Below are 72,089 nucleotides of genomic sequence, written 5' to 3' on the forward strand. Positions count from 1 at the left end.
GGACAACTCAAATCGACAAGAACAACCCATGCACAAGATGAGACTTTTGGGACCAAAAAGATAACATAAAACACCCAAAAATGAGATCTAGAAAACAAGTCATCAAGGTATGAGCTTTATACCTTGAAATGATGGAGAATGGTGCAAAACTTCTAGATCCAAGATGCTTCACTTCTCCAAGTTGAGCTTGACGTCGTTCCTTTTTCTTCAAATCACACAAACACACTCTTTAATGCTTGAAATGGCCTCACAAGATGATTCTCGGGTTTCAATCACAAAGAGAGGGTAGAGGTTTTTTTAGGTAAAGAGAAATGAGTCCATAAAGATGCTTAAATACCACCTAAACCCTAAAAATTAGGGTTTCCATCATTAGTTAGTACACCCCGCGTACATAAGTGTACACCCAACGTACTAGGGCATGCCCTAGTACGCTCAGTGTACACACATGTACGCATGGCGTACTTCTCCTCCCAAAATTATGAGAATGCCACTAGGGCTTCAAGGCACATTCTCTTGGTATCGGGTTTTCCTCATCTCCTTGTCGGTTGCATACTGCGGTACCAATAATTCCTTCTCTCAGAAATTGGTGGTGATCTCCGCCACGGTCTCAGTCGTCTGCCTCATGTTAGGAAACTCCCTGGCTAACTGCTTCACGTCAACAACCAGTGCAAACTCTTCTCGAAACGGGGTCACAAAATCTGGCTAGGTCATGTCCTTAATGATCGGGGGTCCCAAAGCATAGTCGACCTCCTCCCACCAATCTTGGGCTCGCTCCCTCAAACATCTTGCAGCGAACCTAACCTTCGACCCCTTGGGGCAGAAGCTCGTTATCCGAGCGCACTCAATGTCGGCTATCCAACGCCTGGCTGTGATGGGATCCCACATCCCTTGAAATCCTTGAAGGAGAGTGCGCGGGTTCTAGACTGGCTAGTGGCGAGACTGGCCCTAAAAATCCGAAGTCTATCCTCCATCAGCTGAATGATACCTTCCTTGATCGACCCAAACATCACAGGTGTCACACCAAGGATGCCTCTAGTAATTTCAGACGCAATGAAATCTCGTAAGCCCTCATCAATTTGTTTGGAGCCCGTGCCCGAACCAGATCCAGATCGTGAACCTCAAGCTCCATGATGTGTCATTACCATACTGAAACATAACCACATAAACAATTAGCATACACACGTGAGGGTTCACACTCTCGAGCTCCCTAGATTCACCTTGATTTTCCTGGTCTTGGGTACAAATCCTATGTTTTTAGTAGTACGGGCCCAATACTACCTTCCACACATATTTATACCCTCCTCAAGGTCTACCCTGACTCCTCCAAGTCACTCTTCCCAACTGATACATTTCTCAAACTATAAGGCGTCCTACGCACCAAAGCATCCCATAGGGACTCCCTAAGACTCCCTTCCTTACCCCTCTCTGCTATGAACTACAGAAGGAACTTCTACAATTACTACCTAAGTACTACATGAACATAGTTAAATACTAGTAGTACTAGATAATTCTTTGAATGATAGGTCCCACAATACAACGATTGGACTTAAACAAGAGCTACACAATAGAGTTAAACATATCCTTCTAAAATTATCTAGTCACAATAATATGTAACCCAACACATTCATCCACTAGTTAGTTAGTACCAACAGAATTTATTAAAGCACAATGCTTGCAGCATTCGAGCATCAGGAAATTCAACTCAAAACATACCCTATACAGGCCATCCTAACAAGTAACGGATCTGATACTAGCATGCAAATCTAAAAGCTCATACAGATAGGCACATAAAGACATATCTGCTAGCATTTTATCATGCAATTATGAGTAGATCCTTAGCCACTAATCTAGCCTGCAATTCTCATATCATAGCATAAAACATATGACTTGTATGGGTATTTTGGGAAGCCTTACTTGAGCTCGGTTGATTGCACGCATCACACCCCTTTCCTTTTATTAAAAATATGTGGATTAAAATGTTTCTTATTATTAAAAACCTGCCAAACCCTCGATTTGAGTCCAGGCACACCCGAGAGTATGCCCGAATCCCTCAAACCAAGGATCTGATACCAACTTGTAACATCCCAAAAATACAGATAAAATTTTGTTTTTAAATTCATTCAATTCATAAGTAAACTGATATCAAAATAGTCAAAAGAGTATCATAATAAAATGTTATCAGAGTACAAATTCCCAAAATATCTACATGTGGAACCATAGGGTGATGCGGTATGATCATGACGGGCCCTTCCCTTTCGAACTGGAAGTACCTGAAACATAAATTGAAAATTGTAAGCACAAAGCTTAGTGGGTTTCCCCAACATACCACATACTAAAAAAACATGTTGCCAAGCATATCTGGGTGCTGGCCTACCCCTTTGGTCTATTTCAACAGAATACTATCAAGCATATCTTGGTGCTCACCTAGCCCTTCGGTCTATTTCATACGGATACTATCAAGCATATCTGGGGTGCTTACAATACCCTTCGGTCTATTTTAACCGAATATCGGGTCTATTTCACCCTTACTACTACCACATAATATTATAACAGGAATCATAGAGTCATCAAGCAAATACAAGCATAACTGACAATTATCACAAAGAAAATCATCACACTACATCATAAACTAGTGGGATGTAACTTAAAAGTAGTTTTAATCCCATAAAACCGTTTTGTGTGAGTATTATTGTACCATAAAATGGTGTAACTTAGTTTCAGTAAAGCTATAAAGTAGTATAACATAGCTTTAATTCAATAAAACTATAAAAAGAATGTTTTCCGTATTGTTTATGTTTTTCCAAGTCTTGTAATTATACTTTTGAAAATCCTGTAAAAGTGAGTATGCCTGACTTCACTAGTTGAAGTTGTAAATTGTATTATAATACTATAAATTATATTATTCTAAAACCAGTACTTTGTATTCATACTTTTTGGTTTAATTAAATTGTACACTAATCGTATTTGTTCATATCTTTTTGGTGAGTTATTATAACTATACTATGACTAGCTGGCCTGTTATGACACTTTGTAGGCATCAGAACTATTGACGATATTCGTCACTCATAGGCATGCCTGCCCGACTGTAGCTAAGATTCTGAGTGCGGGATTGTCAATCCCGTATAGATCTATACATATTTGTCTCGCTCTCTATTCGGAGATTCTGGTTATAATATCAGGACTTTAACTGCATTGCCTAAATGAATAAGCAACTAAACATTGTCTCACAAAAAATATATTGACGATTATGTATATATAACAAATGATAAAAAATGATTTTATAAAAATGATAAACTGATAGTATTATCTTTTACTAGTATTCTTGAATGTAAAGTATTTGTACACGAGTAATTTGTTAAACTGTGTATAACTGATTCGTGAAAATAGTTCGAGAGTTCCATAAATTATACCTATTATAATTTATATGTGTTTTCTGTTTGATATGTAATATTCATGACAGTATCCTTTTTGTTCAACATGTTACAAAGAGAATATGAATCTAATTGACTTAACTTTTATATTCGTGTGTGTGTGTGTGTGTATATATATATATATATATATATATATATATATATATATATATATATATATAATTAAAATTGAAACGACATTCGGACAAATAATTCTACCCTGAGCCCACATCCAAACAAGGAAAATGGAAATAAAGCGAATTATCAGTCCTAAGCCCTTTAAATCTTATATATATATATATATATATATATATATATATATATATATATATATATGAACATGATTTTGGCAAAATATAAACTAAAAAGAATTTATAAAACATTTAAAGTTATTTTAAAAATTATTTACAAATCATTTATTTGTAAACACAATATTATTGTGTTAGACTTGTATTCCCCCCCCCCCCCTAAAACAGTAAAATATAGTAAAAACGCAGGGGTATGAACTCACTTGATAGGTGGTAATTTGGGCAGCGTTTCGTTTCTAGAAAGGAGTTTACTTGATGAAAACTCGGTTTTACGCGGGCAGAGTTTCAGCTAAAAATTGAGGACTCCGGGGCTTGCTTCAGGTGGTAAGGAGGTTCTCAGGACTTCGGAGGGTTTAGAGAGGCTTAAATGAGTTTTTAAGAGGAGAGAGGTTTTGAAATTTGTAAACCAAACTTGAAAGCCTCGCATCCTATTTATAGTAGGCTAAGGTCCAGTATTACGCTGGGCGTAATATTCATGTACACTGGGCGTACAACTGAAAACCTCAGTACGCTTGGCGTACTTCTCGTACGTGGGGCGTACTAGATTGAGTCTTATCCGATCTTCGGACTTGGTGAGGCAACGAGATACGTGTCGAGGCTAGTCCGATTACACTGGGCGTAATCTTTTCGTACGCGGGGCGTAGTGGCTACCTGGCTTCGGGCGTTTCAATTGAGCCAGACACGTGTTGCATGCGAAGAAAGAGGCAACGTGGTCAATCCGAGGCCTAGATTCTGAGTACGTTGGGCGTACTCTTGTACGCGGGACGTACTTCTATTTTCCAAACTTCAAAAATTCGTATCTTTCGCATACAAGCTCCGTTTTTGACGTTCTTTATATGCACACGTAGGTGAGACCATGTTTTACAACTTTCGTTTAGACTCCGTCGGCTAATTTTGAGTTTATTTTTAAAGTTATATTTTTAACAGGCCGGGACAGGAAAACTCCGTTAAAAATTCAAAACTTCTTCATCCGACGTTCGTTTTCATCTGTCTTTTTATCATTGTACTACTATTGACAAGATCTCCGATTCTCGTTTAGGTTATTTTGGCCAAAAGTTGTTTGATCTAAATTTCGAGTTTTGGGCTGCGTACTGCTATACAAAATCTTAGAAAATTCATAACTTAATCACACGAAGTCAGATTTGGATGTTCTTTTTATGTACGCTCTCGGTTTGACGTATTCTATGACTTTCATTTAGATTTTTAAAGGTAAAAATTATTTTATGGAAGATTCACTTTTTATGGTAAACAACGTTTTGTCGGTTTTGTCGCGGATCTTCGATTGGTCATAACTTCTTTGTTATAACTCGGATTTCAGTATTCTTTATATTTCCAGAATTCTTGTCATGACCACTATGACTTTCCTCATAGATATCATGTTTATTTAACAACTTATTTTTGAGGATCAAATAAGTAAATGCACATAGTGTTCAAATAATTTCTCTTATTACTTTAAAAAAACTAGTTACAAGTTAATCTAAACTATTACATTGATTTGAAATAACGGGTTGTTACATTATCCCCCCGTTAGAGAGAATTTCATCCCGAAATTAAGACAATAGAAATATATTGTAAGACTATGGAAAGAGATGCGGGTATTTTTGTTTCATTTGATCCTCCCGTTCCCAAGTGAATTCAGGTCCTCGCTTTGTATTCCAACGAACCTTCACTATCGGGATATGGCTTTGTTTGGTTCTCATTACTTCCTTGTCTATAATTTATACTGGTTCTTCCACGAAGTTGAGGTTCTCGTTAATCTCGATTTCTTCGAGTGGGATAACAAGAGTCTCGTCGGATAAGCATTTCTTTAGGTTAGACACGTGAAAGATTGGATGTATGTTACTGAGTTCTTGAGGTAACTTGAGTTTGTAAGCTACTGGGCCGATTCTAGCAAGAATATCGAACTGTCCAGTGTACCTTGGATTCAGTTTGCCACGCTTTCCAAAGCGTAACATGCCCTTCCAGGGTGAAACCTTCAACATGACGCGGTCTCCAACCTGGAATTCCAAGGGTTTTCTCCTTTTGTTTGCATAGCTTTTCTGTCTGTCTCTGGAGGCTTTAAGTCTTTATCGAATTTGTACTATCTTCTCAGTAGTTTCTCGAATGATTTCCGGACCAGTGAGAGTGCTGTCAGAAATTTGACCTCTAGCTAGTTGTGTGTCACCCACTTCAGCCCAACACAAAGGTGATCTGCACTTGCGACCGTAAAGAGCTTCGAATGGAGCAACCTTAATGCTAGTATGGTAACTGTTATTGTACGAAAACTCGACTAGTGGTAAATGTGTATCCCATGCTTTACCAAAGTCGATAACACATGCTCTCATCATATCTTCTAACGTTTGAATCGTTCTCTCACTCTATCCGTCGGTCTGTGGATGGTAGGCTGTACTCATGTCCAGCCTAGCTCCCAGAGATTTCTGTAGTGACTGCTAGAAACGTGAAGTGAATCTACTATCTCGGTTAGAGATAATAGATATTGGTACACCTTGCAGTCTAACTATCTCCCTGATGTATGTTCTAGTTAGCTTCTCCATCTTGTCTGTTTCCTTTATTGGTAAAAAGTGAGCTGATTTGGTTAATCTATCGACGATTACCCAAATAGTATCATAACCACCCGTTGTTTTGGGTAACATAGTTATGAACTCCATTGTAATCCGCTCCCACTTCCATTTGGGGATTTCTGGTTGTTGTAGTAGTCCTGAAGGCTTTTTATACTCTACCTTGACTTTGACACAAGTAAGGCATTTGCCTACAAAGGTAGCAATCTCAGCCTTCATGTTTGACCACCAATAAAGTTTCTTATGGTCCAGATACATCTTGTCTGAACCTGAGTGAATGGAGTATCGCGTCTTATGTGATTCGTTCATGACAACCTCTCTGTAACCACCGAACTTTGGTGTCCAGATCCGGTTCATGAAGTATCGGGCTCCATCACCTTTGATGTTGAAGTTTTTGTCCATTCCTCTTAAAGATTCACCTGCCACATTTTCGGGTTTCAAGGCCTCAAGTTGAGCTTCTTTGATCTATGTGGACAGATGTGAATGGATAGTCATGGTCAACGACTTTACTCGACGTCCTGAGTATTCTTTTCTGCTAAGGGCATCAGCTACTACATTGGCTTTACAGGATGATAATGAATTTCACATTTGTAATCGTTTAGTAGTTCCACCCCACGTTGTTGTTGTTGGGTTTTGAGCATTCTAACACTCCTACGGTGTACATGCAACCCTATAAGCCTTGGATCTATGTTTTCTCTATTATACATGCAAATATTAACTATTCAAAGGTTTCATCCTAACTAGCGTATTATGAAGCACCTATGCTACAAAGTTCTAGTTAGATGACATACCTTTTGATGTAGCTTGATGTCTTCAAGCTTTAAGAGCTTATCCCCAATAGTGTGGAAGCCTCAAATGGAATCACAAATCACCAAAACACCTTGGAAGAACTTGAGAGAATATGTATGCACACTAAAATCGGCCCACTCTTATTTTCACACACTTGTTCCAATTTTGTGAGCCAAGGACCCCTTTATATATTATGGAGGATGAGGGTTATATCCATGTAAACCCTAATACCCATGACCTTTCATTTACATAAGATCCATGGGTTAAAAGCTCCATGGACCATCCATGAAAGCTTAGCCCAACCTAAATGAACTTGGCCCATTCCATATATATAAGAGTCCATATTTAATTAGTTCTTTTTGATCACTTAATTAATTCTAAATTAATTCTTGATCAATACTAATTAAATAATATGATTCCATATTAATATATTAGAACTTATAATATATTAATATAAATCATAAATATACTATTCTCAAAAGACTATCCATATAAATTGTGCCGGTGAAGTGCAACCCAAATGGACCATGTCGGGTCGGGTCAAGTACATACCAAATATAGTTATGGACTTAGACATTAATCCAACAGTCTCCCACTTGGATAAGTCTAAAACTATTATTCAGTATGACTTCAAAACCTAACAGGCAATCGTAGCTCTTAAAGCCGTTGTCGAACTCTGACCTTGTCAATGACTTGTCCATTAGATAAGGGATCATATATTCCTCCATTCTAGATATCATATGGACTGAGACATGGATTATAATCATTCTCTCTGTCCATTTGTTGTTTCCCGATTTTCAATTTATGATGACTGACTGATTGAACAAATCAAATCAGTCCTGGCTTGGCCAAGCACTCACATGTGTCATCGCTAAATCATCGAGGGGCCCACAGATATCGCTTTTATCCCGAAGGTAAAAGGAATGGATAAACTTGGACTCATATGTCTTGTTCTACTACTTGTTGAATCATACACAAAGGCACATTTTATAACATCGAGTTACCAATGCGTTTTCGTGCAATCAATGTATAACCAACTCATAGTAACAACTAATATCTCTAGGTTTTAAGAATATAAGATATTATCGTCTCATGATCACTCGTGATAAAATCCATGAAGTGATTCAAATGAGCGTGGGTTGAATCCAATACTCAGAACTTATGATCACTCATGAGTGTTGTAGCACCACTTTGTCCACCAAATTGGACCTCTACAAACCAACCCATGAAAGTCTTGATTCATATCTACTTCCAACATATGACCGACTGTGGATGGTTTGAATAACTTAGTCATTCAGGAAGAATGACCTAGTTTATTCTGGAAGGCAAAACATGCAAAATGAAACACAAGAATAAATGAATCAAACATGGTATCAAACCCTATGAATATAAATAAACACTTTTATTTATCACCATACTGATTACTCATTATTCATTGTTTCGGTTTTATCAACTTTATACTTGAATTAAAAACACTAGTTGTCCCATGCTCCAAGCATGTACACTATGTTTTTCTTAAACAATAGCTTTGCCATACACCAAGTATGCACTCTATGTTTGTCTATGATCCTTACTTTGTGAAATAAACCAATTGAACATAATTTCAATGATTCTAATTTCTCACTCCCAAATCCTTATCGAAAAATGTGAGAATTTCAAATTCCTATCATTTATCGAAATTTGTTTAGATTTTAAACTTATATGCACTGACCCTCCTGTAATGAATATGTACAAAGTCACAAAGACTTGTCAACAGTCATTATAAGGTATTCCAATGGAGATCAACTCCATGGAAACTAAGTCTCATATTCAAAGTACATTGCTTTGGACATGCTTCTTGCATTAAGTTTTCTAATCTTAGACAGCTAACTTCCACCTATGGAGACAACTCCATATTCTCATTTTGACTATCACTTCTGAATAAGAGATGCCTCTTTTCAGAATATGTTAATATGGTCCTTCCAAAATTAGCACTATACTTCCAACTGTCCCTGAGCAACCAATCTTTGGTAAACCTCAGATTGTCCTCGACAATTGCTTAATCATTTTAGTCATATCCAATTCTAGCCCTTTTCCCTTCTTAATGCCTCTGGGCATTTGGAAAAATTTAGAAATGACAAATATTATAGCACATGCAATCGATCCTGTACCCAAAGCAAATGGTACACGATTCATGATGTCTCACATAAAGACATGATTCTAGACCAGTCTTTTGCTACAATATTTTTATTTGCCATGTTTTCAAAATTTGACTATGAAGAGGGATGCCGTAATCATAATCGAATTTTGAGAACGCAATATATAGAATTTCCTTAAGTTCAACCAATCCAACATGAAATTCATATATATATTCTTGACTAAAGATGATTAAGGTCTCAATCTAAGCCTTTAGAACTGAAATGAAGTATATCCTCTCCCTTAATTATAGCAAAACAACTTTTTCAATCCATGCAGCCTCACGAATTGAAACTTTTGTTTTCTATAATTAACATTGCTAACTTGCAACACTAATAATAATTATCATGCTCCCACTAACATGATGATTATTAGCATAACACTTATGCTCCCACTAGCTTTGACATATACTCAGAAATCAGCTGGACTTCTAGAAATCAATACTTTATTGACTTTCTTACCAAAGTTCAGATTTCTGATACGAGATGCTTTGATAAAACTTTATCAAAATCATACACCTTTCCTTAGATAGCATGCATGTGTGTCTAAACAATTTCAGAACTATGAAAAGGGATGCCGTAATCATAGTCTCAATTGTTTAGACCTTTTGCCATCTACTTCAAATCTACTTGGTGGAAGTGTTTCCTCACCATCATTTTCATGAATCGGAGAGAAACCTTATGACCCTTAGATTTTATGGTGTATGTGTTCTTATCCATGTGAATCGTCAAAACCATAGTCACAAGACAAGGATAATGACAAATCCAAACTCATATGGACTGAACTTATGCAATCCTAACTTCTTGCCACCTGGCAGTACAGGGCCTGCCATTGCTTCCAAGTTGTTATGCAACCAATTGAGAACTTTCAGAACTCCTATGCAAAGCCAACTTTAACTGGAATGGGCACAGAATATGTCAACACGATAGGTTATAAACCTCAAGTCGTGTGCTAGTGAAGAACCTCAGGTTTTATTCTTGATTAGTTCTTGAAATTCTTTTTAGGATCTTTAAGACTCCCACTGTCCTCTTGACATATAAGACTATCTTGCCAAATATTCAAGAGATAGTGCTGATTCTTTATCAAGACAAACACTTCACACAATTGGCCTTAGTTGGCCTTTGTTTTATCCAAAACATCACAACATACCAATTTCAAATGTACAAGAGTAGGACACTTTTACTCTTACATTTGACAAGTGTTTTAAACCTTTCTTTAAGATATGTCACTCAAGTTACAATCTTGGAGTATGACTCTAAGAATTGTTTTGGAACGAAGTATGACTCATCTTCCTGATCTAACCATTTCAACAATTCATGACTCCTCTTCTTAGTCATAAGAATGCACTAAGATGACCTTTAGAGGACTAATTGTGATATGATTTCTAAATCATTAAGATGATCACAAACATGATACTAAAGTACTCTCCCATCTTTTCAGATTTGAGAAACTTTTATCTTTCTGCCTAATTTGATTCTTCCCATTCGTTCTGCCATACATTGAGACTTTTCCAATGTTTCAGAATTATACTTAAACTTGTAAGTATAACCATATTTACTAAACTTTAGTAAATCAAATAGTCTTAACGAGCTTTGTGGTGGACATGACCAGTGCACAAGAATGTGTACTCGATCCCTTTAGTCCTTCACTTGACTCACACATCCATGTGAACAAGTAATTAGTCTTGATTTTCCAATGATTGAAAGTTCTCATTCATCATACTATTCAACTTGCATGTTTCCAAGTTTCGGTCCAATTGAAACTTGGGCGATGAGGAACTTTCCTGATTTGGTAAATTTAGACACTACCACAAATGAAAGAATCAAATCCATTTTCCAATATTGTCGTCAGTGGAATCATATAAGCAGCAATTTTCCACAAATGCCATTGTAAGGATACTTCAAATAAATAAAATTAAACAATTTTCTTTTATTTTAAAACTTTGCGGAAAAACTTATCCTTACAATCCACATGGAAAATTATTGTTATCTATTCCTTAGCAATATATCATAACTTCTTAAGCAACTGCTCAAAATTCTGATGCGATCGAAATCCACCTTCGCGATCAGAATCATCATATACTTCCTTTAAGATTTCTCTCTATTCTTTGATTCTTAAAACATCAACATGTGACCCAGTCACATCATGTAATGAGGATCTCAGAATAGAACTTAACAAAGTTAGATAATGGGCTCTACCTGATGTCGAGTCAAACTTATTGACTTTAACATCCTTAGGTAAATTTGGCAGCTTTGCAATCAACGCCCCTTCCTTTGGCAAAATAAACATATGGACCCTTTGGTAATGGGACTATCTCAGACTTAGCCTTTCTCTTTACCATTTGGTCAATCGGGTTGACTATGACCAATCCCTTTCCATTGGGAAGAGAATGCTTTTTCTGGATTTCCAGTGTCACCATTGTCACTGTCCATAAAGTTTTTGGGAAGTTGATCTTCTAATCAAATTTGCTTTACTATCGTTCCAAATCATTGCTGATTCAGCAGCACCAAGCAAATAGATATGATCATTAAGGTTCATGTCATAGTCTGTTTCATAGTAGTCCCAAAGGAACTCACTATGTGACTTAGAAAGTGATTGAACATCCAACTTTCTCAAGAGTTTGACACCCAACTCTCCCGGCTTGTCAATATGTGACTTCATCTCTAAGATGTGATCACACATAGACCTTGCTTGCCATTAGGGCTTGAGTGACCTTGAACTCGTGGGTTAGGGAGAATAATTGAAGGAGGTGGAGGAAGTAAAGTTCCAAGAGATTTGGGAAGATCATAGATGTCTGAACCAGACATCTTTTGGGAGATATTCAAGATAGTTGATCTAAAGTCCTTAATATAACACCCAATATGAAATATTAAGGCTAGGATCCAACAACCTATTTATAACTGGAAGAAGGATGCCGTAATCCGAGTTATAAAATAGTTGAAGGTAGGTAAATGACGATTTACCAATTTCCACCATGAAAAACGAAATAATTTAATTAGGTTTTTACTTGAATTTGAAACTCCTTGATCTTTTGAGATTCATTGAACTTTTCAATGGCATGTTTCAATCTCGAGTGTGCCCTTCAGGTTTTGTGACTGGGATGCCAAGGATCACAAAACAAGGTGTGAAGTAACCATGCAAATATACTTGGTACCCTTAATATTTACCCCTCAATCGATGTGCCGGTTAACCACACGAGCTCCACCGATACTATGATAAATATTAAGTTACCCTTTGCCTACTTTGTTAAATCCAGGTTAGTGTGCCGGTTAACCACACACGCTCCACTAACGGTTTAAACAAAGTGCAAAGTGTAATTTCATGGATTAGCACCTTATTCACATTTTCCTAAGTAACTAAGATTGGGAATTAATAAAAGGTTTAGTTACTTAGTATTTATCATTAATACTTTTAATGAAGGGAGAATTATAGTCCTTGTCCTATCTGTTCGGCTAACGACCCTCCACCGGTCAAGGAAGCGGTGAATGAGAGTGGACACCCATTAAACTGCCATTTTATAGGCAGTAACCTTATACCCCCCTTATAGACCGGCTTCGTGAATGAGGCCTACTAACGGTAAGACGACTTGCTCTTATACATATAATATATTAAACTTTTAATATTATAATAGTATAAGGGTGTATTTTAGATATTTAAAATACTTGGTGGTTTAATCTATTAATTAAACTAGACTTTTAATTTAATTAAACTCAAACCATATATTTATGGATTAATAATACTCTTTTAATTAAACACTTTAATTAACTATTAATAAAGTCTATAAGAGTTAATTTGAACTATTCAACAAAACATCATAATTCCAATTATTAAACTCAAAATTAAAACCATTTAATTAATTGTTTAAGTTATGAACCCAAGAGTTTTAGAATTCAATTCTTTTTTTCATAAAAAACTTTTCTCAAATTCCAAAACTTGAGGGCAAGTTTTGTAATTCTTGAAAACCTTTGGATTCCATAACTTATGGAATTAATGGTGTTTTATGATGAAACTTTCCATGTTCCATAACTTAAGAACAAGTTATGGAATTCTTTAAAACATTAACACCAAATTTTGTAACTCCATAAAAACTTTGAATGAAATTTTTTTTTTTAAAAAAAAAAACTTTCATATCCATAACTTATGGAAGTTTCAAAAACCCTTAAGATCACAACTTAAAAAAAAACTTTTGAGCTCCAAAATTTTATGACAAAATATGTAACTCCTTAAAACATTTAGATCAAACTTTTAAAACTAATAAAATAATCATATCATTTTATCTTTTACTAAATTTGAACTAATTCAACTCATATAACAAATGATTCAAATTTTACAAATAATTCGTTTTTCACAAAACAAGTAATTATCTTAAAATTTGACAAACGTCATGTTTTTTTTTCCTTTTTTTTCCAACTTGAAAATAAAACATTTGCATCAATATAACAGAAAACAACCCATGGCTCTGATACCACTGTTGGGTTTTGAGCATTCTAACACTCCTACGGTGTACATGCAACCCTATAAACCTTGGATCTATGTTTTCTCTATTATACATGCAAATATTAACTATTCCAAGGTTTCATCCTAACTAGCATATTATGAAGCACCTATACTACAAAGTTCTAGTTAGATGACATATCTTTTTATGTAGCTTGATGTCTTCAAGCTTTAAGAGCTTAGCCCCAATAGTGTGGAAGCCTCAAATGGAATCACAAATCACCAAAACACCTTGGAAGAACTTGAGAGAATATGTATGCACACTAAAATCGGCCCACTCTTATTTTCACACACTTGTTCCAATTTTGTGAGCCAAGGACCCCTTTATATATTATGGAGGATTAGGGTTACATCCATGTAAACCCTAATACCCATGACCTTTCATTTACATAGGATCCATGGGTTAAAAGCTCGATGGACCATCCATGAAAGCTTAGCCCAACTTAAATGAACTTGGCCCATTCCATATATATAAGAGTCCATATTTAATTAGTTCTTTTTGATCACTTAATTAATTCTAAATTAATTCTTGATCAATACTAATTAAATAATATGATTCCATATTAATATATTAGGACTTATAATATATTAATATAAATCATAAATATACTATTCTTAAAAGACTATCCATATAAATTGTGCCTGTGAAGTGCAACCCAAATGGACCATGCCGGGTCGGGTCAAGTACATACCAAATATAGTTATGGACTTAGACATTAATCCAACAGTTGTCTCATGTTCAGATCTTTCTGATCGAAGATATGCTGAAGACTTTTATGGTCGGTGAATATTGTGCATTTTGTGCCATATAGATAGTGTGTCCAGATTTTTAGAGCAAATATCACTCCTCCCAGTTCAAGGTCATGAGTTGTATTGTTGACCTCATGTGTTTTAAGCTATCTCGAGGCATAGGATATGACATTTCCTCGCTGCATAAGAACACAGCCAAGCCCTTGGTTAGATGCATCACAGTATACTACGAAGTCATATGTCCCTTCTGGTAGAGACAAGATAGGTGCGCTGCACAGGGCTCGCTTCAGCGTTAGGAACGCTGTTTCTTGTTTCTCTCCCCAACTAAAAGTTACACCCTTTTGTGTCAGGGTGGTGAGTGGCTTAGCAATTCGGGGCAAGTTCTGAATGAATCTACGATAGTACCCAGTAAGGCCTAAAAATTGGTGGATTTCTGTACGCGTTTTGGGTGCTGACCAGTTCTCGATTGCCTTTATTTTGGAAGGGACCACGTGTATTCCATCTTCATTGACCACGTGACCTAGAAATCCTACCTTCCTAATCCAAAATTCGCACTTTGAGAACTTCGCATATAGCTTCTCTTCCCTCAATGTTTGCAAGACTTGTCGGAGATGTTGGCTATGCTCCTCCTTACTTTGTGAGTAGATAAGGATATCATCTATGAAGACTATTACTAATTTGTCCAAGTGAGGATGGCACACTCTGTTCATCAAATCCATGAACACTGCTGGTGCATTCATTAATCCGAAAGGCATCACTACAAACTCGTAGTGACCATAACAAGTTCAGAAGGCTATTTTGGGAATATCTTCCTCTAAAACTCGTAACTGGTGATACCCGAATCTTAAGTCAATCTTTGAGAAGTAGCTTTATCCTTGAAGTTGGTCGAACAAGTCATCAATACGAGGTAAAGGGCATCGGTTCTTGATGGTAAGTTTATTTAGTTCGCGGTAGTCTATGCACATGTGGAAAGATCCATCCTTCTTCTTCACGAACAAGACCGGTGCTCACCAAGGTGAGAAGCTTGGTCTAATGAATCCTTTGCTAAGAAGTTCGTTCAGTTGGCTAGATAGTTCCTGCATTTTTGATGGTGCAAGACGATAAGGTGATTTGGCTACTGGGGTAGCTCCAGGAATTAAGTCGATTCTGAATTTGACTTGTCTTTCAGGAGGGACTCCTGGAAGATCATCGGGAAAATATCAGGGAAATTACAAACTTCGGGAATGCTCTCGAAGTCTTTCACTTCCTGATTCCTATCTACCACATGAGCTAGAAAAGCACAAGACTCCTTACGAAGATACTTTTGCGCCTTTATACAGGAAATAAATTGTAGGTTCGCGCCAGATTTGTCGCCGTAAATGATAAGAGTTTCGTTACTGGGCAGGTTAAGGCGAATGGCTTTCTCGTAACATAGGATGTCGGCACGATTAGGACTTAACCAATCCATACCAATAATGACGTCGAAACTTTTTATGGAGACCGGCATCAGGTTGATTGGGAAGGAAAAGTTATTTAGAGTAAGGTACATCCTATGTATATATTGTTAGTGTTTTCGGTTTTCCCGTTGGCCATTTCTACATTGAAAGTATCTTTTAGTGGTTGGGAATTTTGTTTAAGTAGGTGTTCGAATTTGTGACTCACGAAGCTCCTCTCTGCACCACTATCAAATAGAATGCATGCATATGAATTGTTGAGAAGAAACGTACCCGTGACCACAGTAGGATCTGCCACGGCTTCTTCGTGACCAATAACTAGTATTCTTCCCACACCACTGGCATTCTTCAGTTTTGGACAATCCTTTTTGAAATGACCAATTTCACCGAATTCATAACATGCCCGGCCTACTCCAACACCAGGAATTTGCATCATCGGTTGCGGAGGTGACCTACAGAATTGGGCAGTGTGCCCTTTTCTGTTGCAGTTTCTACATTGCATCTCACGACAATTTCGATTATGATGGAAATTACACTTGTTAAACTTCGGTAATTTACCAGCATACTGCTTTGCTGGTGCAGGAGCAGCAGGATTAGCAGCAGGAACAGTAGTAGCATGAACTGCTGCTATCTGTTGTTTCCTGGAAGGCTCTTGGGAAGATTTACCCTTCCTTTTTGTTCCATGGCTTCTTGTTGTTGTTGTTGTTGTTGTTGTTGTTGTTATTGTTGTTGTTGTTGTTGCCTTTGGGTTGTTCTGAAGCAACAGTCATGAATCCCTGACGAACTCCATGATCTATTAGAGAATGTGCCAATTGTTTGGCACTATCGAAAGTAACAGGCTTAGAATCTAACAAACTTCCTTGGATCTGAGGGGATAATCCCCATATATTACTTTTGATTTTCTTGCTCTACAAAGGAACCATTCCACGACATAGGATCGCCAGATCGCTGAACCTATTAGTATAAGATACTATGTCTGTACCAGTCATGGTAAGACCCCAAAGCTCTTGCTCGAGCTTTTGTACTTCACCCCTTGGGCAGTACTCCTGCATCATCATCGCTTTCAGATTCTCCCAGCTCATCGAGTTAGCCGCTATCAGAGTAAGTGATTTTACATGGTCGTTCCACCATGTAAGAGCTCGACCGGAAAAAGTGCAGGCAGCAAATTTTACCTTGCCACCTTCAGGGCACGAGCAGATTTCAAAGACTGCTTCAATTTTCTCTATCCATTGAGTTAGAGCCAAGACTCCACCAGTCCCATTAATGGTCCTAGGTTTGGCATTTGTGAAGTCCTTATATGTACACTCCCGTGGGTGTCAATGGTTTTCATTATGATTTAAAGGATGAGCACCACTCCCAGATCCGCTGGCACCATGTGTATTCATGTGTGTCATGGCGGCTGCCATGGATGCAGTGCTGCTTGAAACATAGCAGTATCAAATTGTGGAGGTGGCGGTGGAGGTGGAGGTGATGTCAGAGTTGCATTGCCATTTACACGCCTTGGGTTTCTTCTTGGAGGCATCTTTCTGTCAAAGAATTAACAATGAATAGGTGATAAGTTTTTGATAATAATTGTAAGTCGGATGTTAATAACTATAAATTTTAGTTTATTGTATGCATTATAACCGACTTTAAATGTGTTTTGCATTCAATTCATAATAATAGTTTATACATAAAAAGATAAACTTATGAATTTCGATGTGATAACCAATGAAGTAAAATGCTATTCAATTAATTTGATGTATATTGATACATAATGTTACTGGAAAGTTTGACCTTGTTACTGGTCTAAAGTACATCAAAGTTTAAAGAAAACTTGACAGCATTTCATTTCCCTGATTAATATAGAAGTCTAATAACAAGGTTGGGTTATACATAGATAAGATTAATATTAACATATATATTCGAAGTCCTAGCTTATATCAAAATTGGAAGTAGTGTAAATGCTACTTTCGGTAAGCACTATGCCGAACACTGGACTCTGATCCCTGGTGTTCTGTTTCCATAAAACACCTTTCTAGGGCAATCTGATGCTCCCTTAGTGATCTTATTTCATCTTGGGCAGCATTCACTTGTCCTTGTAGTACTTCGGTATGAGTGCGGATTTCATCATGAACTTCATCTAGACGACTAATATCAGCAGTGTTAATCTGGGCAGTTGCATTTACTTCAAGGATTCGGTTTATTGAAATTCGTGCCTGATCAGTTTGGCGAGCAATTCGATGTACTATGATAGGGAGAGCCCTGTCGGCTAAACCTCCTCTAGAGAGGTCATAAAAGCCTCTTTCCATCCCATAAGGAGGGCGTTGGCCTTGTTGTCGACTCCAGTGGTGCAAGTATGCAGCCCTTGAAAATCTTGTCCTATTACGGGGTGTTGGTCGGCTGGTGGGGGGTTGTATACTTCAGGTTCTGTGGCAGTGCCATCAAAATCTTCTTCCTCCATTGGTTCCTCTTCTTCTTCTACTATTTCTTCTGGATCCTCCTCTGGATCTTCTACTATCCATCCATTATTCCCTTGATTATGGAAATAGGGATCTCCATGCGGAGGATATCCTGCCATAATATCTGTACGGGAATTTAAAAGTAAGATGCACAGAAGGAATGTAGTTTTATATTATTATAAAATATTCTTATAATATTTTAAATTTGTATGCTAAAGGTTTTCTATATGATTTATTGGTAAGTTTTAGACTTGTCGCGACACTACCATCACTCCCAAACACATGTTGGTCATATCTCAAATAAATATAGTTGATCAGGCTATATTGATCCCAGATATGATTACATAACTGTCCAGGTTTAACTGCAGTGTCCAACATCTAAATACTTTTATGTTGTTATGACTGTGATGTTGTTCTTGTATATATATGAGTGTTAGTATACTTTTTATAAAATACTTATATTTTAAAAGTATACTTGCAGTCAGAGCACTCCGGCCCCATTGTATTTATAGTTTGTATATCTTTTATGAATTGAGATATTGTGTTCACTATAAACAATGCTCTGATTCCAATCTGTCACACCCCCAAACCGGAGCGGCGGAAATGTCCGGAGGTGGACGACTTCATTTTAAGTATCACAAAACATGCATTATAGTAATCATAGTACAACAACCATTGCATTTAATAAAAGTTTAAGTTTTACATGTGTGTTCAATCATTGTATATTGACACCAAAATACATATATATAAACAAAAGACGCAACTCTAAACTGCTCCGTCTTCAAAAGCTTTGGAAGGTACCTGTTTATTGGTTCCCTGAGAATACAAGCATTTTGAAAAGAGAGTATCAACATTTAAGTTGAGTGAGTGCATAAGTATTTATGTTTAAAAATTTTCTAACTGATCCTTACAAGAGAGGGTGTGTTCATTGTTCCAGAAAATCCTATATTTTCTGATGTAACTTAAAAGTAGTTTTAATCCCATAAAACCGTTATGTGTGAGTATTATTGTACCATAAAATGGTGTAACTTAGTTTTAGCAAAGCTATAAAGTAGTATAACATAGCTTTAATTCAATAAAACTATAAAAATAATGTTTTCTGTATTGTTTATGTTTTTCCAAGTTTTGTAATTATACTTTTTGAAAATCCTGTAAAAGTGAGTATGCCTGACTTCACTAGTTGAAGTTGTAAATTGTATTATAATACTGTAAATTATATTATTGTAAAACCAATACTTTGTATTCGTACTCTTTGGTTTAATTAAATTATACACTAATCGTATTTGTTCATATCTTTTTGGTGACTTATTATAACCATACTATGACTACCTGACCTGCTATGACGCTTTGTAGGCATTAGAACTGTTGACGACATTTGTAACTCATAGGCATGCCTGCCCGGCTGTAGCTAACAGTCTGAGTGCGAGATTGTCAATCCCGTATAGATCTATACACATTTGTCTCGCTCTCTATATGGAGATTATACTTATAATATCAGGACTTTAACTGTATTGCCTAAATGAATAAGCAACTAAACATTGTCTCACAAAAAGCATATTGACGATTACGTATATATAACAAATGATAAAAAGTCATTTTATAAAAATGATAAACTGATAGTATTATCTTTTACTAGTATTCTTGAATGTAAAATATTTGTACAAGAGTAATTTGTTAAACTTTGTATAACTGATTCGTGAAAATAGTTCGAGAGTTCCATAAATTATACCTATTATAATTTATATGTGTTTTCTGTTTGATATGTAATATTCATGACAGTATCCCTTTTGTTCAACATGTTACAAAGGGAATATGAATCTAATTGACTTAAATTTTGTATTCATATATATATATATATATATATATATATATATATATATATATATATATATATATATATATATAATCAAAATTCAAACGACATTCGGACAAATAATTCTACCCTGAGCCCACATCCAAACAAGGAAAAGGGAAATAAAGCGAATTATCAGTCCTAAGCCCTTTAAATCTTATATATATATATATATATATATATATATATATATATATATATATATATATATATATATATATATATATGTATATATATATAAACATGATTTTGGCAAAATATAAACTAAAAAGAATTTATAAAACATTTAAAGTTATTTTAAAAATTATTTACAAATCATTTATTTGTAAACACAATATTATTGTGTTAGACTTGTATTCACCCCCCCCCCCCTAAAACAGTAAAATATAGTAAAAACGCAGGGGTATGAACTCACTTGATAGCTGGGAATTTGGGCAACGTTTCGTTTCTAGAAAGGAGTTTACTTGATGAAAAGTCGGCTTTACGCGGGCAGAGTTTCAGCTAAAAATTGAGGTCTTCGGGGCTTGCTTCAGGTGGTAAGGAGGTTCCTGAGACTTCGGAGGGTTTAGACAGGCTTAAATGAGTGTTTAAGAGGAGAGAGATTTTGAAATTTGTAAACCAAACTCGGAAGCCTCGCATCCTATTTATAGGAGGCTGAGGTCCAGTATTACGCTGGCCGTAATATTCATGTACGCTAGGTGTACAACTGAAAACCTCAGTACGATGCGCGTACTTCTCGTACGCGGGGCGTACTAGATTGAGTCTTATCCGATCTTCGGACGTGGTGAGGCTACGAGTTACGCGTTGAGGCTAGTCCGATTACGTTGGGCGTAATTTTTTCGTACACGAGGCGTAGTGGCTACCTGGCTTCGGACGTGTCGATTGAGCGAAACACGTGTTACATGCGAAGAAAGAGGCGACGTGGTCAATCCGAGGCCTTGCTTCCGAGTACACTGGGCGTACTCTTGTACGCGGGGCGTACTTCTATTTTCCAAACTTCAAAAATTCGTATCTTTCGCATACTAGCTCCGTTTTTGACGTTCTTTATATCCACACGTAGGTGGGACTATGTTCTAAAACTTTCGTTTAGACTCCGTCTGCTAATTTTGATTTATATTTAGAGTTATATTTTTAACAGGTCGGGACAGGAAAAGTTCGTTTTTTCATCCAACATCCGTTTTCGTCTGTCTTTTTATCGTTGTACTACTATTGACGAGATCTCCGATTCTAGTTTAGGTTATTTTGGCCAAAAGTTGTTCGATCTAAATTTCGAGTTTCGGGCTGCGTACTGTTATACCAAATCTTAAAAAATTCATAACTTCATTACACGAAGTCAGATTTGGATGTTCTTTTTATGTACGCTCTCGGTTTGACGTATTCTAAGACTTCCATTTAGATCGTTAAAGGGTAAAAGTATTTTATCGAAGATTCAGTTTTTACGCTAAACAATATTTTGCCGGTTTTGTCGCGGATATTCGATTGGTCATAACTTATTTGTTATAACTCGGATTTCAGTATTCTTCATATTTCCGGAATTCTTGTCACGACCACTACGACTTTCCTCATAGATATCATGTTTATTTAACAACTTATTTTTGAGGATCAAATAAGTAAATGCACATAGTGTTCAAATAATTTCTCTTATTACTTTAAAAAAATTAGTTAGAAGTTAATCTAAACTATTACATTGATTTGAAATAACGGGTTGTTACACAGCCTACGCTGGTGTTGATCTGGAGTCGAGACGTTGGCCCAATACGCGCATCGTACACTAGAGTACGCATGGCGTGCTGGTCTGCTAACTGAAAAACACTTCCATGACTTAATCCATTAATCCCTAATGTCCAAAACTTAGATCTAAGATAATAACGTCTTAAGCCATAAAGTTGCAAACTTTATGCTTTTGCATGCATGGATGGGGCTCAAACCATGAATTAAGTCCATTAACTCACTTGGATGGTTACTAACACTTGCATAGATGAGTCTTAACCACCAATGTCCAATTTTTATGACTCAAAACATTTCCAAGAGTCCAAAAGGACAACTCAAATGGCCTGGAGTTTCTCATACTCCAAGAAACCAAGCTATGTGACCAAAAGATGCCATATTCTAACCTAAACCTAGATCTAAGCTTGTAATTGTTGGATTAGGTGTCTAAGCCCATAAGTATAATTGATATGTACTTGATTTGATAGTAGCATGGTCCTTTTGGGTTGCCTTCACCTTAGCAACTTGACACGACGACTTTTGGAGAGAGAGGTTGAAATTATTATTTAGAATAATAAATTGATTTATAAATGTATTATAAAAATAATATATTAATTAGAAATCATGTTATTTAATTAGTATTTAATCAGAAATTAATTTGGAATTAAATTTGGGATTAAAGGAACTGATTAAAAGAACTGGGGCTATTTTGCAAACCATTGATAGTTGTGAAACTGGGTTGATGGACTCCTTAATTAAGAGTGGACGAAAATATATAGGGAGGCCCTATAGATTCTGTCGAAGGCTTCTTAGTAGGAGTCCATGGGCTGCTTGAGCCTTAAGCAGGAAATCATGGTTTTCTCCAGAAACCCTAGCAACTATCAGTTATATAATGACCCCAAAGGCTTAGGATTTTTGGCCAATGCTGACATCCAGAGAACCCTAGTTGAAATTCTTAGTGCATTCCTCCTCCTCCCCTCTCTCTCTCTCTCTCTCTCTCTCTCTCTCTCTCTCTCCTCTCATCCCTTTGCTAATGGTGTTTGGGAACCATTAGAGGTGAACATTTGAGGCACTAAGCTTTCAAGAGTCAAGGATCTACAAGGAGTTCTTGTTATTACTACATAACAAGTAAGGTAATCATCAAAACCCTTTTGTTATATAATTTTTGAAATTGTATGCTATATCTAGGGTTTATTGCTTTGGTATTCAATTGCATGTTCAACTAGTGAAAAACTTAGGTCCAAAGCAATTAGGGTTGCATGATCGCATAGGATGTAGTTATGCTCATAACCCATCAGTAATGATCAAGGTTCAAACTTTATACCTTCACTAGCCTGGAAATGGTGCACAAGGTTTGGATCTATAACCTCTTTCTTCTCCTTTGCTTCCTCCCAAACTTCATTTTCCTTCAAAACCACCAAAGAACACCACAACCACTCAAGGCAAGCTCAAAATGCAACAAGGAGGCTAGGGTTGAGATTTGCACTAAAAGGGCATTTAAGGCTGAGAGGGTAGAGGACTTGAGGGACTTAAGGTCTTTAAATAGGGTGAAAATTGTAAAAATTAGGGTTTTCCCCTGGCTCGATTACGCCTAGCGTACGCTAGGGATCCCCCGACGATGTGCATGCAAGGAGTATGTCGTGCGTACCTGTGGTACGCCCAATGTACTCACAATCCTCCAACACCTTTTATTTGAATTAAACATAGAATGAAACAATAACTCATACCTGGCGACTCGGGTGCTACAATTTATCTCTTTTTTCTCTAGAAATACTATGTAGTTTTGTTAGCTTTAATTGACTTTAACACCCGCCCCCTTAGTTTATTGTTTATAGTTTAAATAGAATTTGAATTATCTGAACTGAATCTCATTCTCTCTATGATCGACACCTGGTCTTACCAAAAATAGAATGTTACATGATCAGGTCAACTATCTGTAATTTGCATTTGTTTTGCTGTAATAGATTATGATTTATAAATTTAAAATTGATAATAATTATATATATATACACACACACACACATAAAGAAACACTTCTAGATCACTGGGAAACATTATTTTGGTTTGTTGTAATTCGTATTTGTTGGATTTGGTGTCTAAGCCCATAACTATAACTGGGATGTACTTGACCCGATTGTAGCATGGTCCTTTTTGGGTTGCCTTCACCAGTGCAATTTGATAGGATGGATTTTTGAGAATAAGGTTATTTGTGATTTATTAATATATTACAAGTATAATATATTAATATTATTTAATTAGTATTGATCAAGAATTAATTTCGAATTAATTTTGTGGTCAAAAGAGACTAATTAAATATATGGGGATTGATTATATACATCAATGATGCTTGTAATGTGGACTAATGATCCATGACTATATGGTTGGTCTAAACCAATAAGATAATCCATGGATAGTCCATGGAGGTTAGCCCATGGAGCAATAGAATGAGAAAAGTCATGGAGCATTAGGGTTTACAAAGTGTAACCCTAGTATTTGCCACATTATAAATAGTGATCCCATAAGCCAAAATCGGCTACACACTCTTTGGAGTCAAGTATCTTATTCTCTTAAAGCCTCCTCTTGCATTTTGGTGTTTGTGAACCAACAGAGGCATCACACTTGAGGTGCTCAAGCTTTCAAAGGTCATGAACTCTACCCTACTCAAGAGGTAAGCATCCAAACTAAGTTTATATTGTATAGATTCAATTGTATGCTAGCTAGGGAGAATGCTTTGGAAAAATTTAAAAGCATGTATAAATAGAGAAAACATAGATCCAAAGCATTTAGGGTTGCATGTGCACCATAGGAGTGTTATAGTTGATGGGTTTTGAGAAAAAGAACATCCTATGTGCACATGCAAAACCCTAAAGCTTTGGATCTAGGTTTCTCTATTGTACATGCAAATTTTTCCAAAGCTTGCAAACCCTAATCTAGCATACTATGAAAACGAAATCTATAATAAAACAAGTTTAGAGGATACCTTTCAATAGTTGCAAGAATCTTCAATCTTCAAGAGCTTAGTATCACAAGTGTAATACCTCTAATGACTTACAAACACCAAAGCAAGAAGATGATCTAGAAGAGAGGGAGGAGGAGGCACAATTTTGGCTATAGTAACTCTAGGGTTTCTCCAATTACCCAAATCTGTAGCCCTAGGGGTTCCTTAAATAGCTGAGCTGCTAGGGTTTCAGTCAAAACCCTAATTGGATAACTTAGGCCCTAAGAAACTTCAAGAACCTTCTGGAATAAGGCCCCTTGGATGAAATTATAATGGGCTTCCACTCTAGATTTCGTCCCCCCTTATTTCCATAAGAATTCACAGCCCAAAATCAATTATCTTATAATTGACAGTTCCAGTCCCCCTTATTTAATTAATCTCTTTTAGCCACAAAATTAATTCTTAATTAATTTTTGACCAATATTAATTAAACTATATGATTTCTCTTTTAATATATTATTCATATAATATATTAATAAATCATAATAACCTCTCTCTCTCCATAAATCATCTTGTCCAGTTGCATTGGTGAAGGCAACCCAAAAGGACCATGCACAACCGGGTCAAGTACATACCAAATATAGTTTCGGGCTTAGAGAGTAATCCAACAGTCTCCCACTTGGATAAGTCTAGTTACTATAAATGCAAGTACGACTCAGGATCCGATTAGCAATCGTAGCTCTTAAAGACACTGTTGAACTTTGACTCGTCCTTTAGACAATGGATCGTATAATCCTCCGTTCTAGATATTGTGCGGACAAATACATGGAACATAGTCATACTTATTGTCCAGCAGTTTGTTTCTCGATCTCTGATCTGTCTAACATAGAACTTAATTGAACACATCAATTAAATCCTGACCGGGCCCGACACATAAGTCAAACCAAATCATCGAGGGGCCCGGATATCGCTTTTACCCTCTTAGGATAAAAGAAACAGATAAACTTCAACTTATATGCATTTACTATTCACTCATCAAATCATACACAAAAATGCATTTTATAACATCAAGTTACTGATGCGTTTACGCATTATCAAGGCACAACCAACTTGCAAACAATAAACCATATATCTAGGTTTAAAGACTATATGATATTATCGTCTTGCGATCACTCGTGATAAATTCCATGAAGCGATACCAGCAAGCGTGGGTTTAATCCAATGCTCAAATCTTAGTTCATAAGCACTCATAAACGTTGTAGCAAACTTTTTGTGACACCCCAAAAAATTTTGTCTTGTAAGTCCAGCCAATCAATCGAGAGTCAGACTCGTTTCTGCCATCGTTTAGCATGGTTAAGGATCATTTTATGGGTTCTAAGCCTAGTACACTTAAGGATTGGGTGTAGGGTTATGTTAACTTAGGATCATCGGGTTACAATCGAGCCAAACACTCCATCAAGGGGAGTGTACGGCCGCACACATGGGTGTACGGCCGTACACCCATGATGGTCATCAACACAACCCCCATATGTACCATGTTCCTTTCTTTCTCTTCATTTCTTATACTTTCACCTCAAGAACTTCCATTCTCTCTCAACTATTGTCTAGATCACTTTGATTTCCCATCAAATTTGTAAGTGATTCTTCCGTTTATTAGTTGATACCTTTCATAAACTAGTAAAGCCCCTTGATTTCATCCGTGAAATCACCTCTTTTGTCTAGATCTTCAAGATCATCATCTTTCACCAAGAACACCAAGAACACACACTTGTTCTTGGTGGCTGTGAACCCTCTTCAAGCTTCCAAATCGTAAGTATCATTTCCATATACAAAAATGCATTTTATAACATCAAGTTACTGATGCGTTTACGCATTATCAAGGCACAACCAACTTGCAAACAATAAAACATATATCTATGTTTAAAGACTATATGATATTATCGTCTTGCGATCACTCGTGATAAATTCCATGAAGCGATACCAGCAAGCGTGGGTTTACTCCAATGCTCAAATCTTAGTTCATAAGCACTCATGAACGTTGTAGCAAACTTTTTGTGAAAACCCAAAAAAATTTGTCTTTTAAGTCCATCCAATCAATCGAGAGTCAGACTCGTTTCTGCCATCTTTTAGCATGGATAAGGATCATTTTACGGGTTCTAAGTCTAGTACACTTAAGGATTGGGTGTAGGGTTATATTAACTTAGGATCATCGGGTTACAATTGAGCCAAACACTCCATCAAGGGGAGTGTATGGCCGCACACATGGGTGTACGGCCGTACACCCATGATGGCCGTGAACACAACCCCCATATGTACCATGTTCCTTCCTTTCTCTTCATTTCTTACACTTTCACCTCAAGAACTTCCATTCTCTCTCAACTATCGTCTAGATCACTTCGATTTCCCGTCAATTTTGTAAGTGATTCTTCCGTTTATTAGTTGATACCTTTCATAAACTAGTAAAGCCCCTTGATTTCATTCGTGAAATCACCTCTTTTGTCTAGATCTTCAAGATCATCATCTTTCACCAAGAACACCAAGAACACACACTTGTTCTTGGTGGCCGTGAACCCTCTTCAAGCTTCCAAATCGTAAGTATCATTTCCATATACTTAGTATACACTAGAAACTCTTGATTTACACCCTAGAAATGACCATTTTGCATGAACAACAAGAGTGTACGGCCGTACACCCTTGCATGGCCGTATACACCTCAAGACCCTCCAAAAGACCCTCCAAAATGAGAACTTTGTTCATCTTCTTGTTGTACATTAGACTCACTAGTTTCCCCATGGATCAAATACCCTCTTTTGCATGTTTTACCATGAGTGTACGGCCGTACACTCCATGGCCGTACACACCTTGGCCGTACACTCCATAGTGTTGCCATAAACCACTTTTAGTCAATCACATGTGATTGTAACACTTAATTCAAGTGTTTCCTAGTCCCTAAGGGTGTTTCCTTGCATGTTAGTTGTGTAAAACACTAATTTCATGCCTATATATGCCATTATATGTCATTTAGGACTCGTTTGTGTCTCGGGAGTTCATTCGTGGAACTTCTCATCCTTACGCAAATCTGCAATTGAATCACCCTCATAAGGTGAGTTCATACCCCTATAATCAATCTTTTAAATGTTTTTAAATGATTTTAAGGAGGGGAATACAAGTTTAACACAATGATAATTGTGTAAATGTTATTTATGATAACCATCATATTCAAAGGATTTCTTAGACCTTATAAGTGATCAAAACCATTTCAAAAACTCTTTTAAATTATGTTACTTTATTGTTTATAAAACACCGTTTGTAAAGTACAATCATAATTTAGTAGATAAATGAGTCTTTTATTCAAGTCAGTATTAGTTCAAGTAAACAAACTAGTAAACTATAATAGGTATAGTTTAGGGGTTCAATACATACTATAAAGATAAACAGGGAGGAATGTACTATAAAGAGAAATAGGGAGGAACATACTATAAAGAGAAACAGGGAGGAACATACAATAAAGAGAAAGAGGGAGGAACATACTAAAACAAGAACAAGATAACATTAATGTGAGACTACTTCACGGCTTAGCAATATGTTTGTTGAGTTGTGTTTTGTAACCAGAGTCTCCTGGAGGGAGAGCGTTATTAGTATGGTTACAACCACATCATATTTTTGACCTTAATTAAACGAATTGGTTTTAACGTAGTCAGTACTTCAGTAGTCACTTTAAAATACTACTGTATACTTTCATTTTCCCATTACATTCATATTGTGATATTCTCACATAAAAGGTAATGCAAACTATTTTCCAGTAAAGATAGTCTTAAACTTGGGAAAACTTACATCATTACAAAAGACAAACAGAACAGTCGAGACTTAGTACATTCAGTAGAAAGGGGCCTATAATGCTAACTTTATGATTCCTTAGTTTATACATCAGGGATATATATTAATCGGGTCCAACAGACAGTAGGATGTGTGCTTTCCGCTTCATTTCCTGTTCCTTGTTTGGTTGTGGGCTTAGAGCAGATGCACCTAGGCTACTATCTATTCAATCTTAGCTATATATATATATATTCCGTATACATCAGGTAATCAAAAGGAGTACTAGGTATGGGTCAGGTCATAGTATACAAATTCAGTAAACCGTTTTCTAGTACAAAAACATACTTTTCCAGATAGAACATTGAGTTAACTAAACTAGAAACTTACTAGTAAAGTGTTTAATCCATTTTATTAAACCAGTATAACTTAAACGACCTTAAGTGGTTAATTCTATAATACATTAGTTTGTACATCAGGGTTATATATAATTAATATCTGATAGGTGGTTGGATGTATGATTTCCGCCTTACTTCCTGTTCCTTGTTTGGTTGTGGGCTTATGGGAGATTCACACAATTAACTATCCGTTCGATATTAGATTATATATAGCTAGTATAAACTAAGTGGTTATAGAAGGAACTATTGTGGTTACCATTTTTACTAAAGAAAATAACGGTTTTTCTTAAAGAATGTTTTCATCAAATATAAAGGAACTATTACAGTTAACTCCGTGAGTACCTAGTGAATACACCAGGGTTATATAAAACGAATACCTAACAAACAATGGGATGTGTGACTTCCACCTCATTTCCTATTCCTTGTTTGGTTGTGGGCTTAAGGCAGATTCACACAACCGATTGTTTGTTTACTCTAGGTTTTATATAACTTGTATCCATTTATTACTCATAGAAAGGATTGTAGAGTCATTTTTACTTATCTTTCATCATATCAGAAGATATAGGATCTTCTGGAGGAACATGCGAACTTTTCTAAAAAGAACTTGCAACTTACTTACATCACTAAAATACTTATGAAGTCACCATCTTATATGTTGATCTACTCTTTCAAAATAACTTGTATTCTCAGGAAACTAGTAGACAGGTACGCGCGTTGGGATTCAGAAGATGAAGTATAGTAGCTTCATGTCTTGTTTTGTTATTTACTTTTGGATTCAATCTTTTGTGAATCACTACTTGTAATGTATCATTTCCATATACAAATCATAAGTATCCTTTCCATATATTTAGTATACAATAGAAACTCTTGATTTACACCCTAGAAACGACCATTTTGCATGAACAACAAGAGTGTACGGTCGTACACCCTTGCATGGCCGTACACACCTCAAGACCCTCCAAAAGACCCTCCAAAATGAGAACTTTGTTCATCTTCTTTTTGTACATTAGACTCACTAGTTTCCCAATGGATCAAATACCCTCTTTTGCATGTTTTACCATGAGTGTACGACTGTACACTCCATGGCCGTACACACCTTCTCCATACACTCCATAGTGTGGCCATAAACCACTTTTAGTCAATCACATGTGATTGTAACACTTAGTTCAAGTGTTTCCTAGTCCCTAAGGGTGTTTCCTTACATGTTAGTTGTGTAAAACACTATTTCATGCCTATATATGCCATTATATGTCATTTAGGACTCGTTTGTGTCTCGGGAATTCATTCGTGGAACATCTCATCCTTACGCGAATATGCAATTGAATCACCCACATAAGGTGAGTTCATACCCCTATAATCAATATTTTAAATGTTTTTAAATTCTTTTAAGGGAGGAATACAAGTTGAAGACAATGATAATTGTGTAAATGTTATTTATGATAACCATCATATTCAAAGGAATTCTTATACCTTATAAGTGATCAAAACCATTTCAAAAACTCTTTTAAATTATGTTACTTTATTGTTTATAAAACACTGTTTTTAAAGTACAATCATAATTTAGTAGATAAATGAGTCTTTTATTCAAGTCAGTAGTAGTTCAAGTAAACATACTAGTAAACTATAATAGGTATAGTTTAGGGGTTCAGTACATACTATAAAGAGAAACAGGGAGGAACATACTATAAAGAGAAACAGGGAGGAACATACTATAAAGAGAAAGAGGGAGGAACATACTAAAACAAGAACAAGATAACATTAATGTGAGACTACTTCACGGCTTAGCAATATGTGTGTTGAGTTGCGTTTTGTAACCAGAGTTTCCTAGAGGGAGAGCGTTATTAGTATGGTTACAACCACATCACATTTTTGACCTTAATTAAACGAATTGGTTTTAAGGTATTCAGTACTTCAGTAGTCACTTTAAAATACTACTGTATACTTTTATTTTCCCATTACATTCATATTGTGATATTCTCACATAAAAGGTAATGCAAACTATTTTCCAGTAAAGATAGTCTTAAACTTGGGAAAACTTACATCATTACAAAAGACAAACAGAACAGTCGAGTCTTAGTACATTCAGTAGAAAGGGGCCTATAATGCTAAAGTTATGATTCCTTAGTTTATACATCAGGGATATATATTAATCGGGTCCAACAGACAGTAGGATGTGTGCTTTCCGCTTCATTTCCTGTTCCTTGTTTGGTTGTGGGCTTAGAGCAGATGGACCCAGTCTACTATCTATTCGATCTTAGCTATATATATATATATATATATATATATATATTCCGTATACACCAAGTAATCATAAGGAGTACCAGGTATGGGTCAGGTCATAGTATACAAATTAAGTAAACCGTTTTCTAGTACAAAAACATACTTTTCCAGATAGAACATTGAGTAAACTAAACTAGAAACTTACCAATAAAGGGTTTAATCCATTTTATTAAACCAGTATAACTTAAAGGACCTTAAGTGGTTAATTCTATAATACCTTAGTTTGTACATCAGGGTTATATATAATTAATATCCGATAGGTGGTTGGATGTGTGATTTCCGCCTTACTTCCTGTTCCTTGTTTGGTTGTGGGCTTAGGGGAGATTCACACAATTAACTATCCGTTCGATATTAGATTATATATAGCTAGTATAAACTAAGTGGTTATAGAAGGAACTATTGTGGTTACCATTTTTACTAAAGAAAATAACGGTTTTTCTTAAAGAATGTTTTCATCAAATATAAAGGAACTATTACAGTTAACTCCGTGAGTACCAAGTGAATACACCAGGGTTATATAAAACGAAGACCTAACAAACAATGGGATGTATGACTTCCGCCTCATTTCCTATTCATTGTTTGGTTGTAGGCTTAAGGCAGATTCACATAACCGATTGTTTGTTTGCTCTGGGTTTTATATAACTTGTATCCATTTAGTACTTATAGAAAGGATTGTAGAGTCATTTTTACTTATCTTTCATCATATCAGAAGATATAGGATCTTCTGGAGGAACAGGCGAACTTTTCTAAAAAGAACTTACAACTTACTTACATCACTAAAATACTTATGAACTCACCACCTTAAATGCTGATCTACTCTTTCAAAATAACTTGTATTCTCAGGAAACTAGTAGACAGGTACGCGCGCTGGGATTCAGAAGATGAAGTATAGTAGCTTCATGTCTTGTTTTGTTATTTACTTTTGGATTCAATCGTTTGTGAATCACTACTTGTAAACACTTTAATATTAATACAATGGTTGTTTGTTACTATGATTACTATGATACATGTGTTGTGATACTAAACATGACGTCCTCCGCCCCCGAACGTTTCCTCCGTTCTGGTTTGGGGGTGTGACACTTTTGCTATGTCTAATACACTTTATACAGTCTATAAACCAATTCATAAAAGTCTTCTTTCATACCTACTTCCAATGTATGAGCGACTGTGGACTGTTCGAATAATCTTATTATTCAGGAAGTCAAAACATGCAAAGTGAAACAATAGGTAAATGATTAACACAAGACAGTAACTTTACTTATAAATAATACACCTTTATTTAATCATTAAATGTTAATTATAATTTATCTATTACATGTTTCGAAGCTATCTAATCTAAACTAATATCGTCCTTCAGCCCATTGCTCCTAGCGTGCTGCAAGTGCTTAACCCTACTTAGTCCCTTCGTAAGGGGATCTGCTGGGTTATCCTCTAACAATACCCTCTTCACTACGAGGAGTCCCTCTTCTACCCGATGTCTAATAAAGTGATATTTCCTGTCGATATGTCGAGATCTGCCATGATTCCTTGGTTCCTTGGTCAAGGCAACCGCTCCTTCATTATCGCAGAAAATCTCCATAGGCTCCTTTATGACTGGCACAACTCCAAGGTCTCCAATGAAGTTCTTCAACCATATTGCCTCCTTTGACGCTTCGCTCGCCGCTATATACTCTGATTCGCACGTTGAATCAACTACGGTCTCCTGCTTGGAACTTTTCCGAGTCACAGCTCCTCCATTTAGGGTAAAAACCCAGCCCGACTGAGAGCGGTAGTTGTCCCGGTTGGTCTGAAAACTGGCGTCACTATACCCTCGCACCCTTAAGTCATCACTCCCACCGAGGACTAGTGTGACAACCCGAAATTTTCTATCTTGTAAAGTTATTCAAGTCAATCAAAAGTTCAGGCTTGTTTTTGTTATCTTTTACTGAGCTAAGGTTCGTTTTATGAGTTCTAGGCCAAGTACACTTAAGGGATTGCGTGTTAGGAAGTGTTAACAAGAGATCAGTGGATTGCATTCGAGCCGGAAACACCTTCAAAGGAGGTTCACGGCCGCAAACTAGGTTCACAGCCGTGAACCCATCCTTGGGACGTGAACTACCCTCCCCCTATATATTGAAGTGTTAGCCATTTTTCTCTTCACTTCTCATCTTTCAACCGTGAATATCTCCTTTCTCTCTCAAGTATCAACCGTAAAGAGTCTTCTTTCACCCCAAAAACATGAGTACCTTACCCCCCTTTTACTTGTTCATAATTGGAAACCATTTGCTTTCATGTCTTGATTCACATCTTTTTATCAGAGATCTTCAAGAGTTCTTGGCCATGAACCCTTCATAGGGCCATGAACCCTTCATAGATTAAAGCTAGGGCCGTGAACACTTCAAGTGTTCTTGGATCGTGAACCCACCAAGGGCCATGAACTCCTCTTGTGTGGCCGTGAACACCTTTCAGCCCTTCATTTTCGATTCTAACACTTCATTGTAAGTGTTTCCTAGTTCCTAAGGTTGTTTCCTTTACACTTTAGTTGTTATAAACGCTAATTGTATGCATATATATGTTAATATATGCTAAATAGGATCCATTTGTGCTCGGGACTTCACTTGGCATACTTAGCATCCTATATCGATATTTAATTCAATCACTCACTACAGGTGAGTTCATACCCCTACAAATACCATTTTAAATGCTTTTAAATGCTTTTAGGGGGAGAATACAAGTAGAACACAATACAATTGTGTTAACCATTTACATGTGAATACAACACCCAAAAGGATTTCTTATACTCAAAAACTTGTTAAAACTCTTTTAAACTATTTTAAACTTCTTTTATATCAAATCATATTCAACTATCTATTTACGTATAAGTATGATTTAACGGACTTAGGACTACTGCTAGATACCTTGACTCCTGTTCCTTGTTTGGTTGTGGGCTTAGGGTAGGATCACTAGTCCGACTGTCGGCGAAATCATAGTTATACTTATTAAATACATATATGCATATTAAACCCATTTTTAAGGAAACATACTTAAATTTAGTTGCTTATGGTGAGTAATTGAGTCTTTCTTCACTTAGTAACAATTCAAACAAACGTACTAGTAAACTATAATAGGTATAGTTTAGAGGTTCATTACATACTATTTCTAGAACAGAGAAACATACATGAGTCAGTACATTCATACCAATACTATACATTACAAAACATACTATAACAAGAACAAGAAGGAACATACATACTATAACTAGAACATAAAGGAACATACATACTATAACAAGAATAGAAAGGAACATACATACCATAACAAGAACAAGATAACAATAATGTGAACCACTACTTCACGACATAGCAATATACTTGTTATGTCGCGTTTTGTAACCAGAGTCTCTTGGAGGGAGACCGGGCATTGTGTGTATAGATCTATACGGAACCGACAATCCCACATCCCGACTGTTAGCTACAGTTTGGCCGGCAGGCCAAGGGGTGACAAATGTCACATTAGTTTCGACGCCAGCAGGTCGTCATGTTAAATACTAGTCAATCAGCATGGTTATAACCACAACACATTTTTAACCTTAATTAACAAATTGGTTTTAAGGTAGTTAGTGCTTCAGTAGTTATTTTATACAACACTACTGTACACCTTCTTTTTTCCATTACACTCATTCAGTGATATACTCACATTGAGAAATACAAACTATTTTCTAGTAAAGATAGTCATAAACTTGGGAAAACATACATTTTCATGAGAGAAGAAACATACAAAATAGTTGGGTCTTGGTAAAAGACTACATTTCATTTTAGTAGAAAATATAGGATTTTCTAGGAAGTATACAAACATTTACATCAAAACATTTTCAACCATTTTCATGAAACAGATGCAAACTTTTGACACTAAAATACTTATCAACTCACCTGCTTAAATGCTGATCTACTCTTTCAAAATAACTTGTATCAGAGCTTTGTTTATAGTGAACTGAGTATAGAAACCCATAAAATATATACAACTATAAACACATTGGGATTAAAGCACTCTAACCAAGAGTTTATACTTTTAAAATAATAAAATATTTTACTAAAAGTATACATACATGCATTCATACTAAAATCAGTGTCATACTAGAACAGAACAAAAGTATTGCGGTCGTTGAACAACACAAGTAGGCTTGAGGACATATAATAAGTTCTGGGATGGATATAGCCTGATCAACTATATCTACCCGAGAAGTGATTAGCATGTGCCTAGGAATGATTGTGGTGTTGCAACAAGCCTAAAAACTTACCAACCCTACTGTTGAGAGGAAAACTTGAGTAACACACTTGAACAAACGTTAGAACAAGTAATAATGCGGAATTAAGCTTAACTCAGTGGATCATAAAGCTCAACAATAATGAGTTAGAATTAGATTGTTAGATAGTTAGGTGCGAAAATACAAGGACATGTAAAAGACAACAAGTATTATATCAAGAAGACACTTAAGCTGATTCTTAACGATGATTGCAATCAAACCAAGTTAGTAAGTGAGATCATACTTAGTGATTAAGTCTAGACTTACTTGCTCCGAAGAGATATTATAATCTTTATATAACAGTTTTGTTGATGAGGATCTTTGAAGATGAGAAAGTAAGAGAGAATAAGTAGAATATGATATTCAAGATAGAGATAATCGAGAGAGGTGTTTTCATTGAGAAAATGAGAGCTCTATTTATAGAGTCTCGAAGATTACAAAGTTAAATCTTTCTAAGGTGGCCATGCAAGGCACACTGGGTAAAAAAATGCAAAGACATAAGATAACAGATAAAACTAAAACTAAGATAAAAGACTGAGGACGTTGACTGCGGATGCGGTTCTTGATTGCGGTTGTGATCTGGACTGCGGATCAGGAGATGGCTTCGGATTTGTTAAGTTTCAGAGGGTCACTTTTATGCTTCAACAATTTCCCCCTAAGTGACCTCTTCAACTTTCCTTTCACTTGTCAAGCTTCCGGAATTTGATGAGAATCCACCAGAACTTCCTGACTTCACTGAGCCAAACAATTCTCCTGGAGATTTCAAACTTAACTTCAACAGTTGTGTGTTTCGACCTGTTGACTGCAGTTTGAGTGATCTCTAATTGCTTCCGGGTCAATCGGTTCATCGCAGTCATTGGGATGAAATATTTTGTTTCATCATTTTTGCGTTTGAAAATGACTCCAAGATCCGGGAAGTTAGTTGCTCCAAGGGATCTCTCTTAAAAACCTTCAGTCAGCACTGGAGCGGGTTCAAGAGGAGGGAGGTTGAACTTCTGAGCAAGAACAGGGTGGATTTCCGCATCAATGTTGGCAAAGTCAGAAACTGTTTCTTTTAGAAACGTACAGGTCTTTTCATACGCAATCTTCATTTTAGGATTCTTCTCACACTTGTTCTGAAATACCTTAGCAATCAGGAAAATTTCTTCCGGGTTCGTGCAAGGGAAGTCAGCTTGGGTGCGGACATAGTCTGAATTCCTTCTGCTAAGAGTGTACTGAATGAAGTCTGCTTTCATGAATTTTCTAGGCTTGAAGTTTTTGATTGTGGTGGGCTTGTCGCTTGACCAGATATTTTCGATTGCAGATCCATGCTTGGCATGGAATTTGTTAAGTCTTTCAAATTCCAGTGGCAACCTCTGATCATTGGGGAGGTTGCGGTCAAACGATTCAAAGACGATGAAGAATTGTGCGTTGGGAGAGATGGGAATGTCCCAATAACCGTCAGATGGGGGTTCCGCATATGTGAGATAGGGTTTGTAGTCGTCATCAAGTAGTCGTCTGGTGGGGTTAATCCAGGAATTGATGAGGGATTCATCCATAGTAATGTCGAATCCGTGATCTCTCCATATCAGTTCTGCTAACTTACTACTCTCCAGTCAGCTTTCCTTTGCTTGGTTTTGGGAGAGTCGTAGGAGTTTTCGGATGACATTTCTGGGGCTAGATTTCTGAGGTGAGGGGGAGTCTCCGGATGCGGTAAAGAAGTATGTTGAATATCTTGGACTTTTTCTTGTTGTGGTGGAGACTAATGAGGGGAATGAATTTGACTGTGTTGAGGAGAAGGCACAGGAGTCTTCTTTTTGGGAGATGGTTGCGGGGAAGGTTGCTGAGAAGGAACATTTAATTGAATGATTGTTTGTTGATGAATGGGACCAAATTGGATGGGAGTTTGGAAGTGTTGATGTTTATGTGAATGCTGATGGGAGATGCGATCCGAATCATGGTCTTCACTTCCCCCTATTGAGGAAGGAACACCTGGTGCCTCCTCAAGCCATTGTTTAAGACCATCTATCTTTGCACAGACGCCATTAAATTGGGCCTTGAGTGCATCAGCAAGCTGTTGATTGTAGGGGATTTCGGGGTTGAAGAGCAGTTGGTGGATCTCCTTGGTAAGTTGTAAAATCTCCTGGCCATGAAAATTTGAAGAAAAGGAGCGGCGAAGGATGTTGATGGTTGATTGCAATACGGAGATGGTGGACTCATAAGCATTGTGAGTTTCCTCGACAAGCTTCTTTGACTGAGTAGATTGATCCGCAATGGTGGATAGGAGTTCAGTCTTGATTGCAGATACTTCAGTGATGAGTCGCTCCGCAACGGCAAGGAATTGTTGGTGATCAGCTTTGCGGTTTGTGTCGAGGGCTCGAATACCCATTTCGACTTTGAGAGAGATCCTTTCAGCAAGAAGTCTCTCTTTGGCTTCAAGACGTTCGATCCTTTCAATGAGAGATTGAGGACCAAGTGCATCTTCTGGTTGCGGTTGGCTAGATTTTACTGCAGCCAGAATCTGATTGACCTTGTCTTGGAGACTTAGGAATTCCTTCCGTGATACGACCACTTTCTTTTTCTTTTTATTCTCCTTGGGCTTTGAAGTAGAGTGCTGGGACCCGCTTAATTCATATTGTGTCGAAGATCATCATCATGTCGTTTGTTGGCTCGGGTTGATTGACTTCATTCATGTCAATGTCATCGAAGCCAAAGGTAGGTCAAGAACTAACTTCAATTGCGGTTCCGTCCTCTTGGGATTCTTGAACAATCTTTGTTGGAGGGGGCTTGGAGGGACCTGCACCATCAGGAATGGACTGAGCATTGCGTATGGTCTCAGCCATTACGGTCATCCAATCTTGGATCTTGAGAATGTTTGCTACTGTGCTGACGTTGTTGATTGCGTCTGCCCAGTACTTAGCGACAATTTGTATTTCTTGCTCCTTTTGTTGAAGCTGTTTAGTTTGTTGATCCTTCCTTGCTTGAAATGCCCTGCGAAAAGATGCATACTTTTTGACTTCGGATTCAGTAGATGGTTTATACTGAATCCAAGAGTCATCAAAGTTATATTCGTCAATTTCTTGATGTCGCACCGAGGTTTCCCTCGGGTTCACGAATCCTTGCACATTGGTGCTCACTGTGCCTAAACCACCTGTTTGTAAGGTAAGCAGAGTAGGATTTCCTGAGCTTCCTCGGTCTCCTTGACCCGTAGTCAAATTTGGCCTCGGCTTAGTTCTGGCTTGGGCTGAAGAATCGCCCTGCGGATGGGAAGGTGTATCGAGTGTTTGGATTACAAATCAAGTATGGAGCGCAACTCCTGTTCCTGAAAGAAATGAAGTCGGGAAGCCCTGGAGACCTTAGGGTGAGAACCAATTAAATCCTATTGGGGTTTAGTTGGGGGTGAGTCTCCACGAACAGGTGAAACGATCACACTTGCTGTGCCAGAGTGGCTAGATAGAGTAGTTGCAAATGGGCCTGCGGGGACCCCAAGGACTACCGGAGCCTTTTTAGAGGCTAAGGTATCAGTCCGATTGCGCATTTGGCTAGGACTAGGGTTTGATCTTCGTTTCTTGAGACCAAGAATTGGGACTGAGTCAACATCAGACTCATCTTCAACATTGACTGCGGGGGTCTGATTTGGATCAGAATCTTCATCGGAAGATACAACATGTTTGAGTTTGCGTTTCTTGGAGGGTTCTGCGGGCTTGGATGTTACACCTTTCTTAGATTTGCTACGGGAGGTTTTTCTAGAAGAAAGCTTCTTGAGCCTTGAAGAATGAGTGGTAGCAGTTGGGGCTGCGGTGCTTACATGGCCATGAGGGTCTGTCGAGGCTAATATAGACTTACTAGGCAGAGGCGGGGTAGAAAGGTATGGGTCAATACCTTCCGTAGCCTCTATGTGATTGGTGATTTCTTGAGTCTCAAGTCCAACAATGGTCAAAATGTGTAATGGTAACCGTCTTAGAGGTCCAAAGATAGATTGATCTTTAGAAGGAGAATACCTTTTGAGGTCACGATTAACAAAGAAGTTGATGTCACCGCCCATGCTGATCTTTGCGTCACGGTGAAGGTCTGAAATGCATATGGACCAAAATCTTGCAAAAGTGAGCTCTGTAGGGTTTGATTTCGGATTCTCCTTGGGAATGTACTGAAGGAAGTCATCCCATATGATCTGACAGTAGTTGACATCGTGTCCAGTGAAGATGCTCCACACTAATTCGAGAAGTTTGAGGCCCAAGTTATCTGTTCCTCCGGTTCTTCCAGACAGACTGCGGATGACGAAATGGCAGACAAATTTCCAGACCGCAGGGAGTTGATTTTTCTTGAACTCGCCTATACCCTTAAGCCTTTTCTGGTACCCCATCTGGTAGAGTGAAGTGGTGATGTCCGTGACACTGGGAGAGAAGAACTTTGTAGAAGGATGAACCAATAGATTGATCGCATTCAGAAATTTGTCTTTGGTCAAGATGACCAAAGAATCATCTACTAAGTTCAGATGAACTTCTTGCAGGTTTTTGAGGGGGCGAAAGGCAGAGAAAGCACACTTGAATAGGGTTGAAATTGGCACTACATTAGTGAAAGAGTCAAAGGGACCAGACAAAGGGTGATTTTTGATGAACTTGATCATGAGACGAATGGACTCATTGTAGGATGAGTGATCTTCGAAGATAGCCCTGAAATTGCTTGAAGCAATGGATGGAGATTGGTTTCGAGTAGTAGAGTCTGAACCAGCCGGTTGTGCGGAACCAGAAACCTTGGATTGCTTCTTTGAAATGCCTGATTTTACCATTTTGAGAAAAAGTTTGAAGAACTTGCAGAAAAGCTTTGAGTGCAAGAGGGTGAGGAAGATGAAGATCGCCAAAGAGAGTTCAGAAAGCGTAAAGCTTCTTGGGGAGGGTAAAAAGGTTCATAGAGTAGCGGATTTCAAAAGTTTATTGTTTTAACCCTATATGAGGCAGTTAAAGATAAAAACCCTTAAGTTTTTATATTTAAAGAAAAGTGAAGGACAACCACAAATAAGATTAAAGAAAAGTAAATCTTTAATGTTTTGATTTTCCAAAAATGTAGCATTTAATGAAGTGTCAGGCCCAATATCACACATCTGAAGATCGTGTGGTGAGGGGCAAAAATCCGTTGAATAAAGGTGGAATTTGTAACGGATTTGACATCTTGGGGCAAGGGGGATTAGACAGTTAAGGGAAAAGATTTCTAAAAGATTTCTTTTATTGGGAAACTGTTTTATTTGGTATCAAACCCAAAACAGGTCTGAAAAAAGGATTATTTGTAAAAGAAGAACCGAAACGGTGATGTGCTACACAACGAATGTTTTTTTTGTTTATTTAATGAAGGATCATTAAATAGCACACAAAGTTGTTTGGAATTTATGAAGTAGTTGAAGATTCATTCAATGCAATTGGGGATTGAACAATTATTGCAGATTCATACACCATTGCAGATAGATTCGTCATTGTGATGGATGGTTAGAAGACTGCAGTAGAGAAGCACTTGAACAAAATAAGAAATAACAAACACTAAGGACCCTAGAAATATAGGTATGATATATGGTTGTGGTACACAAGTTATACTGAAACCATGTATGATAGATATATTTAGCTAGGACCGCAACAGAGACCAGAAGTGGTCTGCGGTACCTATCAATTCAAAAAGAATTGTGGGTTCGGATTCATCATTCCTAACATTTGTAAGAAACTGTTGAGTTTTGTAGAGTCAAGTGCCTTTGTGAATACATCAGCAATCTCTTCATGAGTGTTAACAAAAATTAGTTTAATGTTACTTTCAAGATGTGGTCTTTGATAAAGTGATACTTTAGTTCAATATGCTTTGTCTTAGAGTGATGGATACGATTATGGGAAATCGCTATAGCACTCTCAGAGTCACAATAAATTGGTATCCGCAGCATCCTATATCCGTAGTCCATAAGTTGAGTTTTCATCCATAAGACTTGTGAACAACAGGTGGCTGCGGACACATATTCAGCTTCTGCAGTAGACAATGAGACACAATTTTGTTTCCTTCATGACCAACTGACGAGTCTTCCACCGAGAAATTGACAGCCAGCGGAAGTGCTTTTTCTATCCAATCTGCATCCAGCATGATCCGCATCTGTTAATGCTTGAAGACTGAATTCGTTCCCTGCAGGATAGTAGAGGCCTAGAGCTTTGCTTCCCTTCAAGAATATGAGAATTTGCTTAACTACGGTCATATGTGATACTTTCAGATCGGCCTGGTATCTTGCGCATAAGCCTATTGCGAAGACAATGTCTGGTCTGCTTGCGGTGAGGTACATCAATGAGGCAATCATTCCTCTCTAAGTTTTGTGGTCTACAGATTCTCCGGAAGAATCAACAGAAATCTTATATCCGAAGGCCATAGGGACCTTGGCAGAGGAATAGTTTTCCATCGAGTATTTCTTCCGTAGTTCAGAGGTGTATTGCTCCTGATGGATGAATATCCCTTAAGGGACCTGTTTCACTTGCAGTCCTAGAAAGAAATTAATCTCTCTTTTCATGCTCATTTGGAACTTGTTGGTCATGAGCTTTGCAAATTCATCCACCATCCCTTGATCAGTTGATCCGAAGATGATATCATCCACATATATTTGTACAAGCATAAGGTGATTACCGTTTGCCTTTCTAAATAAAGTGGGGTCAATCACTCCTCTTTTCTAACCGGACGAAACAAGAAATTCTGAAAGGGTCTCATACCACGATCTTGGTGCTTGCTTTAGACCATAAACTGCTTTCTTAATCTTGTAACAGTGATCTGGGAATTTATGACTTTCGAATCCCGGAGGTTGTTGAAGATAAACCTCCTCTTTCAATTCACCATTCAGGAAAACATTCTTTACATCCATTTGATGTACTTTGATGTTCTTGTGAGCAGCATACACTAAGAAAATGTGTATGGCCTCCATCCTGGCTACAGGGGCGTATGTTTCATCATAATCAACACCTTCAAGTTGACTATACCCCTTAGTGACTAGTCTCGCTTTATTTCTGACGACCGCACCAGATTCATCTAATTTATTCTAGTACACCCATCTTGTTCCAACAATAGTGTGACCTTTTGGCTTCGGAACGAGTTGCCACACTTTGTTTCTTTCAAATTCTGCCAGTTCCTCTTGCATTGCGGATATCCAGTCAGGCTCTATTAAGGCTACTTTGATGGTTCTTGGCTCGACAGAGGACATAAACGCTGCATAGTGACAGTGATCAGTTAAATATTTAGAGGAACTAGTTTGAATAACTGCGGATGGATTTCTGATGATTTGACCCGGTGGGTGGTCCTTCGTCTATACATGTAGATGGGGTTGCAGATGGTCAGCGAATGCGGTGGAGGGAATGTCTTCAATATCTGAAGACTCTGTAGTAGAAGAGGGCAATTCCCCCTGGATTTGTGAGTAGCCCGCAGAATTGTTGTGGATTGGGGAAGTGGGATTAGCATTTACTTGAGCATTTGAGAGAAGTTCCCCCTGGATTGCGGATGGGAGTTCCCCCTAAACCTGAGAAGGTTCCCCCTGGATTGTAAAGATAGTGATTATCCTTGGATCAGTTTTAGTGTCAATGTTCTCTATATCTTCATCGTCTGAGTCCGAGGGGACATTTGATGGGAGAGTAATACTGTAGATAGGAACCGGAGCTGCTTCCTCAGGTACTGGAACCTTGGATCAGTTTCAGTGTCAATGTTCTCTATATCTTCATCGTCTGAGTCTGAGGAGACATTTGATGGCAGAGTAATACTGTAGATAGGAACCACAGCTGCTTCCTCAGGTACTGGAACCTCGATGGTTGTCACTAGATCCGGAGTGGATTTTTCCCCCTCAACCGGCGAGGTGGAAGTATTGAGTGTCACATCATCGGATAGAGTAGGACCAGAGACTTCGGCATGCTGCTGTTGAGCTACTGGTGACACGAGAACTTCAGATAGTTGTGCAGTCTCTACAGGGTCGAAAAGATCATCATAGTTTATATCAACTATGTTTAGAGGACCCGAAGAGGCTGGGATATCACTTTCTAGAATGGGTTTAGTTTCTTTTGACTGAGCAGTGTTGCGGACGTAATAGTCATCGAATTTGACATAGAAGCTTTCGACTATTAGTCTCGTGCGTCTGATGAGAACCCTATAGGCTACTTTGTTAGTCGAATAGCCAAGGAAAATGCCTTTATCTGACTTCGGTGCAAACTTGTTAAGATGATCCTTTTTGTTAATCACAAAACATCTACACCCAATGATGTGAAAGAATCGGACATTTGGTTTGCGGTTGTTGACGCCCTCGTACGGAGTTTTGTTGAGACGCTTGCAGACAATGCTTCGGTTTTGGACAAAACACGCTTTCGCCACTGCTTCGGCCCAGAAGTAGAGAGGAAGGTTTGTAAAGTTGAGCATAGATCTGGCTGCTTCTACCAGAGTTCGGTTTCTTCGCTCTACTATTCCATTTTGATGGGGTGTGTAAGGAGCTGAGAAATTATGACTAGTACCTTTTGAAACCAAGAAACTGTTTAGGAGATGATTAGTGAACTCGGTTCCATTATCACTTCGGATGCGGCACACTAGTAATTTGATTTGAAGTTCAATCTCTTTGATGAAATTGATCAAAATTGGCGGTGTTTCAGACTTTAGTCTTAAGAAAAAGACCCATGTGAAACGAGTGAAATCATCAACTACAACCAGTATGTATTTCTCCGGTGTTTCAGACTTAAGTCTTAGAAAGGGAAGACCTCGGACAAGTTCTCCGGTGATAAGATTGTTGATATATCGGAAGTTCAAATGAGCTAGATTGCGATGCCATAACCAGCTGACCTCGGATACTGCTTTGGACAGATAGCACAGCTGCGGTTTCCCAATGATGAGAGAGACATCCAATGGATACATAGTTCCTTCAGACTTAGATTTGATCAAACAGGTGCTTCTATCACTTGTCATTATGTAGCAGTAGTCATTATCAAATTCAACCTGATGGCCTGCTTTACATAGTTGGCCTACACTGATGAGATTGTGTTTGAGACCTTCTACGTAAGCAACCTTTTGGATGGAGAAGTTTCCTGTAGTAAGCACACCTTAACCTCGGATTATTCCATTCGTATTGTTCCCGAATGTAACATTTCCACCGTTGCATATAGGCCTAAAGTCCCGAAGGTATTCTAACCTTCCGGTCATGTGCAAGGAGCAGGCACTATCTATTAACCACTCCTCTTCTTGATCCTCCTTGCATATTGCCTGAAAATTACACGATTAGTTTTGGGCCCCCAAACAAGTTTGGAGCCAGAGGCGACTGATGGTTTTTTCAAAGATGCATGAACCGAGGCTGCAGGGACAGCTTCTATGTCAATCTTGAGACCTAGACCTTGGTGTTTGGGAAATTTTGGAGTGTTGTGAGATTTTGAAAAGTTATGATATTTTTTGAAAATACGAGGTTTTTGAGAAGTACGAGGTTTCTGACAGGTACAAGTTTTTTGAAAATACGAGGTTTTTTGAGAAGAGCCTGGTGGGGCTCGAGAAGATCCCTTTTGATGATGAAATCTAGATGATAGACTTTTATCATTCATCCGGATATCATATTTGGTCAGCGGTCCGAAGGGTATGGGATTAGTTTTGTGACCAGTCCCAGACTGAGACTTGACATTGATACTCTTGGGATTTGAAGAAGTAGAGTTTGAAAAGATGTGAGCACCTGCAAATCTCCTAGACAGTGTTTTCCTAAAAACTTGAGATGACTGAAAATGTGTTGGAGTGGGCAAAATCCCCTTCCATTTTGGGTCGTTTAAGGAATAGATCTGAAAACCATTACTTCGAAAAGACTTTTCTTTCTTTTGGGTTTTGTCAGAAGACTTTGAAAAGGTTTTAGGAACTGTACATTCCTTTTTGCTCGATTTCTTGACAGCCGTGTTTTTAGAAAAATAATTTGAGAAAACAAGTTTCTCTGGACTCTTGGATTTTGAAATTTTGACTTGCCTTTTGTTTTTCAAAAATATTTCCCGCTTTTTACCACGAGATTAAAGTTCCTCTTTGAAGGCCATTTTTTCCTGAGTTTTTGGAGAACCGTCGTCATTGAGATTCAACTGCGGTTTCTTAGAATCTTTAGATTGCTTTTGAAAACGCGGACTTGATTCATCTGAACTAGAAAGTTCAAGATTTTAGGAACATTGACCATACTCGAAGTTTTCTATAGGCAGTTCATGCAGAATTGGCTGAATGGTCACTGAACTCTTAACTGTGGTCTGCGGTAATAGAGATTGGACTACCGCATCGTAAGTCTGAGTTAATTTCTTTGTGGGACATTTGATGAAAGGAAGTTGGTCGGACTGTGGTTCAGAATTGCAGTGAGCGGTACTGCAGTCTGAAGGCAGTGATGGGAAGTTTACACAAACTTCAGATTCTTCCATAAGAATTTATTCATTAACAACTAATGAAGTCTGAGAGTTGGGATAAGTTGTGCTAGAGATAGGAATTCGATCACTTGAGTGACCCGAAAATTTAGGAAGAATTTTCTCAATAACACAATTATTACTCAGATTATGAAGTCGACCAAAATGAGCTTTGATGTCCTCGGGAAAGGTTTTGTCTTTGACTGGGAAATGGAACTCTCGGTCCGGAGGGACATAGGGGCGGTTTTTGTTAAATCGGGGTGATGAATCCTTTGCGGTGGAGTACCCATTGGACCAACCCCAATTAAATGTGTTATCTATGGTTCCATTATTCACAAGATTCTTAATAGCTTCACTTTCACTGAACAACTTTTCTATTAAAAGATTCAATCATACAATTTCATTTTGAGCTAAATCCTTATGATCTAATGCTATGCCTAATTGAGTTTCACATAACATTCTTGCATCCTTCTCTAATCCTAAGTCTCTCTCTAGCAGGGTAACTTTGAGTCTTTTGTCTTCTAGACATCCTCTAACATGGAACATTTCTTCAGAAGTAATGTTCTTCTCATCTAGGGCTTTGTTATAGTCTGAAAGGACGACAACACAAATGTCATTAAGGTCGTCTAGGAATGGTTGACAATCATGCATGCTATAATTAAGAGTTCGGATCATGAGTTTTACCTGCTCAACGATGCTTAGAGTTCCATCCTTTGCCATGTAGCAGTAGTTCTTTTGTTGCAAGTTTGACCCATCCTCATCCGCAGTTGCCATCATGCAAATTTTTCCTTTACCCTTGATGTTGCTGATATCTTCATCCTCGTCTCCGGATGACCACACTTGATGGTCTCTCTTGACTTGGGCTACGTATGCCCTTGCTTTTTCTTTTTACTCCATCTCTTGAGCCATTCTAAGGTAGAATGCTCTGTGTTTCACTATATTGGCTTTACAATCCTTTGCAAAGTGGTTTTCCTTGTTACACTTGTGACAAATTACGACATCAACCTTTTCTTCTGTTAAGGTACCGGAGCCAATTGGCTTGACAGGCTGCGGTGCCTCTTTTGATTGAGTGTCTTGAGGTTGCGGTGATGGGTGAGGATTTTTGGGATATCGAGAGTGATTACTCTGAGGACGAAGTTGCGGTTGAAAGGAGGTTTATTAAACTGCTGATTTTTTCGTAAAGATGAGGGTGGTAGCCTGTTGAATTGTTGGCTAACTAGAGCAATGGCTTTTTGGAATTCCTCTTCATCATCGTATTCGGAGTCAGCTTCGTATGACTGCGGAGTGTTGTCATACGAGGGAGAGTAATATTGAGTGTGAGGTGCTTGTGCTACGAGAGCTAGTGGTCCTCCGAAGTCAGCACAGTCTTTGAGTACAGTAGATTCTTGTGCTTGTAGTTCACCGTAAAGCTTGTAAAGAGATAAAGAATGAATTTTTCTATCTCCTTGGACTATCATCTTAGCCGTAGTCCAATGTCTACCCAAACCATTGAGAAACTGAATATTTGTCTCATGGTTACTTTGGATGGTGCCAACATTTGATAACTTTGTGAAAATCAAATTGAACCTCTTGAAGGAGTCTTCCAGACTTTCACCAGCATGAGCTTTGAATTTGTTGAACTCGTTGAGTGCAGTTGTAAACTTCTTATCCTGAGCTTGTTCTATACCTTCATACAGATTTTTGAGGACATCCCAAATTTCTTTGGCTGACTTGCAATTTATGATGATATCGAAGTTGTTAGGACCAACTCCACAGGATATCTCATAAAAAGCAATAGCATCATTTTCCATCTTATCCAGATCATCTTTGGTGGGACGATTCATGGCTGGTTGACCTCCTCCCAGTCTGGTTTGAGTACCGTCGGTTTGAACTGGAGTTAGAACAGGGACATGAGGTCCTTCTTCTACAGATCTCCACACGTCTCTTCCAAGTCTTCGTAGATACCTTTCCATTCTTTGAGACCAGTGATGATATTCATTTGCCACCACTATTGGAGATCTATTCGAACCTCCAATATTGTTGGAAACATTGAGAGATAATGCTTGTGCCATATTTCCTTGTTTTTTTTGAAAAGATTTGTTTTTGTTTTTTTTAAGAAATGAGCTCCAGTGGTATATAAGGCCTTTTAAAATCTGAGTTCTTGTTTAAAAAGCAACCACTTTGGCTCTGATACCAATTGTTGAGAGGAAAACTTGAGTAACACACTTGAACAAATGTTAGAACAAGTAATAATGTGGAATTAATTTTAACTCAGTGGATCATAAAGCTCAACAATAATGAGTTAGAATTAGATAGTTAGATAGTTAGGTGCGGAAATATAAGGAAATGTAAATGACAACAAGTATTATATCAAGAAGACACTTAAGCTGATTCTTAACCAGGATTGCAATCAAACCAAGTTAGTAAATGAGATCAGACTTAGTGATTAAGTCTAGACTGACTTGCTCCGAAGAGATATTATAATCTTTATATAACAATTTTGTTGATGAGGATCTTTGAAGTAAGAGAGAATAAGTAGAATATGATATTCAAGAAAAAGATAATCGAGAGAGGTGTTTTCATTCAGAAAATGTGAGCTCTATTTATAGAGTCTCGAAGATTACAAAGTTAAATCTGTCTAAGGTGGCAATGCAAGGCACACTGGGTAAAGAAATGTAAGGACATAAGATAACAGATAAACTAAAAATAAGATAAAATACTGATGACGCTGATTGCGGATGCGGTTCTTGATTGCGGTTGTGATCTTGACTGCGGATCAGGAGATGGCTTCGGATTTGCTAAGTTTAAGAGGGTTTCTTTTATGCTTCAACACCTACTACAATTGAACTCTAGAACATAACATAAACATAAAATACTATAGGAGTATTTTGTGGTACTATAATTACTTATGTGAGAACTAAAAAGGTCTTTAGTAGTAGGTCTATAGTTACTGAATGGATACGCTTAGGTTTTATATGACTAAGATGTTATAGACTTAGAATCTGTAATCTTCGCTTTACTTCCTGTTCCTTGTTTGGTTGTGGACTTAGAGTTGGGTCACTTATTTGAATGTCTATTGTATCTTAAGTTGTGTATAGCTGGTATGCACTACGTAAGTATAGAAGTAACTGGCAAGGGTCATCTAATAATTATCTTAGTAGTACATCTATTATATGTTTCTTACAACCCTTTTCTCGCTTAGATAACATGGCTGGATTCCATCTCCCTGGCGACCCGTACTTTCCCGATCAAGGGATCGGAGGATGGCTTGAAGCAGAACTCGATGATGAGAACCCGATGGTCCCAACAGAAGAAGACCCCGAGGATGAAGTCCAAGAAGACTCTGAATTAGACCCCGAGGTCTATAATCCACCCCAAGTTGCTCAAAATCCTAACCCTCGTCAGGATTTTCAAGGCCCGACGCCTCTGTGGGCAGTGAACTTAGGAAGGTGAAGCCACGAGCAGGGACAACCACCTCCTTACAATGGGTACCAAATTTTCTACAACCTGAATGAGGGAGGCTGAGCAGACAGAGTCCTTCCTATCTTGGTTCAACGTGCTGCTCGCAATGCTGAGCAGGGAAGAGGAAACTTCGACCAAGTCATGGAGATCCGTGCTAACTCCGGAGTCAACACAGTTCGTCTCCGTCATCTGACCGATGACCAGAACTTAGAAAGGACTCGCACTGACGCCCTACAGGTAGAGCTGAATGCCTGCTAAGCTGAAGTTAGGGAGCTTCATCAAAACCAGGTGGCGTTGCAAAGGCGTGTATGGGAATCAGAACAACATGTGGCCGAATCCAGGGCTAAATCAAGTACCAACCAGCACAACCCTCCTCGTGAGTAGATCCTGCTCTACTCTTTCTTTTGGATATAAATTAGGTCTATGTATAGACTCTAGTATTAATTTCCTGCTTATGTTAAGACCTTGAACTTTCAGTCTGTTAGGTCTTTGTGCTGTCAAAATTTTCTCATTTCTGGTATGATGTAAGACCTACTCCAAGGTCAATTTTCCCGAACTTATGCATCTATAATGCCAATGATATTGACAAGCATCCAATCCTCTCGGAAAAATCTGTATTCAAATACTTTCATCTTTCTAGTGGTAACTCTCTATTGGAAACACTCAAACAATTCATGTTGGTCTATGGTTTGTTAGATCATGGAACACTCTCATCATTCTCGCTATTGAACTCTTACTATTATCTTCATCTTTGTAAACTTATAGTTGAAAGATACCTCCTCGTAGATCAACAAGGCGCAATCCTCTGATAACTCTAACTCAACCACCTCCTCCTCCACAATACGATCATGAAGCCCTCCAAGCTGTAGTGGCTGCGGCTGTTACGACAACCTTAGCTAAATTCAACGCTAGCGGTACTAGCGGGGGTGGGTCGGGTGTTAACTCAACTCAGGGTGGTAGTCACGGGCACTCTAGGGAGTGTTCGTACAAAGACTTCACCAACTGTAAACCCAGAGCCTTTAATGGTAGCGGAAGAATTATCGCTCTATCGCAATGGATAGAGAAAACTGAGTCGATCTTTCAGATCTACTCCTGCTAGGAAGGAAGCAAAGTAAAATTTGCTGCCTGCACCTTCTCGGACAGAGCCCTCACATGGTGGAATAGCCATGTCATGTCACTTACTCTTGTAGTAGCTAATGCGATGGGCTGGGAAGCTCTGAAGGAGTTGATGATTGAGGAATACTGCCCGAGGGGCGAAGTTCAGAAACTTGAACAGGAACTTTGGAGCGTAACCATGAAGGGCTCCGATATAGTAGCCTACACGACCATGTTCAGTGATCTGGTGGGTCTATGTCTGGGAATGGTCCCCACTGAGGGGAAGAAGATTGAGAGGTACATTTGGGGGCTGGTACCTCCATTTCAAGGGAATGTGCTAGCTTTGAACCCCACTACCTTCGACAGTGCCAAGCGATTGGCACATCGGCTCATTGACCATGGAGTCTGCGCACCAACAACAACCCCTGCTATCCCAGAACCAGCCAAAACCGCCGACAACAAACGAAAGTTTTGGGATTAGAAGAAGAACAACACGTCGCAGAACTCTGCCAAGAAGTAGCAGATCGTGGCTGTTCATGCCGCAACATCACCTGCTGCCACTGCGCCGACGAAAGAGTACGTTGGGGGTTTGCCAAAGTGCAACAAGTGCAACTTCCACCACAACGGCCCCTGCCGAGAGATGCAGTGTGCGAACTGCAACAGGAAAGGGCACACAACCCGTTTCTGTAAGGCTCCCGGGAAGACTGAGAGCACTAATGATATATACCTAGGATGTACCCTAACTTTAGATAGCTATTCATTCCAAATCGACCTCATGCCTGTCTCAATTAAAAGTTTCGACGTCATTATCGACATGGATTGGTTGAGTCTTCATCGTGCCGATATCATGTGTTTTGAGAAAGTCGTTCGTCTTAATCTACCGTCTAACGAAACCCTAGTTATCTATGACGACAACCCAGGCACGAACCTTCAGATCATCTTAAGTATACAAGCCCAGAAGTACTTACGAAGGGAATATCATGTGTTCCTTGCTCATGTGGTTGATGTGAGCCAAGAGGCGAAAGACATAAAGAACATCCCAGAAGTACGCGACTTTCCCGACATCTTTCCCGAAGAACTACCAGGATTACCACCACAACGTCAAGTCGAGTTCATAATCGACTTAGTTCCAGGAGCTACCCCAGTAGCCAAATCGCCTTATTGACTAGCACCAGCTGAGATGCAGGAGCTATCTCGTCAACTAAACGAACTACTCAGCAAACTGAGAACTAAAGAAGAAAGACAGATCGTTCCGTATGTGCATCGACTACCGAGAACTAAACAAACCGACCGTTAAGAACGGATACCCTCTACCACGTATAGACGACTTGTTCGACCAACTGCAGGGGGCAAACTACTTTTCCAAGATTGACCTGAGATCCGGGTATCACCAGTTACGAGTTTTAGAGGAAGATGTTCCCAAAACAGCCTTCCGAACTCGTTATGGACACTACGAGTTTGTAGTGATGCCTTTCGGATTAACCAATGTGCCCGCAGTGTTCATGGACTTAATGACCCTGGTGTGTCGTCCTTACGTAGATCATTTCATTATTGTAATCATCGATGACATACTTATCTACTCTTGTAGTAAGGAGGAACATAGTCAACATCTACGTCAGATCTTAGAAAAACTACGAGCAGAGAAGCTTTATGCGAAGTTCTCTAAATGCGAATTTTGGATTCGAAGAGTCGAATTCTTGGGTCACGTGGTTAGCAAAGAGGGAATTCATGTGGATACTTATAAAATTAAGGCCATTGAGAACTGGTCAGCACCAAAGACAGCTATAGAAATTCGTCAATTTCTAGGCCTCGCTGGCTACTATCGCAGGTTTATTCAGAACTTTTCAAGGATTGCAAAACCACTTACTAGATTGACCCAGAAAGATGCGACCTTTGACTGGGAAGAGAAACAAGAGAAGGCTTTCCAAACGCTGAAGCGAGCCTTATGCAGCGCACCGATATTATCCCTCCCAGAAGGGATAGAAGATTTTGTGGTTTACTGCGATGCATCCAACCAAGGGCTTGGTTGTGTTCTTATGCAACGAGGAAAGGTCAGCGCCTATGCCTCGAAACTGCTTAAGACACACAAAGTCAACTACACCACACATGATCTTGAGTTACGAGCAGTGGTATTTGCTCTGAAGATCTGGCGACACTACCTGTATGGTAGGAAAAGCACTATCTTTACCGACCACAAAAGCCTTCAGCACATATTCGACCTGAAGGAGCTCAACATGAGACAATGACGGTGGGTCGAGCTACTCAATGACTACGAATGCGAAATTCGTTATCATCCCGGTAAGGCCAACGTAGCAGCTGATGCCTTAAGTCGGAAACAATACTCAGGTCGTAGAGTCAAGGCATTGACTATGACAATCCATTCACACACTCTCCACACAAATTAAAGAGGCTCAGCTGGAAACCTTGAAACCTGAAAATGTGGCAGGTGAATCGCTTAGAGATATGGATAAGAATTTAGTAGTCAAGGGTGACGGAGCCATATACCTCATGGATTGGATCTGGACACCGAAGCTCGGTGGTTTCAGAGACGTTGTCATGAACGAAGCGCACAACACTCGATACTCCGTTCATCCAAGTTCAGATAAGATGTATCTGGATCTCCAAAAGTTATATTGGTGGACTAACATGAAAGCAAATATTGCTACCTTTGCGAGCAAGTGTCTTACTTGCGCCAAGGTTAAGGTCGAATACCAAACACCCTCAGGTTTACTACAACAACCGGAGATACCTGAGTGGAAGTGGGAGCGGATTACAATGGACTTCATAATCAAGTTGCCCAAGACAACGGGTGGTCTCGATACCATTTGGGTGATCGTCGACAGGTTAACTAATTCCACACACTTCCTGCCAATTAAAGAGACCGAAAAGATGGAGAAACTGACAAGAACTTGCATTAGGGTGCTTGTACGACTGCATGGTGTTCCCATATCTATCATCTCTGATAGAGACAGTAGATTCACGTCGAGATTCTGGCAGTCGCTACAGAAATCCATGGGAACTAGGTTGGACATGAGTACAACCTACCACCCACAAACTGACGGATAAAGTGAGAGAATGATACAAACGTTGGAAGACATTCTGCGAACTTGTGTGATTGACTTTGGTAAAGCATGGGATATCCATTTGCCACTGGTCGAGTTTTTATACAATAACAGCTACCATTCTATTATCAAAGTTGCTCCGTATGAAGCCCTCTATGGCCGGAAGTGTAGATCCCCTCTGTGATGGGCTGAGGTGGGTGACACACAACTAGCTAAGGGACGAGTTCCCGACAGCACTCTCACGGGTCCGGAAATCATTTGGGAAACGAAAGAGAAGATTGTTCAAATTCGTGAACGATTGAAAGCCTCTAGAGACTGACAGAAAAGCTACGCTGACAAGAGAAGATTGTTCAAATTCGTGAACGATTGTTCAAATTTCAGGTTGGTGACCTTGTTCTATTGAAAGTCTCACCTTGGAAGGGCTTGATACGCTTCGGAAAGCGTGGTAAGCTAAATCCAAGGTACATCGGGACTTTCGAGATTCTCGCTAGAATCGGCCCTGTAGCTTACAAACTCAAACTACCTCAAGAACTTAGTAACGTACACCCTACCTTCCATGTATCGAACCTGAAAAAGTGCCTATCCGATGAGACTCTTGTTATCCCACTCGATGAAATCTAGATCAATGAGAGCCTCAACTTCGTGGAAGAACTAGTAGAAATCATGGATAGGGAGGTCAAGCAAACGAAACAAAGCCATATCCCGATAGTGAAGGTTCGCTGGAATGCAAAGCGGGGACCCGAATTCACTTGGGAGCGGGAGGATCAAATGAAACTTAAATACCCTCATCTTTTCCCTTAGTCTATGTGTATTTGCTTAAACTCTAATTCGGGAGGAAATTCCCTTTAACGGGGGGATGATGTGACAACCCTAAATTTTCTATCGTGTAAAGTCAATCAAATCAATCAAAAGTTTACGCTTGTTTCTGTTATATTTTACTGAGTTAAGGGTCATTTTATGAGTTCTAGGCCTTGTACACTTAAGGGACTGTGTGTTAGGAAGTCTTAGCAAAAGATCAGTGGATTGCATTCGAGCCGGAAACACCTTCAAAGGAGGTTCATGGCCGCAAACTAGGTACACGGCCGTGAACCTATCCTTCGGCCATGAACTACCCTCCCCCTATATATTGAAGTGTTAGCCATTTTTATCTTCACTTCTCATCTTTCAACCGTGAACATCTCCTTTCTCTCTCAAGTATCAACCACAAAGAGTGTTCTTTCCCCCCAAAAACGTGAGCACCTTACCCCCTTTTACTTGTTCATACTTGGAAACCATTTTCTTTCATGTCTTGATTCATCATATTTTCATCAAAGATCTTCAAGAGTTCTTGACCGTGAACCCTTCACAGGGCCGTGAACCTTCATCATTTGGTCATGAACCCTTCATAGATTCAAGCTAGGGCCATGAACACTTCAAGTGTTCTTGGACCGTGAACCCACCAAGGGCCGTGAACTCCTCTTGTGTTGTCGTGAACACCTTTCAGCCCTTCATTTTCGATTCTAACACTTCATTGTAAGTGTGTCCTAGTTCCTAAGGTTGTTTCCTTTACAATTTAGTTGTTATAAACACTAATTGTATGCATATATATATATATATATATATATATATATATATATATATATATATATATATATATATATATATATATATATATATATATGTTAATATATGCTAAATAGGATCCATTTGTGCTCGGGACTTCACTTGGCATACTTAGCATCTTATATCGATCTTTAATTCAATCACTCACTACAGGTGAGTTCATACCCCTACAAATACACTTTTAAATGCTTTTAAATGCTTTTAGGGGGAGAATACAAGTAGAACACAATAGAATTGTGTTAACCATTTACATGTGAAAACAACACCCAAAAGGATTTCTTGTACTCAAAAACTTGTTAAAACTCTTTTAAACTCTTTTAAACTCTTTTAAACTTCTTTTATATCAAATCATATTCAACTATCTATTTACGTATAAGTATGCTTTAACGGACTTAGGACTACAGCTAGATACCTTGACTTATGTTCCTTGTTTGGTTGTGGACTTAGGGTAGGATCACTAGTCCGACTGTCGGCTAAATCATAGTTATACTTATTAAATACACATATGAATATTAAACCTATTTTTAAGGAAACATACTTAAACTTAGTTGCTTATGGTGAGTAATTGAGTCTTTATTCACTTAGTAACAGTTCAAACAAACATACTAGCAAAACTATAATAGATATAGTTTAGAGGTTCATTACATACTATTTCTAGAACGGAGAAACATACATGAGTCAGTACATTCATACCATTACTATACATTACAAAACATACTATAACAAGAACAGGAAGGAACATACATACTATAACAAGAACAGAAAGGGACATACATACTATAACAAGAACAAGATAACAATAATGTGAACCACTACTTCACGACATATCAATATACTTGTTATGTCGTGTTTTGTAACTAGAGTCTCCTGGAGGGAGATCGGGAATTGTGTGTATAGATCTATACGGGACCGACAATCCCACATCCCAACTGTTAACTACAGTTTGGCCGGCAGGCCAAGGGGTGACAAATGTCACATTAGTTTCGACGCCAACAGGTCGTCGTGTTAAATACTAGTCAATCAGCATGGTTATATCCACACCACATTTTTAACCTTAGTTAACAAATTGTTTTTAAGGTAGTTAGTGCTTCAGTAGTTATTTTATGCAATACTACTGTACACCTTCATTTTTCCATTACACTCATTTTGTGATATACTCACATTGAGAAATACAAACTATTTTCTAGTAAAGATAGTCATAAACTTGGGAAAACATACATTTTTACGAGAGAAAAAACATACAAAACAGTCGGGTCTCGGTAGAAGACTACATTTCATTTTAGTAGAAAATATAGGATTTTCTAGGAAGTATACAAACATTTACATCAAAACATTTTCAACCATTTTCATGAAACAGATGCAAACTTTTGACACTACAATACTTATGAACTCACCAGCTTAAATGCTGATCTACTCTTTCAAAATAACTTGTATTCTCAGGTCACGAGTAGACAGGTACACTGGACCAGGTTTTGAGAAGACGGAGCATGTTCAAGACTCGTTTTTTATTTTGATATATATATTTTTTTGGTGTCTTACAAATATATTCAGAACACACATGTATAAACTATATTATTAATGCAATGGATGATGTTGTTGCTTGTTTTACTGTTGTGCATTGTTATGATACTGTACATGACGTTCTCCGCCCCCTAACGTTTCCGCCGTTCTGGTTCTGGGGGTGTGACAACTAGAAACCATTCCTTGGTCCTCCGAAGGTACTTAAGAATATTATTGACTGCGGTCCAATGTGCTCTGCCGGAGTTCCTTTGATATCTACTGACCATGCTCAAAGCGAAGGCCATATCAGGATGAGTACAAGTTATAGCATACATGATTGAGCCAACTGCGAAAGCGTAAGGTATTCGGCTCATCTCTGCTATCTTGGTCTTTGTACTCGGGCTCTGAGTCTTACTCAGTTTGGCGTTGCTCTGGATTGGTAACTCCCCTTTCTTAGAATTCTCCATTCTAAAACGCTTTAGTACTTTATCCAAGTAAGTATTCTGACTAAGTCCTATTAGTCTCTTACTCCTGTTTCTCACTATCCTTATTCCCAGAATATAGGCAGCCTCTCCGAGGTCCTTCATAGAGAAACACTTCCCAAGCCAGGACTAAACTTCCTTCAGGGTCGGGATGTCGTTTCCTATGAGTAGTATGTCATCGACATAGAATACGAGGAAGCTAACTATACTCCCACTGGCTTTGACATATAGACATGATTCATCCTCGCTTCGTAGAAAACCAAACTCTTTGACTTTCTCATCGAAACAAAGATTCCATCTGCGAGATGCCTGTTTTAATCCATAAATGGATTTCTCAAGCTTACACACTCTATTAGGATGCTTCGCATCGACAAAACCCTCTGGCTGACTCATGTAAACATCCTCATCCAAATTCCCATCAAGGAAAGCGGTTTTGACATCTATTTGCCATATTTCATAGTCATGAAATGCAGCAATCGCTAGCATCACCCTAATAGAGTTTATCTTCACAACTGGTGAGAATGTCTCATCATAGTCAACTCCTGGAGTTTGAGTAAAGCCCTTCGCAACCAGTCGCGCCTTATAAGTGTGTACCTTCCCATCCATGTCAGTCTTCTTCTTGAAGATCCATTTGCACCCGACCGTCTTATGACCTGGCACATTGTCAACCAAATCCCAGACTTGGTTGTCGTACATAGACTGAATCTCGCTATCCATAGCCTCTTTACATTTCGCAGACTCCGGGCCTACCTTGGCTTCCTTGTAGCTGTTAGGTTCATCCAAATTTATTAGTGTACTGTCACTAATAAACGTATCACCCTGACTTGTTATATGAAAACCATATAATATAGGCGGAACACTAACTCTACTGGAACGTCTAAGAGGTAAGGACTCGTCAATCGGTTCAATAGAAGTTTCCTCCTCAGGTTGAGCGCCAATGTCAGAGGTTCCTTCATCGTCCGATTCCTGAAGCTCTTCAATATTCATTTGCCTCCCACTGTCTCTTTGGCTTATAAGTTATCGCTCTCGGCAAACCCCTCTCCTCGCAACGAAGACAACATTGTCACTCGGTCTATAGAAGAGATATCCAAAGGACTTATGCGGGTAGCCCATGAAAATACATCGCTCACTACGAGGTTCGAGCTTGTCGTGAGTCTTTCGTCTTACGAAAGCCTCGCAACCCCAAACCTTGATATGTGCCAACGAGGGAGCTTTCCCTGTCCATATCTCATGAGGTGTTTTGGCAACCTTATTTGTAGGGACTAAGTTAAGGATATGTGAGGCAGTCTATAAGGAATACCCCCAGAATGAGATAGGTAGCGAAGCACGACTCATCATGGAATGAACCGTGCCTCGCAAGGTTCGATTGCGCCTCTCAGCTACACCATTCAACTGCGGTGTGCTAGGTGGCGTCAATTGCGAAACAATTCCGCATTCCTTGAGGTAGTCGTGGATTTCAAGACTAAGGTACTCTCCACCTCGATCAGATCGAAGCATCTTGATTTTCCTGCCCAACTGATTCTCCAATTCCTGCTTAAACTCTTTGAACGTTTCAAAGGTTTCTGACTTGTGCTTGATTAAGTAGATATAGACATATCTGCTATAATCATCAGTGAAAGTCACATAGAAGCGGCTTCCATCCCTTGTGGTGGATATAAAGGGCCCACACACATCTGTATGTATGAGATCCAATAAACCCCCACCCCTTTCACAAGAACCAGTGAAGGGGGACTTGGTCATCTTTCCAAGTAAACAAGACTCGCACACGTCATCGTCCCTAAGGTCGAAAAAGTCCAACACTCCATCATTTTGGAGTTGGGCTATGCGTTTCTTGTTGATGTGTCCCAGACGACAATGCCACAAGCATGTTTTATCCAAATCATTGGAAGAATCGATACACAACACATCATTTCCTAAATTATCTACAACCATCACAATTTCATATATTCCATTACAAGGCAATGCTTCAAAATAGAAAACACCATTAAGAAAAGCATTAATAGAACCTTTTTCATTATCAAACGATAATCTAAATCCTTGTTTATATAAACCATGAAAATAAATGATGTTTCTTGCCATTTCTGGCGAATAGCAACAATTATTCAACTCTAGTCCTAACCCACTATTAAGCACTAAAGAGTAAACTCCAATCTTGGTGGCAGGTGACGGTGTTCTGTTTCCCATGATCAGGTTTATCTTCCCATGCTCCACATCCCTATTTCTTCTTAGGCCCTGCAAATTAGAACAAATGTGAAAACCACATCCTGTATCAAGAACCCAAGAAATAGCATGCGATGAGTTATTAGATTGAATAGTATAAGTACCTGCGTAGGATGGTTTTATCTTTCCATCCTTGATGTCCTGCAGATACTTCGGGCAACTTCGTTTCCAATGCCCCTTCTCATGGCAGTAGTAGCACTCTACATCCTTTGGGTTGGAGGTGGGTATAGTGGTGCCAGCCTTGGTCCCACTAGAAGAGGTGCCATCATGAGACTTTCCTTATGGTGGCTCTTGGAAGGATCCTTCCTCTTCTTACCCTTCCCTTGCCCAATAGCCAAGACGGGGGCAGCTGTAGCGGGAGTTGATGAAATAGATTTATCCTTGAGGTTGCTCTCCATAGTCCTCAACAAGACTTGAAGCTTGCTTAAGCTGACCTCCTATTTGTTCATGTGGTAGGTCATGCGAAACTGGTTGAAGTAGGGTGGCAGTGAGTGAAGAATAATATCAATCGCTAGCTCTTCATTGAATTTAACATTTAACTTCAGCAGGCGGTCGACATATCTCTGCATTTTCTATAGATGAGCAATGACAGACTCTCTGTCTCTCATCTTGGTCATGATCATCGAAGTGATGATCTCTTATCTTTCCTGCTTGGCACTCTGGTGGTACATGTCTAGTAAATCCTGGTGCATCTCAAAGGGATAGTAGTCCTCGTAGGACTTTTGGAGTTCTACAGTCATAGTCGCGAGCATGATGCAATGGACTTTCGTAGCATCTTGCTCGTGGGCCTCAAAGGCAGCAATCTCCTCTGGAGTAGCAGTGTTGACATTCACCTTCTTCAGTTCCTTGTCGAGGACATATTCCTTGTCCTTGTAGTGGGTAACCATTCGAATGTTGCGGCTCCAATCATTGAAATTGGTCCCATCGAAAATCACCCTCCCACACAAATTCATGAGTGAGAACGAGCCTGAAGAGGTTGAGCCTGAAGCGTTGTTAGTGTTCGAGTTAGACATCTGAAAAGAAAAGAGACAAAGTTTGATTAGATAAGAATCCCCAATTAAACATCTAAATGAGAAATTAGGGCTAGGATCCAACAATATTATTTTCAATTTAGAAGAGGGATGCCGTAATCTAAAAAACAAATAATTTGAAGGTAAGTGAATGACGATTTACTAATTTCACCATGAAAAACGAAAAATGAACATAAGTTTTAAATGTATTGAAAAATCCTAGATCTTTTGAGATTCATTGAACTTTTCAATGGCGTGTTTAAATCTCGTTATGCCCTTCAAGTTTCTGACGGGGATACCGAGGATCATAAACAAGGTGTGGATAACCATGCGAATGTACTTGGTGCCCTCGATGTTACAATCACCTAATCAATGTGCCGGTTAGCCACACACGCTCCATTGATCTATGACAGACAACGAGTCACCCTTCGCCACCTTTTCTTAGAGCCAAATTAGTGTAATTCCATGGAATAGCATCAAATTCACATTTTTCTTAAAGTAACAAAGAATGGGAATTTTATAAAGACATTTAGTTACTTTGTATAATCATTATACTTTTAATGTGGAATTAGTTTCCATATCCTACCCGTTCGGCTAACGACCCTCCACCAATCAAGGATGTGGTGGGTGAGAGTGGACACCCATTAAACTGCCATTTTATAAGCAACAACCTTATACCCCCCTTAGAGATCCGCTTCGTGAATGAGGCCTACTAACGATAAGACTAGCATTTATCTTATATATATAATAATTATTCTTATAATATTATAATAGTATAGGGTGAATTTTAAACTTGTATAATTGTAGGGTTTAGAATTTAAATATTTCAAAATTAAACTTTTAATCTAAAAATTTAAATCCCAAAACTTGAGGGCAAGTTTTGAAACATTTCAAAACTATCTAGATCAAAATTCAAATAATACAAATAAACAATTAATTTGGTGATTATCTAATTTTTACTTAATCCAATTTCATGCAAGATAATGATCAAATAATTCAAATAATTATGATTTATCAAATTAGGTAATACTTATCTAATTAAATGACAAAATCTTTTATTTTGACAAAGATAATCATAAGGAATCAATAAAATTCGTATTTTATTAATTAGAAACAATTATGGTAATTATCCTAAGTCAAAATAAGAAAAATCCCAAAAATCCGTCTGTCGGACAGCCCGACTCGCCAAGCCCCTTGCAGGACTCGCCGAGTTCATCCTACTCGTCGAGTACCTCATTGGGCTCGATGAGTCTGTTAAGTAGATCGCATGAAAAACGATTTTAAGCAATGGAAAAAAATACCAAGCATTAAATACAATAGAAACCAAGCAAGGCTCTGATACCACTGATGGGTTTTGAGCAAAAGAACATCCTATGTGCACATGAAAAACCCTAAAGCTTTGGATCTAGGTTTCTCTATTGTACATGCAAATTTATCCAAATCTTGCAAACCCTAATCTAGCATACTATGAAAACGAAATCTCTAATAAAACAAGTTTAGATGATACCTTTTAATAGTTGCAAGAATCTTCAATCTTCAAGAGCTTAGTATCACAAGTGTAATACCTCTAATGGCTTACAAACACCAAAGCAAGAAGATGGTCTAGAAGAGAGGGGGGAGGAGGCACAATTTCGGGTGTAGTATCTCTAGGGTTTCTCCAGTTACCCAAATCTGTAGCCCTAGGGGTTCCTTAAATAGCTGAGTTGCTAGGGTTTTAGTCAAAACACTAATTGGATAACTTAGGCCCTAAGCAGCTTCAAGAACCTTCTGGAATAAGGCCCCTTGGACGAAATTAGAGTGGGCTTCCACTCTAGATTTCGTCCCCCCTTATTTCCATAAGAATTCACAGTCCAAAATAAATTATCTTATAATTGACAGTTCCAGTCCCCGTTATTTAATTAATCTCTTTTAGCTACAAAATTAATTCTTAATTAATTATTGACCAATATTAATTAAACTATATGATTTTTCTTTTAATATATTATTCATATAATATATTAATAAATCATAATAACCTCTCTCTCCATAAATCATCCTGTCCAGTTGCTTTGGTGAAGGCAACCCAAAAGGACCATGCACAAACGGGTCAAGTACATAACAAATATAGTTACGGGCTTAGACACTAATCCCATAATAGTGCTCAAAACCCTTCAGTGGTATTAGAGCCTAGGACTGTTTTCTGTTATATTGTTGCATTGTGTTATTTTCAAAGATGGAAAATCTGCCAATTTCGTTTCTGCATGCCCACCACGACGTGGCAATAATTACCACGACGTGGTGATGCATCTGTGTGCAGAATTTCGAGTTTTTGCAATAATTGGATTAGGATCATTACCCCAAGCTGTTTTTTGAACCATGAAATATGTTTTTTGATATGGTAGTGATCATGCTTGTCCAATTAAAAGATAATTGTCATAATTTCAAGATTTGTATTGGTTTACATGGTTAGGCTAATTTCTTGAAGATTTTTTATATGAATTATCTTGTTCTTATGAGTTTAATTAGATCATGTATGAATTATTTGATTATTGTTTTAATTAAAATAATGATCTAAATGCCTTTAATGGACTCCATAACTTGTCCTCATGTTATGGAAAATGAAAAGTCTCAAACATTAAAATAACTTTAAACTCATAAGTTATGGAAAATGAAAGGACAATTGTCAAATATTAAGATAATAGGTTAATTATTTGTTTTATTTGATATGAATTGTTTTGCGTTATGAGTTAGTTTAGATCATGATTAAAATTATGTGATAATATCCCTTGTTAGAATTGATCTAAATGTTCCTTAATGAGTTCCATAACTTGTCCTCAAGTTATGGAACATGAAAAGTCTTATCTTAAATGTTTTAATGAACTCCATAACTTGTCCTCGAGTTATGGAAAATCATGAGTCTTTTCATCAAAACCAACATTAAACTCATAAGTTAGAAAATTGAAGAGTTTTCACAAGTTTCAAAATTTGCCCTCAAGTTTTGGAATTTGTAAAGTCTCACTAATGAAACTTTAATTCCAAACCCTAGAGTTTTAAAAGTTAAAATTCAACCCTTATACTTTATAATATTATAAGTTTAAATATATATATATATATATATATATATATATATATATATATATATATATATATATGTGTGTGTGTGTGTATGTATAAGACAAGTCAGTCTTACCGTTAGTAGGCCTCATTCACGAAACCAGTCTATAAGGGGGTATAAGGTTACTGCCTATAAAATGATAGTTTAATGGGTGTCCACTCTCACTCACCGCTTTCTTGACTGATGGAGGGTCGTTAGCCGAACGGGTAGGATAGGACATTAATTCTCCTTCATTAAAAGTATAGTGATATATATAAAGTAACTAAACTTTTATTAAATTCCCAATATAAGTTACTTTAGGAAAATATGAAATGGTGCTTATCCATGAAATTACACTATGCACCTTTTTAATTCGTTAGTGGAGCGTGTGTGGTTAACCGACACACTAATCTGGGACTGACAATGTGTGTCAAAGGGTAGCTTGATGTTAATCATAGATCAATGGAGCGTGTGTGGTTAACCGGCACATTGATTAGGTGATTTGTAACATTGAGTGTACCATGCTAATTTGCATGGTTATCCACACCTTGTTTGTGATCCTCGGCATCCCAGTCACAAACTTGAAGGGCACAATCGAAATTTAAACATGTCATTGAAAAGTTCAATGAATCTCAAAGGATCTAGGAATTTCAATACAATTAAAAACTAATAATCTATTTTGTTTTTCATGGTGGAAATTGGTAAATCGTCATTTACCTACCTTCAAATATTTTACAGTTGGATTACGGCATCCCTCTTCGTAATTGTAAAGTATTGTGTTGGGTCCTAGCCTTAATATTTCTTTTTGGGTGTTATATTAAGGACTTAAATAAACTAACTTGAATTTCTCTCTTGTAGATGTCTAGTTCAGACAACTATGGTCTTCCCGAATCTTTTGGAAAAAGCTTTCCACATGAAAATCATATTCCACAATATGATACTTCACTTCCTCCACCACCTCCAATAATTCTCCCTAATCCACAAGTTCAAAGACTTGAAAAGTTCAAGGTCACTCAAGCCCTATTGGCTAGTAAACACCAAGATGGAAGGTCTGTGTGTGCACATGTCTTGGATATGAAGTCACACATTGACAAGTTGGGAATGTTGGGTGTCGTTTTCCCAAGGAAGTTGGATGTGGACTTGGTTCTTCAGTCACTTCCAGAGTCGTATAGTTAGTTTGTTAAAGACTACTATATGACAGATCGCGACGTGACCCTTATTGATCTTACCTATTTGCTTATTGCTGCTAAATCAACAATGGTTTGGCGCAACGATCAAGCAAATTTGATTAGAAGATCTACTTCCCAAGCTGCCATGGATATAGGCAATGACATAGATAGTCCAGAAAAGATCCCTTCTCTTATGGGAATGGAATTGGCTATGGTCAAAAGATTTGACCATAAGAGAAAAGCCAGTTCTGAGATAGTTTCGTGTTCAAATGCCAAAGAGTCCACTTGTTTCTATTGCCATTTGAAGGGACATTGGAAGCGAAGCTGCCCTGAATACCTGAAAGATCTAAGAGAAGGTAAAGTCAAAAAGGGTTGACTCTACTTCAGGTAAGTCCACTATCTAATTCTATTAACTTCCTGTTTGTAGATTCTTAATACATGATGTGATAAGATTACATTTTGATGTTTTGTAGGATCAAAGGAAACATAAAGGAAAGGCATGCAAAGTCTGATTGTGAAGAGATGGATTTCGATCTCATGGTTCGATGATCGGATTCTTGGGCTGCTGCTTAAGAGTTGTGATAGATTGCATAGAAATTTGTAATAACATAGATTTCATTTGTAATTGCATTGTAAGGAAAAGTTTTTCCGCACCTTTTTTAAATAAATAAAATTTTGTTTTTTATCTTATATTATGTTTCCTTGCAATGGCATATGTCAAAATTGATGTTTGTATTTTTTAGCAATATGGATTTGATTCTTTCGTATATGGTAGTGTCTAAATTTACCAAATAAGGAAATATTCTCATCACCCAAGTTTCAATTGGACAGACACTTGGGATCATGCAACTTGTATTGTATGATGAATGAGAACATTCATCTTTGGGAAATTAGGACTAATTCCTTGTTCACATACAGAGGTTAGTTAAGTGAAGGACTAGGGGATTAGGTACACTTGGTTGTGCAATGGTCAGGTCCACCACAAAGAACGATAAGACTATTCGTCATGATTTACTAAAGTTTAGTAAATATGATTATGCTTACAAGATTAAGTATAGTTATGAGTCATTGAAAAGTCTCAATGTATAGCATAATCTTGTAAGCATAATCATATTTACCGTTAGTAAATATGATTATGCTTACAAGATTAACACGATACTCAAGTACTATCCCATCTTTTCAGATTGGAAAAACTTTTATCTTTCTGCCGACTTTGATTCTTCTTACCGTTAGTAGGCCTCATTCACGAAGCCGGTCTATAAGGGGGGTATAAGGTTACTGCCTATAAAATGGCAGTTTAATGGGTGTCCACTCTCACCCACCGTTTCCTTGATTGGTGGAGGGTCGTTAGCCGAACGGGTAGGACAAGGACTATAATTCTCCTTTCATTAAAAGTATTAATGATAAATACTAAGTAACTAAACTCTTATTAATACCCAATCTTAGTTACTTAGGAAAATGTGAATTTGGTGCTAACCCATGAAATTACACTTTGCACTTTGCTTAAGTCGTTAGTGGAGCGTGTGTGGTTAACCGGCACACTAACCTGGACTTAACAAGGTAGGCAAAGGGTAACTTAATGTTTATCATAGTATCGTTGGAGCGTGTGTGGTTAACCGACACATCGATTGAGGGGTAAATATTAAGGGTACCAAGTATATTTGCATGGTTATTCACACCTTGTTTTGTGATCCTCGGCATCCCAGTCACAAAACCTGAAGGGCACACTCGAGATTGAAACATGCCTTTGAACAGTTCAATGAATCTCAAAGATCTAGGACTTTCAAATCCAATTAAAACCTAATAAATTATTTCGTTTTTCATGGTGGAAATTGGTGAATCGTCATTCACCTACCTTCAAATATTTTATAGCTTGGATTACGGCATCCCTCTTCTAAGTTATAAAATAGTTTGTTGGGTCCTAGCCTTAATATTTCATATTGGGTGTCATATTAAGGACTTTAAATCAACTATCTTGAATATCTCCCAAAAAGATGTCTGGTCTAGACATTTATGATCTTCCCAAATATCTTGAAACAAGATTTCCTAAATGAAGATGATGTCCCATGGATATCATACTTCTTTCACCTCCTCCAATTATTCTCCCTAACCCACAAGTTCCTAAAAATTTTAAGGTCACTCAAGCCCTATTGGCAAGGCAAGGTCTAGGTGTGATCACATCTTGGAGATGTAGTCACATATTGAGAAGCCGGGAGAGTTGGGTGTCAAAGTCTTGAGAAAGTTGGTGGCTCAACTACTTTCTAAGTCACATAGTGAGTTCTTTTGGGAATCCTATGAAACAGACTAAGACAAGACCCTTAATAATCTTATCTATTTGCTAAGATCAACTTCCTAAAACGCTATGGACATTGACAATGATGACATTGGATATCCAGTAAAGCTCTCTCTTCCCAATGGAAAGGGATCGGCCATAGTCAACTCGGTTGACCCAATGGTAAAGAGAGAGGCGAAGTCTGAGATAGTCCCATTATCAAGGGTCCATAGGTAACTATTGCCAAAGGAAGGGGAATTGGTTACGAAGCTGCCAAATTTACCTAAGGATGTTAAAGTCAATAAGTTTGGCTCTACTTCAGGTAAAGTCCATTGTCTAACTCTATTAAGTACATGCTGATTCTGATCGCGAAGATGGATTTCAATCGCATGGTTCGGTAATCAGAATTTTGGGCTATTACTTAAGAGTTATGATATTTATATTGCTTAGGAATAGATAACAACAAGGTTGTCATATGGATTGTAAGGATAAGTTTTTCCGCAATGTTTTAAAATAAAAGAAAAAGGTTTTGATTTTATTTATTTTAAGTATCCTTACAATGGCATTTGTGAAAAGTTGTTGCTTATAAGATTCCATTGATAACAATATTGGAAAAATGGATTTGATTCTTTCGGTTGTGGTAGTGTCTAATATTATCAAATAAGGAAAGATTCTCATCACCCAAGGTTCAATTGGACCGAAACTTGGAATCATGCAAGTTGTATAGTATGATGAATGAGAACTTTCAGCTTGGAAAATTAAGACTAATTCCTTATGTAAATAAGGAAAGGACTAAGGGATCGAGTACACATTCTTGTGCACTGGTCAAGTCCACCACAAAAGATCAAGAAGACTATTCTTCATGATTTACTTAAGTTCAGTAAATATGATTATACTTTTAAGTTTAAGTATAAGTCTGTAGCATTGGAGAAGTTTCAATGTGAGACAGAACGAATAAGAAGAATCAAAGTATGGCAGAAAGATAAAAGTTTCTCAAATCTGAAAAGATGGGAGAGTACTTTAGTATCATGTTTATGATCATCTTAATGATTAAGATACCATATCACAATTGGTCCTCTAAAGTCATCTTAGTGCATTCTTATGACTAAGAAGAGGAGTCATGAATTGTTGAAATGGTTAAATCAAAAAGATGAGTCATACTTCATTCCAAAACAATTCTTAGAGTCATACTCCAAGATTGTAACTTGAGTGATATATCTTAAAGAGGGTTTGTTAACACTAGTCAAATGTAAGTGTAAAAGGTTATCTACTCTTGTACATTTGAAATTGGTAAGTTGTGATGTCTTGGATAAAACAGAGACCAACTTAGGCCAATTGTGTAAAGTGTTAGTCTTGATAAAGAATCTGCACTATCTCTTGAATATTTGACAAGGGAGTCTTATATGTCAAGAGGACAGTGGGAGTCTTAAAGCTCTTGAAAGTTTCAAGACTTAATCAAGAATAAAACCTAAAGACCTTCACTAGCACACGACTTGAGGTTTATAACCTATCGTGTTGAAATTTTTGTGCCTATTCAAGTTGGCTTTGCATAGGAGTTTTGAGAGTTCTCAATTGGTTGCACAACTACTTGGAAGCAATGGCAGGCACCTGAGCTGCCAAATGGCAAGAATTTAAGATTGCACAAGTTTAATCAATATGAGTTTGGATTTGTCACTAACCTTGTCTTGTGATTATGGTTTTGACAAATTCACATGGATAAGAACACATACACTATTAAATCTAAGTGTCATAAGGTTTCTCTCCGATTCATGAAAATGATGGTGAGGAAACACTTTCACTAAGTAGATTTTAGCTAAATATTAATTGTGATATTTGCATTCTCAAAGTCGTTAGTGGAGCGTGTGTGGTTTACCGGCACACTAACATGGAGTTGTGAAAAGTGGCAAAGGTCTAAACAATTGAGACTATGATTACGGCATCCCTTTTCATAGTTCTAAAATTGTTTACACACACATGTGAGCTATCTAAGAGAGGTGTATGATTTTGATAAAGTTTTATCAAAACAATCTAGTATCAGAAATCTGAACTTTGGTAAGAAAGTCAGCTGATTTCCGAGTACATGTCAAAGCTAGTGGGAGCATAAGTGTTATGCTAATAATCATCATGTTAGTGGGAGCATGACAATTATGACAAAGGTTGCAAGTTAGCAATGTTAATTATAGAAAACAAAAGTTTCAATTCGTGAGGTTGCAGGGGTTGAAAAAGTTGTTTTGCTATAATTAAGGGAAAGGAAATTATACTTCATTTCAATTTTAAAAGCTTAGATTGAGTTTTTAATCGTATTTAATCAAGGATATATATATGAATTTCATGTTGGAATGGCTCAACAGAAGGAAATCCTATATATGGGTCCATTATTTGCGTTCTAAAATTCGATTATGATTACGGCATCCCTTTTCATAATCTGAATTTTGAGAACTTGGCAAATTGAAATGGAAATATTATAGCAAAAGACAGGTTTAGTCTTTATGTGAGACATCATGAATCGTGTCCCATATGCTTCGGATATAGGATCGATTACATGTGCTATATTCATCCTTTCTAAAATTTTCCAAATGCCTGGGGCATTATGAAGGGAAAAGGTCTAAAATTGGATATGACTAAAATGATTAAGCAATTATCGAGGACAATCTAAGGTTTACCAAAGATTGGTTGCTCTAGGACAGTTGGAAGTATAATGTTAATTCTGGAAGGACCATATTGACATAATCTGTAAGGAGGCAACTCTTGTTCAGAAGTGATAGTCAAAATGGAATATGGAAATGTTTCAAAGTTAGAAATTATTCAATCTGTGTAAGATTAGGAAACTTAATGAAAGAAGGATGTTTCCAAGGAGCTGATCTCCTTTGGAATGCTCTGTAATGATTGTTGTCAAGTCTTTCTGACTTTGTGCATAATCATTAAGAGGATCAATGCATATAAGTTTAGAATCTAACAGATTTCAGTAAATGGCATGAATTTGGAATTCTTGCATTTGCAGTAAGGATTTGGGACTGTGAAAAGAGGATCATTGGAGTGATTTTCAATTGATCTATTTTACAAAGTAAAGATCATAGACAAACATAGTATGCATACTTGGTGTATGGCATGACTAGTGTTTAGAAAACCTAGTGTACATGCTCGGAGCATGGGACAACTATTGTTTTAAATTCAAGTATAAAGTTGATAAATCCGAAACAATGAATAATGAGTAATCAGTATGGTGATAAATAAAAGTGTTTATTTATATTCATAGGGTTTGATACCATATTTGATTCATTTATTCTTGTGTTTCACTTTGCATGTTTTGACTTCCAGAATAACTAAGTCGCTCTTCCTGAATGATTATGTTATTCAAACCATCCACAGTCGGTCATATGTTGGAAGTAGATATGAATCAAGACTGTCATGGGTTGGTTTGTAGAGGTCCAAGTTGGTGGACAAAGTGGTGCTACAAAACTCATGAGTGCTCATAAGTTCTGAGTATTGGATTCAACCCGCGCTCATTTGAATCACTTCATGGATTTTATCACGAGTGATCATGAGACGATAATATCTTATATTCTTCAAACCTAGAGATATGAGTTGTTACTATGAGTTGGTTATACATTGATTGCATGAAAACGCATTGGTAACTCGATGTTATAAAACGTGCCTTTGTGTATGATTCAACAAGTAGTAGAACAAGCCATATGAGTCGAAGTTTATCCATTCCTTTCACCTTCGGGATAAAAGCGATATATGTGGGCCCCTCGATGATTTAAAGATGATACATGTGAGTGCTTGGCCAAGCCAGGACTGATTTGATTTGTTCAATCAGTCAGTCATCATGAATCGGAAATTGGGAAACAACAAATGGACAGAGAGAATGATTGATAATCCATGTCTCAGTCCATATGATATCTAGAATGGAGGAATATATGATCCCTTATCTAATGGACAAGTCATTGACAAAGGTTAGAGTTCATCGACAAGGTCAGAGTTCGACAGAAGCTTTTGAGAGCTACGATTGCTGATCAGTACCTGAAGTCATACGCAATAATAGTTTTAGACTTATCCAAGTAGGAGACTGTTGGATTAATGTCTAAGTCCTAAACTATAATTGGTAAGACTTGACCCGACCCGGCATGGTCTATTTGGGTTGCATGGCATCATGCATTTGGATAGACTATAATGAGAGAAATAACACTTAAGGTTGGTTAATATATTATAAGTTCTAATATATTAATAAGGTTATTTAATTAGTATTGATCAAGAATTAATTTGGAATTAATTAAGTGATCAAAAGGAGTCTAATTAAATATATGGGTTGATTGTGTAAATCATTCATTCTTATATATGTGGGCTTGTGATCCAAGATTCCTTATGTTGGACTAAGTTCATGGGGTGACCCATGGATACTCCATGGAGGTTAAAATCCATGGAGCATAAGGAATGGGTAAAGTTATGAGTTACATGGTGTAACCCTAATAGCCACCATATAAAAGAATCCCATGGCTCAAGAAATCGTGCACTAATGTGTGAGTGTGAGGGCTAGACAATTTCAAGGAGTGTTCAAGTTTCTCTCAAGTTATTCCAAGTGTATTTGGTGTTGTGTGAACCATTTGAGGTGTCACACTTGGGGCACTAGGCACTCAAGCTTCATGAAGACATTCTACATCAAAGAGGTATGTATTCTATCTTGTTATATTTATTATTTTGTATGCTAGATTAGGAGAATACCTTGGATGTTCATAATTGTAGGTATAATAGAGAAAACATAGATCCAAGGTATTTAGGGTTGCATGTACACTTAGGAGTGTTAGAATGCTCATAACCCAACACTTAGACCGATTGTCAATAGTGTTTGTCGTGATAAGAAACCGCACTAACTCTTGAATATTCGTTTGTCAAGTAATGTTTGTTACAGAGAGAAACTTATATGTCAAGAGGTCAGTGGGAGTCTTAAAGGTCTTGAAAATTTTCAAGAAACTAATCATGAGTAAACATATTGTTAATCACTAGCACACGAATTGAGGTTTGTAACCTATCGTGTTGACATATTCTTGTTTCTATGGCCATTCCAGTTAACGTTGACTATGCATGTGAGTTCTATGAGTTCTCAATTGTTTGTATAACAACTTGGAAGACATGGTAGGCCCTTGTGCTGCCAGGTGACAAGAAATTAAAAT

Source organism: Lactuca virosa, chromosome 5 (genome assembly GCF_052849685.1).
Source record: "Lactuca virosa cultivar CGN04683 chromosome 5, Lactuca_virosa_CGN04683_v6, whole genome shotgun sequence".
NCBI lineage: Eukaryota > Viridiplantae > Streptophyta > Magnoliopsida > Asterales > Asteraceae > Lactuca > Lactuca virosa.